At 37.3% G+C, this 72089-nt stretch overlaps 2 protein-coding genes, 1 long non-coding RNA gene and 2 other non-coding genes across 5 annotated transcripts; 1 reads left to right on the forward strand and 4 right to left on the reverse strand.

The window, feature by feature from the left end:
* Window positions 1–1989: 1989 nt before the first annotated feature.
* LOC127938227 (ras-like protein family member 11B) lies at window positions 1990–5000 on the reverse strand. Its single transcript, XM_052534690.1, has 4 exons — window positions 4710–5000; window positions 4506–4562; window positions 4324–4400; window positions 1990–3306 (listed from the first exon to the last, which is right to left on the reverse strand). Exons 1-4 carry the CDS (start codon window positions 4819–4821, stop codon window positions 2818–2820), a joined length of 735 nt encoding a protein of 244 aa, XP_052390650.1. The 5' UTR covers window positions 4822–5000; the 3' UTR covers window positions 1990–2817.
* Window positions 5001–26544: 21544 nt separating this feature from the next.
* LOC127938229 (uncharacterized) lies at window positions 26545–28080 on the reverse strand. The gene is made up of 5 exons (XR_008148648.1): window positions 27938–28080; window positions 27552–27617; window positions 27291–27357; window positions 27015–27055; window positions 26545–26744 (listed from the first exon to the last, which is right to left on the reverse strand). It is a non-coding gene; the product is annotated as an uncharacterized LOC127938229 (long non-coding RNA).
* Window positions 26839–26961, reverse strand: LOC127939093 (small nucleolar RNA SNORA26). Its single transcript, XR_008148892.1, has one exon. It is a non-coding gene; the product is annotated as a small nucleolar RNA SNORA26 (small nucleolar RNA).
* Window positions 27126–27246, reverse strand: LOC127939092 (small nucleolar RNA SNORA26). The gene has a single exon (XR_008148891.1). It is a non-coding gene; the product is annotated as a small nucleolar RNA SNORA26 (small nucleolar RNA).
* Window positions 28081–28593: 513 nt separating the features above from the next.
* Window positions 28594–60460, forward strand: LOC127938225 (ubiquitin carboxyl-terminal hydrolase 46). The gene is made up of 9 exons (XM_052534689.1): window positions 28594–28973; window positions 36351–36431; window positions 37811–38024; window positions 51855–52096; window positions 54437–54513; window positions 54619–54702; window positions 54851–55048; window positions 56563–56641; window positions 57210–60460. The coding sequence occupies exons 1-9, from the start codon at window positions 28938–28940 to the stop codon at window positions 57309–57311; spliced, it is 1113 nt and encodes a 370-aa protein (XP_052390649.1). The 5' UTR covers window positions 28594–28937; the 3' UTR covers window positions 57312–60460.
* The last annotated feature ends 11629 nt before the right edge of the window (window positions 60461–72089 follow it).

The following is a 72089-nucleotide window of genomic DNA, read 5'->3' on the forward strand; positions in this document are numbered from 1 at the left end:
ACACTACACCTCTCTGAGTATTCATGTCTGTACCAAATGGGATTCCCGGACTTCTACAAACATAGATACAATAAATAATGTATGCAACATTTAATTTACGATATGTCAGCCAAGTTACTTACGCAGAAATTCCGTATCGTAGCATCCAAAGCATTTTAACTGAAAAAAAGCTGCACCGCAGAAATATTTTCAGCAAAGCGCCTGCTATTTTCACCCGGACTTAGTTTAAAATTTTTTTATATCAGTTTGATATAGAAGATTTATTTTGTGTAAATCCACATATATCAATTGTCCATTTGAGTACGAATGCAACTGTATGTCTGATGAGATTGCAGTGTGTGTGTGTGAGTGAGAGAGATAGAGAGAGAGAGATAACTATATAATCTGTCTCTTTTGTAATTTCTCAGGTACTCCTAATGTCCACTAGACTGCTGAGACCTTTCCGATGTCCCTTACTTACTCTTCAGCACTGCCAGACTCAAACCTGGCCTTGGAGTGTGAAGGGACTGGACACACACACTTCTAACTGTTGAATTGATTCTTTCCAACATTGTTTGCCTTTTTCAATGGTATCATGCATTTGAAAAGTTTTGAGCAATGTACCGAGCATGCTTCTGTTCCTAATAAATACCACAATATCACATTAAAATACTAAACATTTGCTTGTTTTTATTCATGCCGTTGGCAGATACAGCATGGTCTCCAGTTCAGTTCTTATAATCAGCCATGTGTTGATTCCCACAGGAGCTTCCCTCTTCATCCTTCACTCACTTCAGTGCTGTCGGAGAAGTGACAGATGGGAAGAGGGCAGAGGTCAAAAAGGGTGGCGACGACCTTTAGAGCAGCGCTTTCTTTTCTGCCTTCACTTTCTCTTACACACGTTTTAAGCCATCTATAAAGGGGCATACTATAAACCTCTGATGTTTTTTAAATAACAAAGCTAACTATAAAAACTATTCACCAAAGATAAATCTAACCTTAACTATTTGAAAGTCTGGAATGATTATAAAGATACTTTTTTTTCATTAAAGCATTCCTATTCCTCAAAGTATAGCTAAGTAAGCACATGCTGTGAAAGCATAATATGCGTATCTCTTATACTTTTATGAGATTTTAGTTAATGCTTCGCACTTGTCTAGTATTACCCCAGCACCTGAAATCAGTTATATTCCTCGAAACACCTTTATCCTTACATACTGTACATACATTTGACTTCTTGAATGTTTATTTAGGGTGTTGGTAATTTATTGACTTTACTGTGTGGAAAATATCAGCATTAGAAATTTACAGTAAAGCATAAACTACGAATGCTTGTTTTATATACACTACTAAAAGAAATTCACTTTTTGAAAGTCTCTTATGCTCTCCAAGTATGCATTTATTATCCATTTTAAATTATATATTTTTTTAATTATTCGTTTAAACACATTGTTAATATATTTTAAAATGCAATTTATTCATGTGCGCAAAGCTGAATTTTCAGCAGCCATTACTCCAGTCTTCAGTGTCACATGATCCTTCAGAAATCATTCTAATATACTAATTTGCTGCTCAAGAAACATTCTTATTATCAATGTTTAAAACTGTTGTTGCTTAATATGTTTGTGGCAACCAAGATATATTTTTCTTTGATGTATAGAAAGTTCAGAAGAACAGAATTGTTTTAGTCATAAACATCTTTTTGCCATTTTATCTATCTATCTATATATGTGTGTGTGTGTGTGTGTGTGTGTATCTTTACTGTCACTTTGGATCATTTTAATGCTTTTCTTGCTAAATAAAACTAATTTATTTTAATATGAAAATGGTGGTTACATTTTAAACATTAATATACACTTGTAAGTGAGACTGATCTCTCAAAACTCCATTAAACAAAATTCAACTAAATGAAGCTGTCCATTTGAAGGTCATTTTAAACAGGATGAATGAGTGTACAGTTGTATGAAATTATTGGTTTGACAGTGTGCTTAAACATTCAGACAAAATATATTTTTGTAAAAACAACTTTTTATTTCCAATTACAATCAAATAACACAAATAAATAACTCTGAGCTTTAGCCCTTTAGCTTTTTTTAAAGTGCATTACACAAGAAAAATCTCTTCTACTCCACTATAGAAAAGTGGCACAATGCACAGTTACACAAAACCAGGAGAAATATTCTGGCCTTGCACACAAGAGTGGGACTGTAAAAGATACACAGACACACACTCTTTTGATACGCTTAGCTTGAGTGCCTTGTCCATTAACAATGCCTGCATTCAGACCGTAAAAGCCTCGACCACAAGAAGGAATAAAAAAAAACTCAATCTCTCCCATGCTTTTCAGAAAAGCAATTCTTAAAATAGTGTTTTGTGGCCTCCACCGTTTCTGTTGCCAAGAGAACATGTCTTTAAAAGTTCACAGGTAAGGCAGAGTGCTAATAATAGTTTCTGATGTGTTTCCATCACTTCCACTCAGTCATTCTGTCTTTGCACTGTCCCTCTTTAAGGCGCTATGACCACGTCTCCCAGAATCCTGCTGTGTGTCCACATATGGATATAAGTGACAGCAGCACAAGTGTCCACCAGCACTAGGACGGTCAAGTGAAAATGTAAGACTTCACCAAACTCTGCCTGTTTGTTTTTTAGCAGCCAAGACGCAATCAGAGGTCTAGTTTCGGGGTCCTCTGTTTGGAACCGGTCTGCTGATCATCAACAGATCTCAGGAGTTTTCAAAGAGCGAGACTTATACATTCAGATAAATCTTCTCCTCTTCTTAGAGTTTCCTCTCTCTTAATCCTGTACTTTCTTCCACTTCTGCTGGTATTCGAACCCTCTTCACACTGAAGTGACAGTCCGGACCTTGGCAGAGAGCGCCTGTTTGAGGCGCCTCTTCAGGTCCTGCATGTTGGGGGATTTGGGCCGAGGGATGAGGGGAGATCTTTTCTTCTCTGTTCCAGATGTAGCTGCATTGACAGGGGTCTGAGGCTGCTGCTTGGCCAGATCTACGCACAGTCTGTGGAAGACACCATGGACCTGGCTGTAGTCCTCACTGGCGGATACCTCATAGAAGGAGCAACCCAGTGCTGAAGCCAAAAGAGGACCTTCTTGAGCATCTACATGCCTTATGTGGAGGAGATCAGCTTTATTGGCCACCAGGATGATTGGCAAGGACCGATCCGTATGTGTGCGGGTAACAAGCTGGTGGAGCTGACCAATGAGATCAAAGCTTCGGCAGTCGGTAACGGAATACACCATAACTACAGCATCCGCCCACTGAATGAAGCGAGATACCTGGTCAGTGCAGCTCAATCCATTAGTGTTCACCTAAAGAAACAAATAAGGACATTTGTCAGTTATGCAACATGTTTGGTTAGTCTGAACATTTTCTTGCACATCACTGTATAGTGTGAGCTCTGTGGGTGATGAAGTGTGACAGAGAAGCTGGAAAAGTATCATTTGCTATCAGCTGCGACTGTCGTTACACAAAACCAGGAGATATAAAAGGCTAGATTTACAGAGTTTTTCACCCTAGTCCGAATAGAAAAGGCATTATGTGGTTTTGGACGACTGCCTGCTTTAGGAAGTGAGCCTTGCATGCCAAACTTGGCCACTAAAATATCTGACTAAAGACATCTTGAAAGAAGTGGTCTGTAATTGAATTAAAAACCATTCTCTAATTTTGAAAGCAGAGGGATAATTTAGATGGGCTGGTCCACTGTAACGGTTCGGAACTGCCTATTCATATCCCTAAACTTGCTGAGCCCTGCTGAAGAAGCAAAACCTCCCAACCGCTGCTACAAATATCCCACGAAGCGGCAGCGAATCATTCTTTGGAGTCGGATCTTTTTATTGAACCGCCCCACAAAACTATCTTAACGATTCGAATTAAATGGAGACCCGTGAAATTTAAATAAACGCCCTTATCAATAGCACTTTTAGAGAGGGAAACATAACACTAAATATATATTTTTGTATGCTTGTATGCCAAGTGAAAGCGTAAATAATCGCTAAATCTTGTTCTTTGAAATGAACTGTTGAAAAGAACCGATTCACGGAAATAAGTCAAACTTTTCCCTAGTTGCAGTAGCCTAAATGAAAACGCTGCCCCCATGTATGAGTGCAAACGTAGTCGTCCCGCTGGCCAGTTAACCCCAAGTGTTAAACACAAACCCTGAAAAACACAAAAGAAGCTCTAAAAAACAAAGGCGAAGGTATGCGCTCTTTCTACACTTCTCACCCGTGAAGAAGCAGCGTGAGAAAGATGCTCCGAGAGCACATATATAACAGTAACAAATGTGACAAAAAGTTGCATGAGGAACGACTGTGTTCCTGTAAACTTACCTCAACTCCAGGTGTGTCCTGAACTTGAATGGCCACTTGTTCTCCGTCTATCTGCACCTCTCTGTTGTACAGGTTGCCTGTAATGCGACAATTAATATATTAATGTATGTGACAACATCACTAATGATTTTAAACGATGCTTACTAAAATCAGTAGTCTTGGAAAAAAGGGGGGGAACTTACCAACGTTTCTCTCGTAGTCACCAATAAACCGCTTAGTGAGGAAACGAACCACCAACGCTGCACAGGAATAAACAAGAAATGGGTTTGAATACATATGTCTTAAAACACTAATCTACAAAAAAAATATATAGTTTTTATAATATTATATTATTAGGTGCAATATCATGAGCTTTGAAACGCTGTAAAACAGGTCCACAAACGTACCGGTTTTGCCCACTCCACTGCCGCCGATGACTGCGATCTTGATGAGCCGGTTGGAGTGGCACTCCGCGCTCGGGTACTCCGCAATGGTAGACATGTTCTGGATCAGACGCATTTTGGCAAAAGAAAGATACTATCCAAAGCCTACGATTGGAGACTATGACAAAATATCCACAGACGCTGTAAAAGTAATGTCAGAATGGAAGATAGCCAATGGCATATACGCAGATTGTTGTCTTTCAAAGAAACAGTCGGAGAATATTTCCAAACCCTTCTTCTAGTTAAACACCAACCTGGTTTACTGAGAATAGATGGGAGCTGGGGTTTATTTATACAGCCACAGAAGCGCTCGGCCTCTGATTGGCTGCTGCAAACAGCGGTCACATCGTCTCGCTCCGCCCATCGCTTCACGTGTCTATGGTATGCGCGAGCTGTTTATAACCGAATAAAAGGAGAGAGAAAGAAAGGTTGGTTCTCCCGAGTAAACTGACCGTGCCTTAAGGTGGACGGCAAAAAACCCTGCCCTTAAGGTGGTTTTACTAAACCAGTCGACTAGCCTGTAGAAATGTTTTAAAGTGGAGATTTTGAGTGGAGCTTAAGTGCTGTAATTGCTGATATCGGACAGTTGTAAATGAGTGACTTCAAACGTGTAGTGAGAATGTTATCTAGGCTCATCTCTAAGCGCTTAATGTGTCACTTGCAAAGTGAGTCTTTTCCTTTTTTTTCTTCCTTTTTTTCTCTCTTTCTTTAGCCTGGGCAATGAGAAAAAAACATTGATCAGAATCCCCATAGAGTCGCCTCAGGATCCGTAAATAAATAAATAAATTACTCTCTCTCTCTCTCTCTCTCTCCCTCTCTCTCTCTCTCTCTCTTTCTGATTTTCAGGATAGTAGATGCCTATGTGATAGCCTATGTAATATTAAATGCACACTCAATTAAAAAATTTTAAATTATAGTTTTAGAGGTAATAAAATAACAACAATAACTGAAGCATTCAGCAGGATGTTAGTCTGTACTGAATATGCAGAGTCTGTTTTCAGTGTGCAGCTCAGTTTGACTTTTGCATGCACACATGAAATTAACCAGTTTCCATTTGCATATTTTATTTCTCATGTCACAGAAGAGTTTACATGCATGGCAGTGTAGTGTTTATTGTATTGTGCTGGTTCTGTTTGTATTTTTCTGGTTATATGCTTTCAGTTTTATTTTCTCATCTCAATCTTTGTATTCTGCCAAACAGCTTATTTCTATAAATCAGAGCTTACCTTGCTTGACTGCAAACTTTGCAGTACTAGTTCATCATTTACTCACCCATTAAAAATCTGTATGACTTTTTTTTTACTGTGGAACACAAAAAAATATATATATTTTAAAGGATGTTTCACAATGAAAATCAAAACAGACCTGGATGTTTTAAATTGCTTGAGCATCTCAGTAAGATGTTGGAGCGTGTGTGGTTGTGCTTTGGTGTCTTCAGCATGTTCTTACTTGTCTCAGTCCCTCAGCAGTGGTTGGGGGGAGTGTGTGTTATTGGGGGATGCTTACTGACATCTCAGAGCACCTATTGACCCTGCAACTTCCAGAATGCTAACACCACTCTGAGTGTACTGTACTCAACGACAATTTTCCATATAGCATGTGTTTGTGTGAATATGTGAAATCCTCATGTCACTCCACGAGAGTAATTAACACATTGCGTAAGTGCTTTTCTCTCTGAAGTCTTCCTAATGTTTGATCTTATAATATTCATGTTTAATGTCATTGTGGTGCTGTGTTGGAGGGTTTCATATAATCAGGTTCAGAAGATCAAAGTCTGACCTTGTTTTTGAACATGGATTCATCTGCATCTTCTAATGAATATTTTTGTCTCACAAGCAAAAGCTCCTCGACTGTTTGTTTGTGTATTGTTAAAAGAGAAATGCTAATTTAAAGGAATAGTTTGTATAAATATGAAAATTCTTTCATTTACTCACCCTCATTAGTTTAAAACATTTTTTTGAGTTATTGAAATAAAGTTGAAATAATATATATATATTAGATGAAAAAGCAGTTTTAGTCGAAGACCCCTGTTGTAAGGCTTGTTTTGTATCTGATACATTCTAATATATTTAAAAATCTAATTAATTCTTGTGGCAAAGCTAAATTGTCAGCATCATTACTCCAGTCTTCAGTGTCACATCATTCTTCAGAAATCATTAATATGAAGATTTGGTGCTCAAGAAGCATTTCTTATTATTATCAGTACTGAACATTGCTATTTTTGTGGAAACCATACTTTTTTTCTTTGATACATTTATGTGAAATTTAAATCTTTTGTTACATTATAAATTTTGTTTAAAACAAAACAATTTGGTTATACTGATTATAATTTCATTGAATTAAATCAGTTTTTGCACTTTTAGATGAAGTTTTTACATCATGATTGTTTCTTTAAAACTGCATTAGTGTTAAAATTTTAATGTTTTTCTCCCAGATTTACACAAGCTTCCTCTCACATCCGTGGAAAAGTTCCCACTCTCGTAGTACTGTGTACTTGTAGTGTCTTGTCTATAATGCTAATGCTAGCACCACTTCTCCACTCACTGTCAACGCTAATAAGCCTGTGTTAACTGTTAGTATGTTGTCTGATAACAAAAGGCGCAGGTGCTGCACAACAGGAAGAGTCATGCACTCGTCAGAGGTGAGGAGAGAGTGCGATGTTAAGTTATTTAACATGTTGATGAGGACCCGTCCAATTGCGTCTTTCATCTAACTGTTAGTTAGCATAGGGTGAGATGGGCATGTGTGTGGCCCTGTGTATTTGCTCTGGGGGTTTATGATTTTTAATATGCATTTTTCAGTATCTGTGTGTGTTTGTAAGACAAAACTGAAGGTTTATATTTGAGTTAAACCCTCATGGAGCTTGACATTTTTTGTACACTGCTTTTGGGGTCAGTAAGATATTTTAATGTTTTAAAAGAAGTCTCTTATGCTCACCAAGGCTGCATTTATTTGGTCAAGAATACCATAAAAATAATATTGTGAAATTTTTATTTTTGTTTTCTATTTGAATTATCATTTTCAAATGTAATTTATTCCTGATAATGCAAAGCTGAATTTTCAACAGCCATTACTCTGGCGTTCGGTGTCACATGATCCATCTGAAATCATTCTGATATGCTGATTTAATGCTCAAGAACATTTTATTACTCTCAGTGTTTAAAACGACTGTGCTGCTTGATATTTCTGTGTAAAATACGATATTTGAAAACTTTTCCTGCATTCTTTGATGAATAGAAAGTTCAAAAGTGCAGCATTTATTTAAAAAATGAAATCTTTTGTTAAATGTGTTTCCTGTCACCTAAAATCTTGCTTAGCTCAAACATTGGAATAGTTGCATACATAATCAAGATATTTTCTACCATTGAATTGCATGTAAACAGACTAAATGCTCTCAACTTCTCAACCATTTGTAATCTTTTTTATTATTATTATTGTTATTCATATGAAAATGTGTGTGTTATGTAATACCACATGGCCTTTTATGTGCTGCTGAAGTCTGACATAAAACTGTCAAGGCTGATTCACTGTTTTGTACTTTTATTCTCTTCCTAGGAAATCTCAGCAGACTTTTTCTCTTTTGTCATTCTGATGGAACAAACCCATATAAAGAAAAGGTAGCAGACACTTGGCATGAAGAATCCACATCAGGAGATCCCAGGGTGACAGGGGATGTGTCACAACAGAGCTGGTGGGAGGCCGGGTCAGTAGCGAGGTATACAGCCTCCCCATGGGGGGCAATCAGTGAGGACTGAGCAGACAGGTATTAGAGATACCATACAGAATGTGAAGTAAATGGTACAGATAGAGAGCTTCAGCAGTATGTAGGTTAAGTGTTCAGAAAAGTCCAATGGACTGATTTAGCTGGATTATGGACCTGTCTGCATCTAATTGCTGATGATGTGTGCACTCCCTCACATTAGCACAATTACCTAAACTTCATGTGTGTCTGCTGTTAACAGATCAATCAAGATGTATACCGCTCTCTGACTCAAGTGCCTAGTGCATTAATCAATGTAAAGCCATTTTAACTTCAAAGGCGGCAGACATTTAAAGTAACATGCAGTACATACAATGAAATGATATAAAATAGTAAAAATTACAAATAAATAAATGAAAAAAAAGATGAATATACATAGCTGATAGCCTGACCTCTCTGAGGGGGTCCAATCTGTTCACAAAAGATAAAATCAATTATTGAGTAATAGACCTACATTATAGATAGTACATAAGCAACATCGGTTAATTTTAACCTGTTTTTTTTTTTATTATCCTATAGCATTTAAAATGTGTCATGTATATATACATATACATTATGTATTTCAGATAACTATATTTTAGTCATCATTATTTTATCTCCAATTACCAAACAGTTTTTTCATATGTTGTACCTTAGCACATGTATGTATAGAGCTGCAGATGCTGTTTCAGAACAAGATCACTTTCAGAACAAGCACTGTGCTACTGAATCACTTTTCCCACAAAACGTCCTTTGTGAATGCTAAGATCCACTGATAACTTTATTCTTCTGTGCTGTTTATCTCACTCACAGGACCGTTAGCATCTCAACAGCTATTGGAAATTATTTCGCCTGCTTCTTTTCCCCCTCTCTGTTCTGACAAAGGATGAGAGATTGTTTTTTCTCATTGAGATGTAAACACTCAAACATGTTTACTCTATTTGCATTAGTCTGCATGTCAACACACTGCAGCAGGCTGAGGATTTGAGGAGAGTAAAGTGGGGTGGGTGGGGGTGCTCATGTTGGTGGTTGAATCACAATGGAACACAAAACACACACACACAAACAGCGAGGAATGTGCCCCAGGCTTGTACAGTATTGTGTCCTGGGAGCTTAGCAGGATAGTACTGCACTCACATACCTGAACAGAGCTCAAGCATAAGATGGATTGGGATAATTGTGCTGTCCGTCTTATTGTATCTCTCCCACCATAGCAGAAAGTGAAGCACACTTCACTAGATCAACAGTGTGTGCGCAGTGTTAGGATGTTCACTCATTTGTTTGGTTGCCTTTATGCATTTGTGAGAGAACGTTTAAATGTTTAATTAATCAAAATGTTAAATTCTGTTAACACTTACTCGCCGTCATGATGTTCCAAACTTTAATGACTTTCTTTCATAAAATAATATGAGACATTTTTAAGAATGTGCTGGTCCCTCTATCTTTATGCATTTACAATTAATTAGGACTGGAGCATTCAAGCTCCAAAAAAGATGCAAAAGCACCACAAAAGTATCCTCAGATAAAGCAACCACATTCAGACCCCTACAATAGGCCACTTTTATTATTTCTGTTAATTATTTTTTTTATTAATTTTATTTAATTTTTTATTTAATTATTTGTGACATTATTTAATTATTTTGATTAAATAAAAAATAATAATACAAAATTTGATGCTTGAATTTTCCAGTACTTACTCATTGTTTCTGTATTTAAACGAGTAATGAACAATATATCTTCAAAATATCTTGTATATTCCACAGAAGAAGATAGGAGGGAGAGACTGCCATGTTAAACAGTAGGATTATCCTGTTTGCTTCCACTATGAGCTTTTGCCCAGACACGTGAGAGGCTGGTGGATGAAACAGATTTCCCAAGAAAATTATGAAAAAATTAGCTTCTATACATGGTAATTACCCACTCATCCCTTAAGAGACTCATACATTCTGGAAAGAATTATAACCACTCAGTGGAAATTCTGCATTAAGTCGATAATCAAACACACTTGCCAGTAACAAGTGTTAACAAATATGTTTGCTCTTTCTCGATTACCTCTTATAATATTTGTGCAGGATCTTCATCTTTGTTTTATAGTCTCAGCCTTTAGTGTTAAGAAGCTACACAGCCCTTTAAAATGAGCTCGCTTAGCTGTGGGAGATCAACAGATGAGCTGTTTGTAATGATTAACTCCTCAATCAGACAAAAGAAGAGATGCTGCAAACAGTTCCGAACAGTAAAGGATAATATATCAATAATTGTATGTTACTTCTGAAAATGTTGGTGTAGGTATAAGGTTTTTAAAATGTTATTGAATGAAGTCTCTTGTTTTCACCAAGGCTACATTGGATCAGAAATATAATTTAAAATAAAAAAATAATGTGAAATACTATTACATTTTCAAATAAATATTTTCTATTTTAATATATTGTAAAATTTCATTTATTCCTGTGATGGCACAGGTGATTTTTAGGAGCCAGTCTTAAGTGTCACATGATCCTTAGGAAATCGTTTGAATGGCTGATTTGGTGCCCAAAAACATTTCCAGTTACAGAGTTGAAAACAATGTTGCTTAATATTTATATAAAAACCGTGATACATTTTTTATTTTATTTTTGTTTTCATTTTGGTTGAATAGAACTAAACATTTTTAAAGAACAGCATTTAATTTAAATGAAAAACTTATGTAACATTATAAATGTCTTCACTGACACTTTTGATCCATTTAAATCATGATCATTGGTAATTTTAATGTACATGTATTACCATTTAATTTAATTTAAATGGCAACTTATGTTATTAGCATTACACTTCTGTCACAAAAACATAAAGCACAGAGACATTTTCTGTTTATGTAATCACAAATTTAAAGGCATACTTCACCCAAAAATGCCAATCCTGTCATCATGTATTTCCCCTTGTCTTGCTATGCTGCAAGATTTTTTATGCACTTATAACGAATAGTGACTTTTTTTTAATTTAAAGAAAACCATCATAAAGTGGTTCCTTCAACTCATGCATTAGTGAAAAAGTGAAAGTCGTGACATTTGCCAAGTATACTAACCCATACCCATACACAGTGAGTAGGGAACACATCGTGAACACACACCCAAAACAGGGGGCAGCTATATCCAGCGCCCGGGAGCAACTGGGGGTTCAGTTCCTTAATCAAGGTCATTCATCCGTGGGTATTGAGGGTGGATTGGGGTGGATGAGTGCTGTTCACAGAAACCAATGACATGAATGTTAGTAAATAAATAATTACAGTTTTCCTGTTAAAGCATTTTGTGCTCAAAAATTACAATATGCATCAATTACTTTAGATAATTCATGATAGTGTTGTGTGGATCGGTCAAAGGTTGCCTATGACACACATTAAGATATGATCAGAGAGAGCTGTGACAGTGTCAATGGGCTAAACATTCGCACATGATCTTGAAGGGATAGTTCACACAAAGATGAAAATTCTGTCATCATTTACTCATCCTCATGTCGTTCCAAACCTGTAATCAAACAGTTGGTGGTTCCCTTTGACTTCCATAGTATTTATTTTGCTACTATGGAAGTCAACGGGAACCAAAAACTTTTTGATCACCAGCAATCTTCAAAATATCTTCTTTTATGTTCAGCATCAGAAAGCAACTCCTAAAGGTTTGGAACAACATGAGCGTGAGTAAATGATGACAGAATTTTCTTTTTTGGGTGAATTAATGTAAAAACATCTGAGCACTTTAAGTTTTGATCCTTCTTTATTTTACTACTGTTTGCTGCTTCTTGTGAATGAAAATAATGGATAAGATGCTACACATCTTGAGACACACATACCCACACAACAGTCTGCTTGATTTCTGGGACTCATACTTGAGTGATGTTCTGTTTCAGACATACTTGTCATTTGCCTTAGCCCTCAAGAGTTGATCGTCTAGTCTGATTTTACTGCTCTGGCTGCCGAGAGAGAGCAGAAAGCTTTAATTGTAGAGGCTTGTGAGCTACAGATGAGATAGTGTGAGATGAACATGACGTGGGGAGGGGTTGGCTTTAAGGAGGTTGATGATGATAAAGGAGAAAAAAAATGAGAGCTCATTTAAAGGCAGCATGAAAAAAACTACAGGTATATATAAATATTTGTGTGGTATGTGCCCCTGTGTCAGGTAAACACTTATGTGCTTCATGTATCTCATAATAAAAACATAACTGTTTTACAAGGTTTTGAAATGATTTCACATAAATATTTCATTTTGTGTAATTCATACGAAAACCTTTGATTTTTACAACAACAAAAAATGAGTGTGATCTTCATATTTAGGCATCATAGATCGGAGTTTTATGTCAGTATACCAATGTCAAACCAATCTAATCTCATAAGAAAACATCTATTTTACAAGTTGGTGATTTCAAAGTAATTGTGCAATGTTTGATTTTTAGAAGAAGAAAAAAAAACTACAGAAATCTGCAAAACATAAAATATTTGTGAATTGCAAAACAAAGTTTAATTGAATTAACTATGGTTTTTAGACATGTTACCATGCTAATACCATGGTTTCTTTACATAGACCATGATATATTTTAAAAGTACCACATAAATACCACGGTATAGAGCTTTTATGACTACTAATTTTTACTAGTCATATTATCAATGAGTCCATGATTTAGTCCCAACGCATCACCCTGTGGCACAGCTAACAGACTAGGCGTAACTAATCGCATATTATTATTGTGTGTTATGTATGTGCGTTAAATGTTTTTCCATACTTCCTCAGTCATTACTGGCTTTGACTTGTGTGTTTGTGTGGTTGTGTGTTGGAGTACATGAGCATAATACTTGTTACTGTCTGTTGTTTGCATGAGAGAGTGTCTAGAGGAAGCCCATCTGTCAGTGACATGAAAGACAGCACAGAAACACTGCAGAGACCCAGGAGTCCTCCTCTTAAATCAGCCTTGCAAAACCACACAGAAATGAAATGTTTGCTAAAATGACTGCCATGCTCATGAATATGCATGATTTATTTGTTGCAAATGGATTCCACAGGCTTTCTGAGGATTGATTTCCTTCGGGTGTCCTTTTTGTTAAAAAGTACAGTTTTGACAGTCAAAAGTACAGTGAACTGACATGCTGGGTGGCAGTGGGAAAGACTGCAGGCAGACACAGTGGGATGTGGTGACACACCTCAGAGAACATTTTATTTTTAAATAAAGTAACATAAGGTAAGAAAAGTACCACTAGGGTGGATGGGGATGAAAAAAGTTTTCCTCGTTATGCCAGGGAAAAAAGAGAAGGGGTTGTGCAGTGGGTGGGATAGGTCCGGAGATGCAGGTGGTCTGAACAACTAAATCATGCAGGGAAACACCAGTTGGGAATTTACAGCAGTGGTGATGAGGCAAAATTAACTGCCAGTTGAGTCTCTTCATGTGCGACAGGCACAAGAGTCACCCACAGCTGTGCATAGCCTGACCTTGAGAGGATATATGTAGAATATATATAATTACATACAGAAAAAGTTATATTTACTTCATTTTTGCACAAATACTGTATTTAAAGTCAATTTAAGTATAGAATTGTCAAATTTACTTAACAAAGTTATGTAAAATGAACAGAGAAAAAGTCAATTGGCCAGTTAGAGTTTAAGTAATTTCTACTTAAATGTGTGAATTTTACTCTGCGAGACTCAAGTACATTTTACTCAGTCATTGTTTCTGAACTTTACTCTTACAACGTAGCTCTGAAAAAAAGTCATGCTATTAAAGCTTATGGTAAACAAGGCATTAGACAGCTGTTACACTTTCAAAGCTAGGATGTCTACTGAATACAGTTAACACCCAAATGAATACACAGACCTCAATACTTGGAACACAATACACAATGACTTTAACAAACAGTGGATAGGATGAATGGGTCATTTTGAGTAGAAAATGAACAGCCAAATGTCACAAAACAAGGCAAAACAACAACAAAGCAACCATAAACAGTATAAATACAACTCAAAGGCATTGAATAAACTAAATTATTCATGTCCCATTACATGATGGGAACAACGGGATCATAACATTGATATTTACTGTAAAGTAAAGTAAAGTATAAGTTCAAACTTTAATTTCCACAAGCTTGATAACTGATAGAGTTTACTCTTTTTTTCTTACTTGAACTAAATAATTCAATGTAGAAATTACATTTGTTTTTCCATCTAGTATTTACTTCACCACATAATAATTTTTATTGCTGTACGAAAACTGTTCAAACATTTAAGTTCAGTTAGGTTCAGTTATTATATATATATATCAGGATGAATTAAGTTGATCAAAATTGGCAGTAAAGACTATTATGTTACAAAATATTTATATTTAAAATTGAAATATAATAGCATTCTATTCATCAAAGAATCCTGAAAGAAAAGCTGTATCATTACCACATTAATAAAAGTATTAAAAGTTTCTTGAGCACCAAACCAGCATAAAATATTTGATTTTTTAAGGATCATGTAAGGACTGGAGTAATGACTGTTGAAAATTCCGCTTTGCCACCACAGGAATAAATTACATTTGAAAATATGTTAAAATAGAAAAGAGTTACATTAATTGTAATAATATTTTACAATATTACAGGGCTACAGTTTTTTTAGTTAAATAAATGCTGCCTATGTGCACATAAAAGACCTTTTTCTTGAACAGTGGTGTATATACACTAATGGCTGGTAACTGATTTTGAAATTGGCGTTAATCCAAAAAAAGTAAATTTTGTGCAAATATACTTTTCCAAGAAACATTTTGTTCGAATGTTGCTGTTAGTCTGTTTCCTCTAGCACCTAATCCTTGTAATAGACGGAGGAGGCTCAGTAGATGTTATGGAGGACTCAAGATCTAGTTTATGTATTCATACCAGACAATATAATTTATAGCATGTCTACATCCGCTGAACTCAGACTTAATGTCTTCTACACGTGGACTAGACAGACAATTTTTTTTAGTTAATATAAACTCTCTTTCTTGCACGTGTTCATATTGAGAATCATGCAGACAAACAAGCTATTACAATAAAAACAATCACAGCCAAATGGTCCATACATCTTTTTTGTGCAAAATTCAACTGGCATCATAAAGCCTCTGGTTCTTTTCAGCATGAGGGTAGCATTGACGTAGATGAGATGCCTGAAATGTCTGTCTGGTTTGCCAAGGTAACTCTCTGAATGGGTGTTTGCAGCTGTCCGTAGCTGAACAACAGAGTCATGTTAAACTGTGGTGTGTGTGAAACCCTTACAAACACACCTCCGCACACAGGGACCTGCAGTAACGTCACTTGACTTAATCTGATGGCTCCAGCATCATCTTTATCATCATAACTACAGTTGCACTGTGTTTGAAGGGAGTCATTTCAAAGGGTTTTTATGAGTTCAGTGTTCAACTAAAATGCAATTGTGAGTGGTTATGTAGCAATTTTATCATTGCCAATGCCAAATAAGTACATAAATATTAGATATGTTAATGAAGATTAATATATATATATATATAAAATGTAAAATCTTCTGTAAAATCTTCAGCCTACTTGCATAGTCAATTACTGATGATCTCCAGTTCTTATAGACTGAGAGGATTATGGGGTACATTTAAGGTATTTTTGTGCCCCTCTGTAGTCTCCCAGAAGTAGATTTAACCTAACTGCAAGCATCTCTTCAAACAATTAACTAAACCAAAAGGTCAAGATTTGGCTGACTCATTCTAGCAAATCAGTTCATCCTAAATGCTTTCATATATAGCATTGTAAAATCTGATCTCCATCTCAAAATATACTGTTAGAAAAGCAAATTCAAGTGAATTCTTCATCCTATAGACATTTTTCTATGTTGTTAAGTTAATTGAAATAGTCTTTATTAATCCAACACAGGAGTAAATCAAACAAGTAGAAGAGGAGGAAGACACATGTATGGAACTGGTAGACCCCCCCCCCCCTCCAAAAAAAATTAACTGAAAGGACATGGGCTTATAAAGGCAGGATAACGAGGAACAGACAGGTGCAGGGAATCAGTTAGAATTAAAACTAAACAAGGACAGGAAACAGACCAAATAAGGAAAAACAGGAACTGACACACATGACAACAGGTCCAATCCTGACATGTTGCCTCCCTCCCAGAAGGTGCGTCCTCACACCAAATACAACAGGAGGGGACATAGGTGGGAGCTTGGGAGGAGTCCCCAGTCGAGGACAGACCCCCAGGAAGGGGCTGACAAACAGAGATGATGGAGGGAGGAGCCAGGGAGGAAAAGATGGAGGGAGGAGCCAGGAGAAGCTTGGAGCAGGAGGATTCCAGCTGGACCCAGGCCACAGCCATGATGACAGCCCAAGGTGAAGCCGATGGTGGGAAGAGCCATGGAGGAATGGCCGCCGACTCATGGGGGCCAACCAATGGTGCCTTATCAGGTGGAGGAGGAGCCTGAGGCGGAGAGCCAACAAGCCAGGGGGATGCCGAGGATCCAGGTGCCAGAGTTGAGCCAAGGTGGAGATCCAGAGATCCACGGTGGAGCCAGAGCGACCGAGGACCAAGCTGGAGCTGGCGGGAGGAAGGAGCCCTGCGGAGTGACTTAGTGCAGCCAGTGGAGAAGAGTCCAGGGGCAATGGCTCATCAATGCCCGACCAAGGCAGAGACAGCAGGATGAGGGAGCCGATGGATCGATGGTTGATGGTAGAGGTGAGGGAGCTAGGAGCCAAGATGGAGTCACTAGGACTATGGGCCGAGTCGGAGTCCAGGCCTCAGAGGCTGCAGGTGGAGGTGAGGGAGACTCCAACTATGGCAACCCTGGAGGATCACAGTCCTGCGGGACTCGCACCGCATAGATGGTGGGCTGAGGGTGAGTAGAGGGGCTGCCAGTTGACAGCGGTGGAGGAGGCTGGAGCTGGTGGGAGGTCGGGCATTTTGGAGGAGCCGCCACTGGAGGGCACATTCTAAGAGCAGGCACTAGAGAATTGGAATCCCCCTCTGGGGCTGGATGAAGAAACCAAGGACGAAGGAGGGCTGAACGGGGAGAGGAGAGGGGGCAGTTCAACCTCCAGTTCTGATTCCGAGTCAATAACACTTTTGGTGTTCCATAGTCTGCTCTCAGATGGTAAGAGGCGACTCGTTTCTCACCAGAGTCCACTCCACAAAGGTGGCTAATTCCTCCCAAGGACCATCTTTGGATGACAACATTCTGCACTAGGCGCTCAGGCTCGAGTCATAGAAAGTGCAGAGGGCGTAATCTGGGTAGCTGGTGATGTGAGCTAATAACAGGAACTATCTGGTATTAAGGTCCTTGAGATATCGTTGTTCCTTCTCCAGCAGGAGGAGGAATTCAGGGCGAAGGAGGGGATCCATGAAACACAACAGAAAGAAAAAAGACCAAAAAAAAAAACACTTAGGGTAGACATGCAAGTTACACTGTTAAGGTCGGGTCTTCTGTCACACTACGCTGCTAGAAGGAACACGAAGCCAAGGATAATTGAAATAGTCTTTATTAAATCAACACAGGAGTATATACAACAGGAGGAAGACACACGTAACTGGTACACCCAACAAAACTATACAGAAAGAACATGGGCTTATAAAGGCAGTATAACGAGGAGCAGACAGGTGCAGGGAATCAATTATAATTAAACTAAACAAGGACAGGAAACAGACCAAATAAGGAGAAACAGGAACACATGACAACAGGTCCAATCCTGACAAGGAGTGAGCAGCATTGAGAATGAAGGAAAGAGCCTTAGCAACTGTGTTGTATAATTGAGTAACTAAATCAGGTGTCTCTGTTAAAACATGGTGTACCCCTTTAACCACATTAGTGCTGTGAGAGGACAGGAAATGAGCCGGTGTACATCACTGAGATGCACCTGCTGAAGCCACTGCATGTCATTTTCTAAACTAGCTGTGTGAGACATCAAAATTGGTCTCTTTTATCATTTCAGCTTTGAATGGGCCAAGACTTAAAGCAGTATTGACTTTAGCTTCCTGTCACTGGATTACTCTGAAACATCAGAGGTGGAGAACACTTAGAGGAAAAGGAGTCAGTTGATCAAGTTTTTAGCTGGACAAGTACAGCAGTCTTTGCAGTGAATGAGGAACCGATAGAAACTGGGACAAGCAGATATATTGACAGACCACTTAACCTTACATCTGTGCAATTAATAATGCTTGAATGATTCAAATTCAACAAGTGATTGTATAATTAGCTAGTGTGGGTGCAGGAAGTGGGGCAGCCAGAGACGAGGAGAGGGATGGAACAAGAGCAGATGATTTGGAGAGAAATTAGGCCAAAGTCATGAAAAGCACATGTATTAGCTGCTAATCAAGACAGTAAAGTACTAACAAAAGGCAGGAGAGGCAGTCAGATGAAGTACAGGACCAGCTTGCCTCCATTAAGCCTTTATGACAAGCTAGCACAGTCCAAAATGCAATCAAAGGATGGATCTCATGCAAAAAGAAATGAATGTGACATTAATGAATTTCAGTAGAAATATTGTAATGTAGATGCAGTTATTTCATTGTTCAAGTGTTTGACAGGTAAATGTAGGTTGTGAGTCTGTATTTGTGAGGTAAAAAAATTATGAATCACCGAACTGAAATTGTGTGAGATGTAAACACCAGCATGAATAAGCTCTGATGGTGGCAAATACAACCATTCATCATAGAGTTTGTTATTGATAAGGTGTACGTTGCTGAGAAGATTGTGATCCTCAATCTGATCACCAGTAAAAAATGCTGGTCAGCATGGTTTGTTTGTATAACCATAATCATTAGAGAGCTCTAATCTCTCTTTTTTTTTTAGGTCATTGAAACAAAAAGTCCAAATGCATTATGCACGCTTACACACAGATCTTTAATTATATTGGCCTTTATCCATTCAGGTGAAGCACTGGAAAGCATGCGTCATCTTTATTTTTAACACTTAAATTGCTTTGGCATAAACTCAGATCTGGCCTTTGCCACTTCCTCTATCAGCAGCACTCACACACACGGTGACACTCTCAGTGTGAAGTGGTCAGGGTGAACTCCTGTGGCCCTGCACACATTTGATTCTTTGTTACACTGTTGCTATGGCAGCCAACTATGACTCTCGGGTGACTGAATCTTAATATGTCACATTTCAGGTCCTCCATGGGAATCACACACTCCTCTTTATCCTTGATCCTATTTTCTTTCTATTATTGGATATAATATACCCAAGTCCTTAAAAACACCATGAAATTACATTTGCAATACATTTTTCCAACACAATGTGACATTTCTAGGTATTTTATGATATTCAATGACAAAAATGCATGTCTGGTTTGACATAAAACATAATTGCAATTGTTTCATAACTGACATTGTATAGGTTACTATTATGTCAACCTACAGCATGAATGAATAGATTACAATACCGCTGTTATGTTTTTAGAATTACATCCGATTTAGGATACTCTCTCTTTTTCTATATCTCTACCATTAGTTAGATGGTTGAGGGGTGTCACAGTGGTCATGAATTCAAGCATACACAAATACGCTGTGTGTTTATAATGTAAGACACAGCAGGACACGTTCAGATGGATTGCAGATGGGTCTTGGGAACAATATGTCTTCTGGTTGAAATACACACCTCACAGCTACGCTTTGAAATGAGTCACCCCTCCTTTGCTCTCTCTCTCTCTCTTTTCACGTGTCCCTTTGCAACATATCCCATTTTTATGTTTTGATTTGTTATTGCATACTTTACTATGCTCCTACCACCTCTTATGTATTTAATTTCAATAAACTTATTGAATATTCTATTTTTATTTTTTTGGCCTGTGCATAAAATAAAAACCTCAAATAAGTCTCAACAATAGACCGATTTAAAATATGACATTTGAAAGTAATTAACTTCTAAATTCATAATGTAACTTGAACTGGTTTCTTAAACTAATTAGCTTTCATAGCACAGCTCTACCTGTATTGTAGTAACATTTTATTTCATTTTTCCTGTGAGGTTTACATTTAGGGGTCCAAATGAATACCAATCCATTTTAAATTGATGTACACTTGCACAACAGGACTTTCAATCACCTCAAGTGACCTCTGTAAACTAATCATAAACATATCATAAACTAATCAAGGGTTGTGCATAACTTTACTTTCATCAGAAGGCCCAATCAGAGCCAGTTAGCCTGAATGATGTGATACTATGCAGTTATTCAGGCTATTCAGCAATAAACATATTGTACACTCATTCAGTGTTCGTAAAAAAGGATAAGATTTGTGAGTCTTAAAGGATCAGTTTAACCCCTTAGCACACACACAAAATAAATGCGCACAAAGCCTGTCAATTTCTGTCTTAGCATTCACAAAAGCTTTTGTGAACTTTGTTTCAAAATGATTTAGACTTTTTTTTTCCTTTAAAACTGTTCCTGAAAGGAAAAGCAATTATTAATTTATATTTATAGGCAGGGTTTTTTGTGTTTAGACAAGACAAACATTTCCAGTTCCATCATTCTTTGGTCAGATTCTTCATGCATCTGTAGGCCATCTTGCAGACTTTATACTTCATTGGTCTGTTTTTTTTTTTTTTTTTTGTGGAATGACCTGTCAAACTTAATCCATGTGGAGGCAACTTGACCCTCTACCTGAACACTGGCGATGTCTTTACTTTTTCTATTCTGTCTACTTGTTTTCTTTTTCATTATTATAAAAATAATACCTACTCTAACCCTATAGCTCTGTCTGATCTATATATTTTCCATCTACTTTTTATTATTTTTATTTATTTTTAACTTGCTATGCGCACTGTGTTATCACAGCACTTATATATTGTTGCTCTTTTGTTGGTTGAATTGCTTTTATTTGTGAGTCGGTTTGGATAAAAGGCATTTAAATTATAAAATGTAAATGTAATGCAGTCAGTTTACAGTCCATGGAACAAACAAATGTAGTTTCGAATCATCTCTTGAACATTTTTATTTTATTTTATCTGTATCCTGCGAAATTTCACCCTAAGCCATACAGAAGACCATTGGTGACCAATTAAATATTGACATAAAGAAACTCAATAAATTTTCCTGAAAGGCTGGCAGACATGTTCACGCTGTGAGAAGAACTGAGCAACTGCTCAGTGTCACTGGAAACCTGGTATATAGCAAAATCTATGAACCAATTAAATCAGAATCTGAGGTTTTAATGTAAATAGCAAGTTAAAGGACGTGTAATTCTAAGTGTATTTGTGGGCAATACACAGTGCTGGAGTGATAAATCTCCCTCGTCAGACTCAAATCTCTCATGACTAAATATGGTTTTCACTACATTCTGCTCCTTTGAACAATCAGCATCTGTGAGAAGGTACAGAACATCAAATCAAAACCACATGTTTAACATACACAGAGACTGTCAACATTTCTCTTGATTGACAGAGCTTACTAATGTCCTGCATTTTGGACTTTTCATTCTGCCAGAAACTCTCGCTTTCTAGGCCCAGACACTTGAAAGTAAATCTCAGTGTCTTAACTTTGGCTCTTCTATGAAATAAAAGCTTACTTTAACCCAGCAATTTTTAATGATAGAAAGAAAGGTGATTTAAGCAATCTTGAGCGTGGCATGGTTGTTGGTGCCAGACGGGCCGGTCTGAGTATTTCACAATCTGCTCAGTTACTGGGATTTTCACGCACAACCATTTCTAGGGTTTACAAAGAATGGTGTGAAAAGGGAAAAACATCCAATATGTGGCAGTCCCGTGGGCGAAAATGCCTTGTTGATGCTGGAGGTCAGAGGAGAATTGGTCGACTGATTCAAGCTGATAGAAGAGCAACTTTGACTGAAATAACCACTCGTTACAACCGAGGTGTGCAGCAAAGCATTTGTGAAGCCACAACACGCACAACCTTGAGCCGGATGGGCTACAACAGCAGAAGACCCCACCGGGTACCACTCATCTCCACCATAAATAGGAAAAAGAGGCTACAAGTCCGCCAAAATTGGACAGTTGAAGACTGGAAAAATGTTGCCTGGTCTGATGAGTCTCGATTTCTGTTGAGACATTCAGACGGTAGAGTCAGAATTTGGCGTAAACAGAATGAGAACATGGATCCATCATGCCTTGTTACCACTGTGCAGGCTACTGGTGGTGGTGGTGTAATGGTGTGGGGGATGATTTCTTGGCACACTTTAGGCCCCTTAGTGCCAATTGGGCATCATTTAAATGCCACGGCCTACCTGAGCATTGTTTCTGACCATGTCCATCCCTTTATGACCACCATGTACCCATCCTCTGATGACTACTTCCAGCAGGATAATGCACCATGTCACAAAGCTCAAATCATTTCAGACTGGTTTCTTGAACATGACGATGAGTTCACTGTACTAAAATGGCCTCCACAGTCACCAGATCTCAACCCAATAGAGCATCTTTGGGATGTGGTGGAACGGGAGCTTCGTGCCCTGGATGTGCATCCCACAAATCTCCATCAACTGCAAGATCCTATCCTATCAATATGGACCAACATTTCTAAAGAATGCTTTCAGCACCTTGAATCAATGCCACATAGAATTAAGGCAGTTCTGAAGGTGAAAGGGTCAGATACAGTATGGTGTTCCTAATAATCCTTTAGGTGAGTGTATAGCTCACTCTACTTACACTACAAAATGTGTCATATAGTATTCCCAAAGTATGCAAAATGTGACAAAGAAATCTGGTTCAGACCAGTCTAAAAGAGTCAAACAAGACAGTTTAAAGAACAGAATGGCATCTAGCCACACACATAACCTGTCTGCCCACAGCTCAACCTCCAAGATGAGGTGAAAAGTGTGTACATGTCTGACGGCGATCCACTGAGAGAGATGAATTTCTGTTTTGTCCTGAGAAATTTAAAAGGATCCTACATAATTCAACTCTTTGTTCCATCAGTGACCTGGAGAAGATCAAAATATATTTGTTCTCCATTTACCACCAGACTTCAAAGGAATTGTGTGTGTTTGACAAAGAATATGTAAAACTGTGGGTTGCACTGGATGAAAATGATCATCATTCATGTGAGAGAAACACAAAGAGACAGATAGAAGGAGGACGGGAGGGGAAAGGAGTAAGTATGTTTCTGTATTAGAGACAGTAGTGAGATAGTTTATTTATGTGATGGTCCAAGCTATGCTAGTTCAGTGTTGATCTAGCTAGTGCAGCCACTTTTTCGCCAGTAAATAATGTCTTTCTGATTTATCTTTCTGATGAAACTGGATGACCAAGCATTCCAACAACTTAAGTTGGTGCATCCAAAACAAAGGAGCTTGGATATAAATATACTTGTTGCGGCACCCCTTGATGAAGGGTAGTAGTTTTTCACTGCTGTGTTATCCAAACACATCTTGTCATTCCACTCTGAAAAATGTCCAAGTCATTCAGCTCTGAAAATGTTTTCCTCAGGAACAGTTCCCTCTGCCAAAAATCATGTAGCTCTGCCTTATTGTGGCCTGTTCTGTCCAACCCTGAGCCACATTTCACATCTGGGTCACATCAAAGTAACCAGACAAGGACCATGGAAGACAGCCAACTGGCACTCTTGTTCAAATCCAGTCACATTCCTGTGAGTATGGCCCAACTCTTCAATCCCTCCGCAGCCATGGCACCAGTAAAAATAAGATCACAATGTTCTTGTTTGGGGTTAAATTTCATGACATAGGCCTAGTTGTTGTTTGTTCCTCTCAGAGTGCAAAGCTAAGGGTAAAACCTGGAACCAAAACACGTTCCATGCCATTAATGCTTCTCAAACGTGCAATCTTCTGCTTATACAGATGAAACACAGAACTAAATTAACCTGACAAACTTACTTTCTACAATGGCACCACAACTCTGCAGCAGCCTGATTTCCAAAAGAATGACAAATGAAATCAAATAAACACAACTAACTAATCAGTGTAGTTACTGACCAATTGTTTTCTTGACAATGTGAAGTTAAAGATGCACATGCTTTTTGTCAGAAGTATTTTATAAATATTGAATGAAAAATTATGAAATATGCACGTAAACATGGTGTAAATATACCTTATCAATTATTTCTTGAAATTTATTTTTTATTGAAATTATCTCTTCATTTGGCAATGGAATTGTATTTATTTATTTATTCATTTTTATGTATGAATATATTTGAAAATATTAAAATATTTAATATACCATAGGAAGCAGAATCCTGGTTCCTCCTTTAATAATTATGAACCATTACTCAATCCAGTGAATTGAAAACATGTACTCAGGCCCAGTGTATCCAGACAGCTTAATTGTTTATGTGTCTGTTGAAAGTGATTCACAATTAGGCCACAGAAAGCAAAAACCTGCCAATCACGAAATTGTTAGACTATTGGAACATTTCCTAACATCAAGCAAAACATTCAAAACAGTAGTATCTTTCCTTGAATTACAAATGCCTTTCCTTTAGAAAAGCTGTCTTCCTGTGCGGAGGCATGCTGAGTCTTTAAGTGTTCAAAACCTGTGGTTTTCTCAAAAAAAAAAAAAATTTACTTCTTTACAAAATTAAGTAACATCTCCATTACCATATTTTTTTATGTAATTTCCTCTTCCTCCTATCTGTTCTTTCAATCGCAATGAAGTCTTTAATCATTTCTGTCACAAAAAAAATTGAACTTCACTCTGTATGTTAGATAACCAAACTAGTGTCATTTAGTTATGACATCAGTCCATTGTCTTAATATTGTTTTTTGTTGTTGTTGTTTTTTATACAGTGTATAATCTGTCATACCAGCTCTGAAACTGTTTGTAAGTTCAGATAATGTTCTTAATTCCCTGTATCCCCTTATCGGGTGTTGTAATTCAGCATTCCTGTTATTGTACAATTTCAACAGTGGCTCTCAAGTGGTAGATCATGGGGGGGTGGTAACTGTGAAAAAAAATGCAGCCGTTTTGTTTTTCTGTTAATTCAGGTCAAATTAGACCGGACAGGTTGACACCCCCATTCTTTAAATCGATGAAACAAAACGATGGAAAATTAACCAGATGAACGTTAATTACAGGTTCAGTTAAAATTGTAATAAACATGGTTTCTGCAGTCCACAGACATCAGCTTTTGCATGGTGCCAATTACTACTGAACTGAGCCTAAACCAGACGACAAAAAAAAAAAACACACCAACTGAAAGAGCAAACCCCAACCAGATATATGTCTGCATATTGTACCTAGGTAATTCAATGTGAAGTTTCTAAAACAAATTTATCATGCAGAATCACCAATTGTCCACCATATACAGCATTACATCTGGATTATGAAGTAAAACCAGGTGAGAACCACTGCACCTTCAGCAAAAACTAAATCTAGATTTCATGTCACTTTTAATAACACTACTCCGAAACAATTCTATTAAATACACATTTAGGCACTAAATACACAGAAGGCACTAACCCCGAATGTACCTTGAATTTAGAAATGACACCACTTTGTCTTAGACTTACAAATAGTTATCAAACTACAAACTTTTGATTCACCAACCTCCCATTAAAAGGGTTAGTTCATCCAAATATAAAAAAATTGTCAATAATGACTCACCCTCATGACGTTCCAAACCTGTAAGACCTCCGTTCATCTTCAGAACACAGTTCAAGATATTCTGTCCCTCCATTGAAAGTGTATGCACGGTATACGGTCCAGGTCCAGAAAGGTAAGAAAAACATAGTCCATGTGACATCAGAGGGTCAGTTACATGATGTCACATGGACTACTTTGAAGATGTCTTTATTACCTTTCTGGACATGGACCGTATACAGTGCATACACCTTCAATGGAGGGACAGAAAGCTCTGACTAAATCTAAAATATCTTGAACTGTGTCCTGAAGATGAACGGAGGTCTTACAGGCTTGGAACGACATGAGGGTGAGTTAATGACAATTTTAATATTTGGGCGAACTAACCCTTTAAACATATCAGTCTAAACTGTTGAAATTTGAGGTTTCTTCCGAGGAAATAAAATGCATAGAACCCATTCTAAAACACAGATTAACCTTGGCTAAAAACAGTAATCTCCTGACAACATGGGTCATGATCAATGATTCAAATGTTAATTGGAGAAAAAAAAAAAAAAAGGTAATAAAAGGACCCACTACAAGAAAGTATATTTCTTTATTGGTAACAATGAACAACTTTCAAAATTGTGCAATACATAAACGCATGGTTAAATAAGCACTCATTTTACGTTCTCCAAACATGGCAATAAAATTAGCTCTACTCAAGCTGCATCCCATCCGAGGAACAAGTCAGTCACTGGAAACATGTGCCCCGAAACGAAGCCATCAAATGGAATCTGTTAAAAGAAAAGGAAAATCTCAGTTCACTTTAAACTCAAACCAACCAGGTTATGCATTCATTAAACACGGCCTGCATTTAAATTCTTATATGAATGTGTCTTGCGACAGGATCCAAGCACAGAGAAGTGACCTCTGACCCAGGTTTTAGCAAGAGTAGTTCACTCTACCCTCCTGATATGGCCACTAGAAACACAGACAGCCTCCAGTGGGCAAAGCATAGAAGGGTCTGAAATAAAAGCAGAAAGAGATATGCTCAAGTTACTCACCTAATGACTGTAGTTCTTACATTCTCTGCCTTTGCCATTGGCTGCAAAATACGAATTTAGACCAATTACCAAGCATCTTAAAACACAATCATCAACGTTAACCATTATAAAAATTGTTTCTCCCGACAGGATCCAAAGCAAGGAATGTTAAGCCAATACTTCAGGTTTTTGAGAGAATTAATCTACCCCTCCATGTCGATCATTCAAGACATAATAGGACTTGAATGTGCAATAAAAGGGGTTGACAAAACTATCAAAATAAAGTAAATAACTTACCAGTTAATGGTTACAGAAGGACTCTTCAGCACAACTGTGGCCTCAAGGCCCAAACCAATAAGAGATCCTACATGTGAATAAAAAAAAAGAAAAAAAAAAAAAAAAAAAAAAAAAAAAGACCGTTACACCATACAGACATTTACTAAGTTTACTTCTTTAGCACTGAGCTTTCCTTTAAGCAAGATATAGAGCACCGAGACAAATAATTTCTACTCTTTTGTTAGTCACTGGGACTTTTTTAGTTAATAAATGCTTCCTTACCTTTACAGGGAAGACATTGTAGAAACTGGCAAGCTTCTCTTCAGTCAGGGGGTTCAGATGGACAATCTATTAAAACAGATGCAAGTCAACATCAGCAGGCCGCACATTCACCACGTGCGTTACCGGGCAACACGTGGCTCTTTTTTGCAACGTAATAGTTCAAGAATTATGATCAAGGCTTGGCAGCAACTGTACAACATGTTTTATCGAGCATCTTTTGAAATATTTTAATACCTTTCTATACACTTTTAAAGATCACTGTAACTGCTCTGGTAAACTAAACCTGATTATTTCCGACACAACTTGTACATGTTGTGCAAGTATAAAATAAAACATAGGTTCAAGTACGTAAGCAAGAAATTAAAAATCTAAACATAAAACCTTACCAACGCCCATACTGCGTCCGTCCATGCTGTGTCTGCCCGATCGTGTGATCTTTGTGCGACTGTGCAAAAAGCAATTGAACACGTGTGGGCGGTGTGAGGAATTGTGGGATATTTAAAGAGACCGCCTCCAGTTCGTTTAAGCGAATCGGCTCCATCAGTTCCTTCAAAAATAAAACCCACTCATGAAAACGCTCGGACGATTCTGTGTGATTGGTTAACAAATCACTCAGTTTCGACTAAAAAAACAGATCCAACTAAAAAAAACTAGTATTGTTTAATACAGCGATACAATTAATGGTTGGCAGCTGGGCGTATGAGACGGTATTTATGTTCACAAATTATTACTCCAGAAATTATCTTTTTATATACTTTTGCAGTTAAACTGGGCCTAAATTAGCCCATTTATATTTACAAACGTATAAACTGTACTTCATATTAACAGAAAATTTGTCATTTAGTGTTATGCTGTCCACCAAATTATTTTTTTTTAAATTGAATGTCCTGTGGAGTTGTGAACTTGTGAAATGTGCATTGGGACAACCCTTTATTTAGTAGCGCACTATATTATACAAATTCTATTGGCCACAACGAAAGTTCTAACGCTCGTTTTCGACATTCATTGGTGAAATGATCTGTCAATCAATTGAGCAGCGTTTCGTGTCGTAGACGCCGAAAGAACCAATTGTGTCCTAGTGGGCGGGGTTTGACCGTTAATCCAGGATGTGAATGTTTCGTTTAGTCCGTGTAACAAGCAAAAATGTTTAACATAAATATGTCCTGCATTTTTATTCTTAGTTGCAGTGACCATGAAGAAAACAACTAGACAAAAACCGCAGACGTTTATCTCTCGATTTGTTCGCACTTTGCATGTGTGTAGTGGGGATTGAATGGTCACTGATTGCTGTCCTCGGTTGGGATTGCAGCTTGGCCCGTCACTGTACTGCTGTTACAGTCATGTTTATTTCATAAAGATGGCAACGAGGGGCACCTTATAAACTAAATGACTGTCAGAAACATCGCCTCCATTTGTAATATGGTGAGTATAGCGTGGATAGCGTGCTGGCTTGCTCTTACGTAATGATGATAGTTGAATGGCTTTCCTCACAATCAGGTGCATGACCTCATTATGAGCTGCTGCATGCATTGATCACCAATGTACTGAATCATCTATCATTAATAGACTTATTATTTGCTCAAATATTAAACTGAAACTAGAAGTGTAAGGAATAGCTTAAAATGATTTTACTTACTGGAAAATATGGCAGAATCAGTGATGCCCTTTTTATGTTGTGATAGGTCAGTTTAGTGTCTGTGTTGTTAATCTTGCATTTTACAAGCTAAAAATTGTCTCACTGATAAAGTAGTAGGCTAATCTACGTTTAAGTGGCCTATCTGTAAATTGTTTCACTTCCTTAGATGTAAATATGTCTGTGTGCTTTGCATAGACATTTATTTTCTCTGTATTGTTGTGATGTCATTTTGATAGTTTGAGCATGTTTTGAAAATGTTACTTGTTGAAACGTGTAATATGGAGCTCCTCTTAACAATATAGTTCCCACAAAATGAAAATTGTTGTAATGTACTGCTCGCTCCTTTCTATACAGTTTGAGTGAATGGGCACTGGTTCTTTAAAACTTCCAAAAAGATGAAACAACACCATAAAAGCAGCCAATATTATCTTCTGAAGTCATTTGATCGCTTTGTGAGCTGGACTCAAGAACTTAGGATAGGTTTTATTTTTGCTTTTATGAACTAGATGTGTTATTGTTAGTATTACAGTATTTATTCATATTTAGAATTAGCTTCTGTTTTTATATTTTCAGTTTTCATATTATTTTCAGTGTTAGTCATTTGTCTTGTGCTTTTGTCTCTTTTTTTTTTTTTTTTTGGTCACGACTGCACAAAGGATAGAGAAGATCTAAAGTCAAAAGATTGAACAATGTCTTAGATTTTTGGAGTTCATCCCCAAAAAAATCACATTACTTTTAATATCACCATCACTGTAACTAATTATACTATATTATGCAAGAAAGTTCCTACAATGTTGTATTTAAATTCCCTGTAGTGCTTTTCCTTTGCCATTTTAAAAGTTTTAAGATGGCTAATAGGAGCAGAGCCCATAGTGTTATGTAAGTCTAACAGAGTTGTTTCTGTGGGATATCTGACATTGGCTGAATATTTTAGTGGCAGAAACTAGCCTAAAGCCTATCACCACTGTCATCCTTAGATAACTTGAGGTATTTTGTCATTCTGAGCTAGATGTGGATTTATGTGGAATTATTGCCAGCAAGGCCACACAACGTCTGTCTGCTGTTTAGCACTAGTTATGTAACCAATGACTGGACAGGGTTCATTTCTTCACCGGTGTGTGTTTGGGGCCACATCTTAGTGGCTCATTGACCACAGATACAGGGCAAGCTAATGAAATGTTATCCTGTATGTCTTCCATGTTCAGTTCTGCTTAAATGACCTCAATTAGTGTGTGTTTGGTGCACACAACCGCAGACCTGTCTTTCGTTTGAAAACATGGCTCAAATAACTTTGCTTTAATTTGGGAACATAAGCAACATATTGCCTTATAGGTACACCTGTTCAGTTGCTTGGTAACAAAAATTGCTAATTGGCTAATCACATAGCAGCAACTTAATGCATTTTGGCATTTAGATGTGGTGAGGACGACTTGAAGTTCAAACCGAGCATCAGAATGTGAAAGGAGGGGGATTTAATTTACTTTGAATGTGGAATGGTTGTTGGTGTCAGACGGAGATTCTTATTATCAATGTACAGAAGACAAATCTGCAGCAACTGCATGATTCTATCATGTCAATATGGACCAAAATCTCTGAGGAGTGTTTCCAGCATTTTGTTGAATCTATGCCACAAAGAATTAAGGCAGTTCTGAAGGCAAAAGGGGGTTTAACTCTAGGGTTGGGTATCGATTGGTTTTTATTCGATACCGGTGCCATTTCGATACTTTTAAATGGTACCAATGCCTAAACGGTGCCTGAATCGATACTTCTATTAAAATAAATAAACAAGGATAAAATTAAAGAACATTAAAAAGATTTAAAATAAATCCATATCATTCATACGCTCCTTGATACTCATTTCCCAAGCTTCCCTTACTCTAAGGTAGGGGTGTGCCGGTTTCAGAATTGGTGATGACGGTTATGACGTGAGTCAAATGTGACGGTTCATAACATAACCGTCACATTTGACTCCGTGTCAGCGCGCGCTCTGATCGGTAAAGGGGCAGAGATTTCAGACCTCCATTTATTAAGGAGATCGGTCACAAAACTCATCATCCGAGCCAACGTTTTTTGAGCAAATTTCAAAGCCGCACCCGCCCGCCATCCGCTGATTGTTTTGCGGTCTATGGCCATGCAATGCTTTGCTGATGCGAGTCGCAAAAAAAATGCCATTGTCTGTTCTAGAAAGGATGCAGCAAAGATATTTAATGCTAATGTATGAGGCATAGGCCTAAGCTGAGTTTCATTTGCGATGAGATGCGCTCTAGTGCAGTGCAAGTGAACGCGGCGCGCTGGTGCTTCCATGTCGGTTATCATTGTCTGCTATATTTGCTTTTTATTTATTAAAATACACGCAATTGGTTGATGAAACATTTATTAAAATTAAGACAAAATTTGTACAAAACGAAATTAGTTTTTAAGAAAGGTTTTCTACAAAGCAAAATTTTATGAAGTGGTAAATATCATGTCTGACGATTTACAAAACTTCATTAAGTGGTAAAAACCATGTCTCCCGATATATTGTGCATCTTATGATCCTATCTAAAAAATGTTTGTAAAAAATATTTTAATGACACGGTTTTGGCGGTTATAGAGTTCTAATGACGGTGTTCAACTATAACCGCCGGTCTCACGGTTATATACGAACCGTCACACCCCTACTCTAAGGCTAATAAATGTATTTCACGATCTGGGTCATTATTTAATACAAAACCACACATAATGTTTTTACTGTATCTCTGTCTATCACTCTGGTATTTAGTTAAAATGAGTGCTGTTTGTCCCTGTCTTTAATCAGTTCTGTGAATGACTGTATGGTCATTCTTTATAAAGTAGCAACAATGTCATTTGTAAAGTACAGTCGTAGGCACATTAGTATTTTCACCCAAAAAAAAGGGTTTAAAGCCAGTTATTTATATCTTTTGCTTTAGTATGTCAGTATGAAATATCAGTTTACATTACCAAACATTCATTTTGCCAATAATTTTAATAATAATCTAGTGAGATTGTTAAATGCACAAGCAGTCTGACAACAGACTACCTAAGACTTTTGCACAATAGTGTATGTATAAAGTAATTAGATTAAGTATATTTAAATAAGTATTATTAAAGTATGCGTTCATATGTGTTAAAGGCTTGATTGTTGCTGGAGTAAACCGCTGTGGTGTGATGAGCGAAAACTTTACAGTAGATGAGAAACTGATTGCTCCCTTGTGACCTTTTGTAAACTGTATTTATGACAAAGAACAGCACAAATACAGATATTCTAACAATCTATCGATAAACACACACTTTGTATCCTCTGTCTGCGGCTTGAAGAGCATGCTGAAAGATGGGCAGGAGACTGGTCTGCCACCGTTTATATATGAAATCTAAAGGAACTGACTCTGAGGCGATCGTAAATTTGTGTACAGTTTATGGACCTAAATGCTATAGCCCCGCTAAAAAAAGCCTAGCGACGACCATGCGTCTTGTGTACATTTCGGAGAACAAGGACAAATATTTCAATCGATTGCTCAGTCATTCGGTTCGGTGCATACCAGTTCCATAGGTACCAGTGCCATATTGGTACTGTGTTTCAGTACCCAACCCTATTCAACTCGGTACTAGCAAGGTGTACCTAATAAAGTAGCCAGTGAGTTTATGTTTGTGTATATGCTCATTAATGTGCTTTGGAAGGTTTCTAATCTAATCAGAAACAAATGGCCTAGCTGACAGTTGTATGTGGACAACAAGAAAATATCCCCTATTTATAAAATGTTGGCAGAAGTATCTTTACATTGTTTAGCCAACATAATGGCAGTTATGGTAATTTAAAGCCTTTGAGCTCAGAGGATTCAATAGCCCTCATGAACGAATGCAATCCATTACTTGCCTGTTGTTATTTATTGTGACCTAAAAATATTCAAGCTTTTAAGTCTGTCTTACACAATGGCGTATTTATATTTCAATAGGTTATTAAAATCTATTAGTGCAGGAATTAAAGGTCTTTGTGGATTCCTATTTCCTACGGATAAAAAGGTTGCTGTCTCGGTTGGGTTAACCACAAAACTAGACAATCACAGAGACAGAGAGCAGCTATTATGGTCAGTTATGGTCTTGAATTCACTGGTGTATGACTTTGATCTCTGGATCTGATTGTGGTATTTAGTCATTACCTGATCTGCTCATTCAGAGTCATCCAGAGAAATCTGGGTTCTAAATACGGCTGGACCAGAATATTCTAATCAAACTTGCTTATACTACTCTTTCAGCTATTAAAATAGTTCCATTTTGTATAGTGCTGGGCGGTTTGACCCAAAATTTATATCACATTTTTTTTTTTTCAAAATTATACCGGTTTTCCGGTTGATGACTTTTTTTTTATTTTTTTATGCATATTTAGGTGTACAATACATTTTCTGCTGGTTGATATTCTTGTTACCCTTTTACCCTGCGTTACCATGTAATCCATGTTAATTTTTCCTGCGAACAATGCGCTTTCACTTTAATTCAGTGCGTGCAGCACAGCAAAAATAGACAATTAACATTGTATCGAAAATATACACCGGTTTTCGGTATGAACCGGTTTACCGCCCAGTACTAGTTTTTTAAAGTAACGACAAACGGTAAGTTGATCAATTTAGCATTCTCAAATCATCACAACTTGCCTAAAATAAAATCTAGATATACCTACTGCACCATAATAAATGTGCACTATATCCAAGTTTCTGCGGAGAGGGACGCTAAAGCTCTCTTTGAATAGAGGTGCCAGCACAATCACAAAAATAGCCTATACTGTCATTTTTGCTTACAAAGGTGAGAGTAATACATCATTCAGCAATTTTTTTTATCACTTATTGATTGATGTCTAAAATATAAAAATTGGGAGAAGCCTTAAATGGGCCTGAGGGGTGTAAAAAAAAAATTCGGCCCGGGCTGAAATGCAGGGCGCTAGTGTGCCAGATATGCTATTAGAAACTGTCCTACCACAACAGCACATCAAGTTTGAAAAATCATGTTGGTGTAAAATAAACAAGCTGCTTTTATCCCCCATGCATGTTAATCAGTAATTTTACACAAGATAAAAAAACGTGCAATTAATTTGCTTGAAAATACTTGCAAGCATGGCAGCTATATATATATATAAAAACCATACAGTAGCCCAGCCTAATAATAATTTGTCTACATTAAAAGTTTTGCTCTTAACAGACCTGTGTGTTTTGTATCACTTTTGCAGTGTCCATTCTCGTATCATATAAGCGCTGCCCGGGTGAGGCTCGCCGCTTCCGGATCGCACTGTTCTGTAGTTTATTAAAAGCTGATTTATTCTGAATGTGTGCTGTGTCCATATTGCACCAAAATGTGACACTGCACTCCTTTCGGTCCGCAGCAACACATCCGCCATGTGTGACGTTGACTGGATGAATGGTTCTTGACATAATAAAAATACAAACGGACAGACAAACACACAGAGATTCCTGCCTGTATTAGAGAGGAGAATATGTTCAGCCCCTCCCTCCAAAGCTTCAAATATTCGGTGTTGATTACTACCAAAGCTTCTAAGCTCAAAAAATGTTATTCAGACCAGCCCCAGTTATAAAAGGTTATAAAAAATGTTTTTTTTAATGTTTTTGAAAGACGTCTTTTATGTTGAGCACAGCTGCATGTATTTGATTAAAAACACAGTAGAAACAACTTTTCATATATTTTAAATATCATTTATTCCTGTGTTGGCTAATGAATTTCCAGCAACCATTATTAAGTTAAGTAAAGGTAGGCCTAAGACTTTCTTATTATCATCATCATCAATGTTGAAAACAGTTTGTCTTAATATTTTTGTGGAAACTGATTGTTTTTTATTGATTGATTGATTGATTGATAGTTCAAAATAACAGCATTTATTTTTATTCATATATCTATACATACATATATAACATTTTATACATATATAAAATATAAATATTTTACAACAATATAAATGTCTTTACTGTCACTTGATCTTTTTTTAACTGTAGTGTGTAGTGTGACTGCAATTCTTTAAAGAAATAATGTGCAATATTAGTTCCCTGCGAATGCCATCTTTTTTAACATTTTTGAGGGCATTCCATTTTTATTATTATTATTATATAATCACAAATTACTTTATAATGTATATGTAAAACTACAGTATTTCAATTAAATCTCTTATCTGAAATGCATTCTACATTCATTGAAACTGATTTGTAAAATGGCTTGGGCCATTATGACCACCGTATTTACATATGAATGAATATATAAGACAAGCCTTTAAATCACTTTCTAATTTTTTCACATCCACTGACATTTCTGACCCTGTTTTAGGTCAAACTTCAGAGGATGAATAAATATTATACATAATGTGGCTGGTATCTTATGAACACTGGTTTCAGTGTTACTTGAAGATAAACTGTCTGGAGTCCCATTGTACTGTGACTGAAGTGAAACTCTGATCTTGACCCGCTGATTCAGTTACATTCTGTCATGGATTCTTATCCAGCATCACTTCCTGCTTAGTTGTTCTATCCATTATTAAGGCTTTGTGTAGTGTATCTGTTACAACTTCAATTTCATCTCATTCAGTTGCTGATAAATTGAACCATTACAACACTTGATCCTTGAGTATCAGCTTGAATGGTTTGGATTTCAAAAATCATATGCCTAACTGCCCATGGATTTATCAGGAGTTGAACATGGTTATTGTTTGTATATATAAAAATTAATAATAGTACGTTTTTTATATGTTTCGAAATGACAAAAACGGAGAACACCTCTCTGTATTCAGTGTTATCTTGAGTATTTATTGATAGTATTCCACACTTGGCATTGACATGTAAATTAAGAAAGCTTACCAGGCATAATTATGTCTTACCGACTGATAATGATAATGCCATAAAAAGCAACCAAGTGTAGGTCATTCTGTCACTTGTAGCATCATATACGAGATGAGTCTTTCTCCAGCTGAGGTTTCATCTTGATTTTGTTCCTCATTTCCATTTTGGTGGCTTAATGTCACTTCATGAAGTTTTAGAGAAAACTTTAGACATAAATGCATTTAATTATAGCTGTGAGTCTTCTTACTTTGTCTTAAAATGTGATGCATGAGAATGAATATTCAATGTAAAATTAAAGTGTAATTGCCAAGTCTTTTATTTCTGTCATTTCAGGGCACCAATGCCTCTGCTCTGGAGAAAGACATCGGTTCAGAGCAGTTCCCCATTAATGAACACTACTTTGGATTGGTCAATGTAAGTATCCTCAGCACCAGACTAACCCTTAAACAGACACATGGCTTCACACATGAGCCAGAGTGGTGAAGACCTGTTTACGGAGCAAAAAATATTGTATACACATGGTAATGGTTTGCATATTTGTTCAGTGAAACATTGAGTAGCTTAGTTTTCTCTTTTTTTTTTTCATGCCTAACAACATTATTGATTGTAAATACACCACAGCATCAAAACACCACAGCATCAAAACAATGAAATGTTGCACTGAGTGGGCAAAAACCCATTTTATTTGTTTTGTTTTTTCAACAGAAGCGAGTGGTTTATTTGTACTCTTCATGCAAAATGTATAAGCATTTGATTTTCACCACAGAACATGTCAGCTTGACTGAGCAGAATTTCTTCCTGCTGCCATCAGTGCGGCTGGTATAATTAATGTACATGTTACTGTTCAGTCTTAAAGCTGAATCTTTCAGGTCAAGCTGCCTCTTTGTTTTGACAGAACAGTTAATTCACTAATTCAGTGAATCGTCAGGAGATCCACAGAAATCAGGTCACAGTTGTTATTTTTCTTACTGTCACTTATTTCGTTTAGAAAGAGGTCTTTCTTAGTTATTATCATTTATTTTTTTATGTATTTAGATTCATAGGAGAATTGTCAGTCAGATCTAATGAGTGTTGCGTTCATTTTAATTAAGATTTTACTGCCATCACAAAGCGATGATAAAACAAAGCGATCAAATTTATTGAGAGAGTTGTTTAGTGTATCCAAAATGAATATATTTTAGAATGACGCACAGACAAACTGTGGCATTCCTGTGGCCAAGTTTATATCTGTATTCTTTTTACATTTATGGATCAGGGTTAAATATGTAACTTTGTCACCAATAACACACAAAAAAAACATGCACCATGATGACAATTAAACTATTTGAATTCTAAATATCATTCTTAATTGAATTCTCAATAAACAACAAACAACAAATCTAAAACAACTCCATTATCAGTATGCGTGAACAGGAAAGGCCTTTAGAGGGGAAACACTGCTCTGTTGTCATTTGTGGTAACAGCAAGTGCTGCTCTTTCAGCCCGTGCAGGTCATGTTTTAAAAGAGCTTTTAATTCCACCATTAGTTTTTCCCAACCCTTTTATTTGCTTTAGTGGTTTTTCTTTCTTTATTGATTGTAAATGTCCAGTGCAGATCCACGTTAGGTCGGGATCTCTGTATTTGACCCGTGTCTGCTTCTTCCTTGGCACATTTCCAGCATGCAATCCAGATTTTATCTCTCAGTTTCGTTGATCAGATTTAATTGTGTTCCAAATGTTCTTTGATTGTTTCGCACTCAAGGGTTGATTAACTCTGAAGCCTGAATTAATTCTCTCTGTTTCTTTTCCTGTAGTTTGGAAACACGTGCTACTGTAACTCAGTGTTGCAGGCTCTGTATTTCTGCCGGCCGTTCAGGGAGAATGTGTTGGCGTATAAAGTCCAGCAGAAGAAGAAAGAGAACCTTCTCACCTGTCTGGCCGACCTCTTCCACAGCATCACCACACAGAAGAAGAAGGTGGGCGTGATCCCTCCCAAGAAGTTCATCTCACGTCTGCGGAAAGAGAATGGTGAGGGAACCAAGTGATCGAGGGTTGGATGGTTAACATGGCCTAGTTAACTACTGCTAATACATACCATGCCTTAACCATTATGAAGGCAAAAAAAGCATCCAGAGTAGCTGTGTATTTTGATAAAGTAAATAGTTTTTTGCAAAATCTATTATTAGACATTTATATATAAATATGTTTTAAGAAGTTAGCATTTTTATTTTACAAGATTACATTAAAGTGGTCAAAAGTGACAACATTAAAAGTGAGTAAATAAAAAAAAAAGAGACTAGAGTTAATGGCTGCTGAAAATGTAGCTTTTTATTTTAACATATTCAAATAGAAAACAGTTTTTTTTTAGATGTAATACAATTTCAAAATATTACTGATTTTAATTTATTTTTGATCAAATAAATGCAGAATTGGTGAGCATATAAGACTTAAAAAATCTTGAACATTAATATATTTTTGGAGGGCTTTTAGTATCATAGAATTTTTCTAAATTCCTAATTTTCCATTTAAATTTTTGTGGGTTCCTTTTTAATTATTGGATTAAATGCTAATAATCAAAAAGCATTTAGAATCAAATCTGTTTTTAGTTTTTCATTTCATTTTAATATTTTTAGGATTTAGGATCAGAACTATAGTCATTAAGTTTATATATTCATGCAACACACATCTTTTTTTGCCAAATTCCTTGACATTCCACATTAATATGTGTTTTAATGATTCTGTGATTATTTCTGTGTAATCCGCATCCTGGAAATCATAGGTCCTTAATTCCTGTGGTGTCATTTGCCAATCGGCTTCATCACAACATAATTTTCTGAAGCATCATTATTATTAATCACAATGCCTTTATGGCTCAGATAATTGGCTTTAAATCTATGTTAGCAACTGAGTGCTCATAAACAAATTTGCAGATTTCAAATTACATACTTTCATTGTGATACCTTCATGAATGCAATAGATTGCTCAGAAATTCATGGAACAACATGTTTTCAGTGTTGACTGAACAAGTGACGCATTCACAAACGTAAGATAGACTGTATTTCTTAACAAATTTTTCCTCCAGATAAAGTTAAATACACTGTATGCTCTGGCTGAGCCATCCATTTTTCTACTAATATTTCAAGCCAGAATTTCAATGAACTGCCAAAATATTTTCAGATTCACTTGGTTGTTGCAAATACTGTGGGTATAGAAAAGAATAACCCCCCTTCTTTTTAAATAATCACAGTTTTTGTTTTATCCAGCTGTATTTATTCAATGCAACTCATAACGTCCAAGTGAAAGATAAAACTCCATCATGTCAAAAATTTGGAAAAAGGATCACCCCACTGTGTTAGCATTTTTTGTTGAACCACCTTTTGCTATAATTATAACCTTTAGTCTTTTGGGATATGTTTCTGTCTCTACTAACTTTGAAAATCTAGACTTTGCAATATTTGCCTTCTCTTCTTTGCAGAACTGCTCAAGTTCATTTAAATTTGATGGTGAGTGTTTGTGGACTGAAGTCTTTAAGTCATTCCACAGATTTTCAGTGGGGTTTAAGTCTGGGCTCTGACTTGGCCATGCAACGACATTCAGATTTTTGCTTCTTCAACCACTGTGTGCTCAGTTTTGCTGTGTGCTTTGGTTCATTGTCATGTTGAAAGGTAAACATTGTACCCATTGACATCTTTCTGTCAGAGGCCAGCAGATTTTCCTCAAGAATTTGATGGTAATTTGCTTCATCCATTTTTCCTTCTGTCCTGATAAATGCTCCAGTCCCTGCTGCAGAGAAACAACCCCAGAACAGGATATTAGCACCACATGCTTTGCTGTAGGAATTATGTTATTTGGATGGTGAGATGTACTAGATTTCTGCCAGATATATCATTTGGTGTTTAGGCCAAATAATTACATTTTCCGTCTCATCTGCATCAGAATCTTCTAGGTGTGTTTGGCAGAGCTTAGTTGTCACAGCATGTGGTCTTTCTTGAAGATTGGCATTTTTCTTGCAACCCTCCCATACGAGCCATATTTGTGGAGAATCTGTGATATTTTTGTCACTTTGTCATAAATTCATGCAGCTGCTTCAGATTTGCTTTAGGCCTCTTGGTGGCCTCTCTGACCAGTTTCTTCCTGGTTCTTTCATCCAGTTTGGAGCGACGTTCTGATCCAGTGAAGTCAGTGTTGTACCAGATACATTCCACTTCTCAATAATAGACTTCACAGTGTTTCTAGGCATTGATAAAGCCTTTGAAACTTTTTTGCATTCATCTCCTGATTTGTGCCTTCTCACAACTTTATCCCACAGATCTTTTCTTTTGACAGTGCCATGCCAGCCAAAGTTGATTGTTTGCTTCAGTTGCACTACCAAGGACTGAAATGCTCCAGGAAAGCTTGTTTCATGCTGAGCTAATCAAAATAACCACAGCTGATCACAGTTGAAATTCAAATGGCTTTAGGTGCCATTGAGAAGGTGACTAGCTACAACTGATTGTGTCATGAAGTAATTTTTAGGAGGTGGGGTGAACGTTTTTCCAACTCCGTGATTGTGGTATTTTATTTAATTTTTCTGACATGTTGTTGTTATATCTTTCACTTGGAGTAAATATAGCTAAATAAAACAAAAACTGTGTCCATCTTCCTTTCAGGCTGTAAAGCATGGTTCCTCAAATTTTGCACTGGAGGGCCAATGTTTTGCAGAGTTTAGCTCCAACCCTGATCAAACTCCTCTACCTGTGATTTTCTAATGATCCTGAAGACATTGATTAGTATGCTCAGGTGTGTGTGATTAGGGTTAGAGCTAAACTCTTCAGGAGAGTGGATCTCATGTGCCAGATTTAAGGATCCACCACAAAATTTGATTATTTTAAAGGGGGTGACTCTGTATATGCAAAGTTTGATGGTGAAGATGGCAACATGAGTTTTTAGGCAACTACTAAAACAGTAGCTAGCGTTCAGACAGAAGACTGTGTAAAATCAAACCTGTCTATGTTAACAGTAAGCCTCTGTGCGATACGCTGAATGAGAAGCAGGTGTAACAGATCAGGTGTGTGTGTGTTTTGAGGGAGAGGAGAGGGATAATATCTTGTATAAAAGAGGATTTGTTCTTCGGTCTCATTCCAGAAAAATGCTCTCACTATGAATTAACAATACAGACCTCTATCAGAGAGACATCACTTCACCAGCTATGCACTCACTCACACAGTTAGTTATATGATTGCACATGCTAGACAAGAGTTAATTATATTTTTAATAGTGCTGGGCAACGATTAAATATTTTAATCGCGATTAATCGCATGATTTTCTGCGATTAATCGCGATTAATCGCAGCATGCGCAAAATTCAATAATGAAATCAAAAGTAGTGTATTGTGTAATTTTATTCTTTCAAAGTTCTACTGTATGAACAAAAGTGCAATACAATTTTGTTTGTCAAAACTTTAAACAAATAAAGTGCTTTTTTACAACAGTTAAAAGTTAGTAGCAGTTAACATTTCTTGTAAATCTTAACTTAAACATTAATGTAATCAAATTAAATATAACATTAACGTATAAATAAAACATTAATGTTTTATTAAATAAAACATTAAAGTTTTGTTTAGTTTGTAATATATATATGTAGCACCCTCTTCCCTCTCAGTAATGATGTACTTGAGCTCTTAAGGCGGGTACTCGGGTTCAAACTTTGCATTATAAGGGAACTCTCTTAACACCCTTCAGCACAAACACTATTCCCTATGTGTAGCTATAACCCTGACTTTTTATGTGAATATAAATTAACACAATACAAAATATTCAGATTAACCTTCAACTCAACCACTCGATGAAATCACTTCAAGTAAAACGATTACAATGCTTATTAAAACCAATATGAATTTAAATGAAAAATAGAAAATATGAAACAAAAAGGCAGAATAAATAAAAAGTAAACTACAATTAACTGCCTCTTTTAAAATGAGCACAATTGGGCAGTTAGAATATTAAATGATACACAATCTCAGATAAATGTACTTTCACAATTGTATGTCAATCTACAGAGGAATATTAAAGTTAGCTGTTGAGTATGACTCTTTTTACCAAATAATAAATCAAATGTCCCTCAATATAGTTCTTACACGGTTTTAAATGCCCATCTATTTACATGTAAAATATAAGAAACTTCCCTTTAACAGAAAAGGGATATTAATAAATCAAACCCCTTGTTGCAAATAAAGCAGCAGTTATAATTTGACAGATAAACACATTAACTCACGTGGGCCCACACACACACACATACACACCCAATCACGCTCACCCCTCGTTGCAGGCCTGTAACCGTTGCTCGCGTGCGTTGTGGCCACAAAACAAAAAGATAATTGGCCGCTTCACTCCGAAGAGCCAAATAAATATTAAACTGAAATACCTTAACCGTAGTGAAGAGTCCTCCCTTGTTAGGAATCTTTAATCCCTCGGTTCTCACTGATATGCACGTCCTGACGAACCTCGCGATCCCTCGTTGCCAGGGGAACCCTGAATCTCTCGGTAATTCAGGGCGCTACCTGGATGTCCAGTCGCTAAGCTTCTCCTTATCACCGTTATTCACGTTGATATTAAAAGTTCACTTTAGTAGTCACTATTTCGTTTGTAGTAAGCACTAACTCGTCTGGAACTCACACAAGTGTACTGACAAACAGAAAGTTAACTCAGCATTCAGCCTACAGCCAGCGAACTTTGTGAAAACAAAACAAATACTGCTAAATAAACTATTTCAATACTTTTTGTTGCTCAAAAATAAATGAAATCAATCAATCCTATCCGGATTAATCGCGATTCTCTCACACATACAACGGCGCGCTTTGACACACACCTGTTCCGTTCGCTTTCTTTCTTCTTCTCTCCTTTTCCCCTCCACTCTCAAGAACCAATCAAACTTCACATTACGTAGATATCAGGCGGGCTTAAACAATTATTCACCAATGAATAACGGACAAAACTAACTTGTTAGTAAAACCCACGTTTTGCACATGTACATTACAACCAAACTATAACACAAACGATGCTCTTAAAGGGGTAGATGCCCATATACACATTTTAAAAGAACTATGAATTCAGTACCCACTAAACGTTATTATTAAGAGTCCTAAATACTTTTTATTTAACTTTGAGGGGAATATACCTGGGTTACACTCTCCCCCCTCTTAAAATTCTCATGTCCCCATGAAATTACAGGGAAAGTCAAACTTAACTCTGTATTGTGGCCATTAAAGCTGAATTAGAGTTTACTTTGTTACACTTAGCACACTGGGCCAGTGGATGACACCAGAAGGTACCACAAACGTTTTTCTTCTCCCCAGAGTTCCCGTTCCCAAGATGTATGACCATACCCTTGTATACAATAGCTAAAGGTCTGTCTGAAGGCTTGCCGAGATTATCATAGCTTAGCTTAATGACCGGTTTTACAGTTCTCCTTGAACGTCTATCCGTAGATGCTATCTCCACTGTTGGAAGGTTGCTGACTTGAACTTTCTCTTTTGGTAACTCCTCCACTTCCATTTCAGGGTTTGAATAGGAATTCTCTCTCATATTCTCTTCCAGACTTTCCTCAGACACATTGTCTTTTAAAGTTCTACTTCCATCAGCACTGTGCACAACCTTCTCACCAACAAGTTCAGGTAATAATGTGTGCAGTGTCTTGGTCTGCAGTCCACTTCGGTCTGGTACATGGTAGCAAATATCATCCTCACTCTCAGAAGACGTTTCTACTCTGTTAGGTTCATTCATAGTAGCTACTTTTTCTCTTAATTGTTTTTTCTTCACACTTTGAGCCCTAGTTACTGGAGGTCTTATTTCCTCTCCACCACTCAGTGCAGGAATTCTGACACTGTCTCCAATTGGCAACAGATGATCTCTGTGGAGAGTCCTCAATCGTCCAGTTCCTGTCTCAGGTCTTAGCTTATATACAGGTAAGTGTCTTAACCTCTCCACTACTATGTAAGGCACAGAAATCCACCTGTCCTCCAATTTTTGCTTTCCTGTTTGAGCCAGGTTTCGAATGAAAACACGATCTCCTTTTTCCAACATTTGAGGTTTCACTCTTTTGTCATAATGTTGTTTATTCCGTTGATGATTTTTCAAAGAAGCCTCCTCTGCTAATTGGTAAGCTTCTTGAAGTTCATGTCTCATTCTTTCCACATACTGCTGATATGTTACTTCATTATCTCCATTAGGTGAAGTTGCAAAACAAAGATCCACAGGTAGGCGAGCCTCCCGCCCAAACAATAGATAGTACGGCGAGTAACCAGTCGCTTCGTTCTTGGTACAATTATAAGCATGTACCAGCTGGCTAATATGTTGGCTCCATTTTGCTTTCTTTGCAGGATCAAGGGTACCCAACATTGAAAGAAGGGTGCGATTGAATCGCTCAGGTTGAGGGTCACCCTGCGGATGGTAAGGTGAGGTACGAGATTTTCGGATCCCCAACATTCCCAGAAGCTCTTTAATGAGACGGCTCTCAAAGTCTCTGCCTTGATCAGAATGTATTCTTGCGGGCAATCCATAGTGGACAAAAAATTTCTCACACAGAACTTTGGCCACAGTCACAGCTCTTTGATCCTTTGTAGGGAAGGCTTGAGCATAACGTGTAAAATGATCTGTTATGACCAGTACATTTGCAATCCCTTTTGAATCAGGTTCTATGGAGAGGAAATCCATACATACAAGATCTAAAGGCCCACTGCTAGTGATGCGATTCAGTGGTGATGACCTCTGTGGCAAAGTTTTCCTGACCACACACTTTCCACAAGTCTTCACATACCGATCAATGTCCTGGTGCATTTTAGGCCAGTAGAACCTATCTCTTAGCAGTTCAAAAGTCCGCTCAACCCCCAAGTGACCTGCATCATCATGCAAGGATTTCATTACCTGAAGATGGAACTTCTCAGGTAAAACCATTTGCCATCTTTCTTTTCCATCTTGATCAGTAATTACTCTATATAGAAGATTGTCTCTGATGGTTAATTTTTGGCTTTGTCGTTGTAATAGTGCCACAGCTGGATTTGAGCTTTTGGGCATGGTAAGCACCTTGTTTGAAACCACTTCATTTTTTACTGGAGCAATGATGGGGTCTTGGTCCTGAGCTGACCTTAGATCTTCGTGTGTCCACAACTCCATTTGACCAATTTCAAGCTCGGTAGGACAAGCATACATTGTTGGAATACTTTGTGGAGAGACACAGAGTTGGTCTATCAACCTTGAAGGAGACTCACCACCTAAAGACGAGCTGGTTAGTTGACATACAGCTTTTACTGCTGTTTGTGGTATTTCTGCCCACTCTTCAGACTCCATGCTGAAAGGATATCGAGACAATGCGTCCGCATCCACATTTTGCTTTCCTGGCTTGTACTGTAAGCTAAAATCATAAGTGGCTAATGCGGCAAGCCATCGATGTCCCGTGGCATTCAACTTGGCACTGGTCAAGATGTAAGTTAGTGGATTATTATCAGTTCTCACGACAAACTTGACGCCATACAAGTAGTCATGGAACTTATCAACTACTGCCCACTTAAGAGCCAGGAACTCAAGTTGGTGTGTGGAATAACGCTGCTCAGTAGAACTTAACTTTCGGCTTGCATAAGCCACTGGACGCAACCCCTCTGGGTATTCTTGATTCAGGACTGCACCTAAACCATTTGAACTGGCGTCAACATGAAGCACATATGGCTTAGTGGAATCCGCAAAAGCCAAGACTGGGGCATTAGTAAGGCAGTGAACAATCTTCCTGAAAGCCTCTGTACATGCTTGATTCCAGCTTTCACCAAAGGGTTCCGTTTCCTTGAAATATTTCCCTGTTGAAGCATTGTCTTTTTTCCCTTTCACTGGTGGATAACCTTTGGTAAGGTCTGTCAGTGGTCTTACAATTGCGGAATAATCCTTAATAAAGCGCCGGTAAAACCCACAGAATCCTAGGAATGACCGCAAGGACTTGAGATCAGTAGGCATTTTCCAGCGAGTGACTGCTTCCACCTTCTCTGGGTCTGGGGAAATTCCAGAAGCAGAAACAATATGTCCTACATACTTGACTTTCTCTTGGCAGAATTGGCATTTATCAATGGACACTTTTAGCCCAAACTCCTCAAGACGGTCAAGCACTTTGAAGAGTCTCTCTTCATGTTCTTCCAGAGTACGACCAAACACAATCAAATCATCCAGATAGACAATAACTTGCAGTAAATGCATGTCTCCTACTACCTTTTCCATAAGCCGCTGGAACGTAGCAGGAGCTCCAGTAACTCCCTGTGGCATGCGCTCAAACTGATAAAATCCCAATGGGCATATGAATGCAGTTTTTTCCTTGCTCTCCTCTGCCATCTCGACCTGATAGTAACCACTTCGCAAGTCTAATACTGTAAACCATCTGCTACCAGACAAGCAATCCAACACATCATCTATTCTCGGGGTTGTGTACTGGTCAGGAATAGTTCGACGGTTGAGTGTGCGATAGTCAATGCACATCCTCACACTTCCATTTTTCTTTCTAGCAATCACAATGGGTGATGCGTAAGGACTTCGTGACTCTTTTATTATGCCCGATGCAAGTAGGTCTTTTATGTGACGGCGCACATCGTCAATGTCGGCAGGAGTTATACGACGGGATCTCTCTCTGAATGGTCTAGGGTCATTTAATTGAATGTGATGTTTAACACCTTTTGCCAATCCAACATCCCACTCCTCAAGGGAGAACACATTGATCCTTCCAGACAGCTTTTCCCGTAACCTTTTTTCCCATTCAACAGGAATGACAGACGTGCCAAAATTAAACAAACCTGGGTCGATCTTCTTTGATTTGCTTCTCTCTCTGCAAGTCTCTGTGACAGTATCAGTTGGAAACATGTGAGCAAGAACAGTGCCAGGAGGCACAGTAACCTCTTTAGATGTTTCGTTATGCACAGGCAGCTGAAAGGTGTCCCTGTTAATAGCTGAGAAAGGCAGCACCACGGGGGGGATGAATAGTCCTGCAGGTAATTGATCATCAGCAGTGGCTTCAACTACAAAAATGTCCTTCTTCAATGGTTTTTCATACTCCATCGTACAGTCTGCATATACCTCACCTCTCGGAGGAACAACAAGAGAGCGGGGCCCCACCCATTTGACCTTCGCTTCTGGCTCTTCGGTTAAGCAAAAGTCAGGGTAGTTGGACTGGATTCGTAGTGCATGCAACACATTAGGAGTATTAGTGTCTCCACTCAATGCTGCTAGTCTTCCAAAAAAACTGGAATTCGTCCCAATTATCACAGGGACTTGCTGAAAACCTTGGGGCTCAGGACAAACCAATGCTAGAATGGAGATTGGTTCTTCCACTCCAGTAAAAGGAACAGGAAATGAGACATCAATCACTATGTACCCCTTGTACGGATAGCTTGAGGAGCTCAATCCCCAAATTGAAAGTCCATGAAGAGGCTGTAAAGGCACCTCAGATAGGTATTTGGAATACCAGGAGTCAAAAACAATTGTTACCTGAGACCCACTGTCTAGCAGCGCTTTGCACGGATGTCCATTTATCTTCACTGAAACAGTGGATGAAGGACCCACCAGCCCTTTTGGAAGGCAGTTTGCTTCTGAGATATCAACCTGACTTCTTGCAGAATAGCAATCACGATTACCAGCCTTAGAACTGTCTCCTGAGGCATCATTCCTTCCACTCTTCGCCTTTTTTAGAGAACGGACCAGTTTCTGAATAACCAATGAAAGATTCTCAGGAGCTTTACATTTTGTGGCAATGTGCCCATCTTCCCCGCACCGGTAACAGAAAAAATCCTCTCTATCAGTGGAAGATCTGGTCCTTGACTGAGCAGAAACAGGTTTTGATTGCTGTTGCTGAGCATGGGTTACTGGCAAACCATAGCCTACCTCCATTATTCCTAACTTCTGCTGCAGCTGTTGTATTTGTTGTTTCAGTGCTTCGACTTCATCTGGTGGTGTCTCTACACTTTTCTTAGTGGGCCTAGATTTTGACTCCAGCATCCTGTGAGCATTTGACATTTTTGGAGATTCATCACTTAATCGGGTTTTCAAGGCCTGGATCTCTGCTCTTAACTCACTTACAACTGCAAAGCTGAGTTTTTGTTCCTGACTCTGTACTGTCTTTACAGTAGTTCTGATTTTCTGTCTGGCTGCTTCACTCTCTTCTGCTTCTCGGATCTCATTTAACAGAGCTAAGAAGGTAGGTGGTTGCATTTTTCTCTCTCGCAGCCTTAACTGTAGAAGCATCAGATCTGACTCTACTGCTCCTCTAATCAATTGCTCTACTCTCACTCTATCTACCATCTGTGGGGACAGTCCACCTCTTTGTACCACTTTAGTTAAGGATTTCTCTACTCTGCGGAGGAAATCAGACATAGCTTCACCACGACACTGGCGGAGAAGACGGAAAGCAAAATACAAATCTTCGCCTGATTCAGAGGTTCCGAAAGTACTTTCTAAAGCTTCTAGATACTGTAGAGCATCAGCATCAGGACTAGAAAATCTCACGGCTTTGACAATATCAAGAGCAGGCCCCTTTAAGCTCTCCACAATTCTTCTTCTTTTCTCTTTCTCAGAGCACTCACACTCTGTGATCATCATGCGAGCTTGGTCCATCCAGTTCTCCATATTTTCTTCTCCTGTCGGTGTTGGAACAGAACCAGAAAATGTACGTAACCGTCTATATGCACTACTGTCAGTGGTTTGTCTGCCCGTTTTATCCAACAGATCACCCACAGCCCTGATGATTGACTCAGGAGAACCAGCACTGTGACTGAAAGGAGAAACTAAGGATTGCAAATCCTGCATAGACTTCCCTTCTTTAGCGAGAAACATTGTCAGCTTTTCAGTAAACTTTGCAGGAGAGGGATCACACTCCTGAACTATCACCACCCTCCATGGATCTTCCCCCTCATCAGGCAGCAATACTGGTGGAGCAGTCAATGGGTTCACAGCTTCCCTACACTCACATAATACTTTTAAAGTATTAGAGCTAACACCTGTTTTGGTAGCTCTTACACGTACCCTTCCCCAAGCTTTCACAGTCTGAGCTACATCCTCAATATAGGCCACATCAGCTTCAGCAGAAACCCCTACCAGCAAAATGGCATGCGTTTCATCCACCACAGCCTCTTTGCACCATGAAATAAGTTCTGCTCGGAGCTCAGGGTTTCCACTCGAATCCATCACTGCATGCAAGACTAGAACAGAACTAAATTAAGGGTGTTTATGGTTTAACTATTAACTAGGGTGTTAGAAAAAAAAGAAAGAAATTCCCCGTACTGGCCACCACTTTATGTAGCACCCTCTTCCCTCTCAGTAATGATGTACTTGAGCTCTTAAGGCGGGTACTCGGGTTCAAACTTTGCAGTCTCTCGACTTATTATAAGGGAACTCTCTTAACACCCTTCAGCACAAACACTATTCCCTATGTGTAGCTATAACCCTGACTTTTTATGTGAATATAAATTAACACAATACAAAATATTCAGATTAACCTTCAACTCAACCACTCGATGAAATCACTTCAAGTAAAACGATTACAATGTTTATTAAAACCAATATGAATTTAAATGAAAAATAGAAAATATGAAACAAAAAGGCAGAATAAATAAAAAGTAAACTACAATTAACTGCCTCTTTTAAAATGAGCACAATTGGGCAGTTAGAATATTAAATGATACACAATCTCAGATAAATGTACTTTCACAATTGTATGTCAATCTACAGAGGAATATTAAAGTTAGCTGTTGAGTATGACTCTTTTTACCAAATAATAAATCAAATGTCCCTCAATATAGTTCTTACACGGTTTTAAATGCCCATCTATTTACATGTAAAATATAAGAAACTTCCCTTTAACAGAAAAGGGATATTAATAAATCAAACCCCTTGTTGCAAATAAAGCAGCAGTTATAATTTGACAGATAAACACATTAACTCACGTGGGCCCACACACACACACATACACACCCAATCACGCTCACCCCTCGTTGCAGGCCTGTAACCGTTGCTCGCGTGCGTTGTGGCCACAAAACAAAAAGATAATTGGCCGCTTCACTCCGAAGAGCCAAATAAATATTAAACTGAAATACCTTAACCGTAGTGAAGAGTCCTCCCTTGTTAGGAAACTTTAATCCCTCGGTTCTCACTGATATGCACGTCCTGACGAACCTCGCGATCCCTCGTTGCCAGGGGAACCCTGAATCTCTCGGTAATTCAGGGCGCTACCTGGATGTCCAGTCGCTAAGCTTCTCCTTATCACCGTTATTCACGTTGATATTAAAAGTTCACTTTAGTAGTCACTATTTCGTTTGTAGTAAGCACTAACTCGTCTGGAACTCACACAAGTGTACTGACAAACAGAAAGTTAACTCAGCATTCAGCCTACAGCCAGCGAACTTTGTGAAAACAAAACAAATACTGCTAAATAAACTATTTCAATACTTTTTGTTGCTCAAAAATAAATGAAATCAATCAATCCTATCCGGATTAATCGCGATTCTCTCACACATACAACGGCGCGCTTTGACACACACCTGTTCCGTTCGCTTTCTTTCTTCTTCTCTCCTTTTCCCCTCCACTCTCAAGAACCAATCAAACTTCACATTACGTAGATATCAGGCGGGCTTAAACAATTATTCACCAATGAATAACGGACAAAACTAACTTGTTAGTAAAACCCACGTTTTGCACATGTACATTACAACCAAACTATAACACAAACGATGCTCTTAAAGGGGTAGATGCCCATATACACATTTTAAAAGAACTATGAATTCAGTACCCACTAAACGTTATTATTAAGAGTCCTAAATACTTTTTATTTAACTTTGAGGGGAATATACCTGGGTTACATATATATATATAACTGCCCCCTTCTGAGCAACAACATCAATCTCCTTTAAGAGACTGAGAATCTCAGTCCAAAAAAAAAAAAAAAAAAGATCAGAATCAGAATCAGAATGAGCTTTATTGCCAGGTATGTTTACACATGCGAGGATGAATTTGTTTTCGTGACAGAAGCTCCGCAGTACAACAGAATGACAGCGAAAGAAAACACATAATAAAAGAATAAAAAATAACGCGGTTTCTTGGAATGGTAGGGTTTTTTGTAAATTTGTATTGAGGTGATAAAGAGAGACATTTTGCTGAAACGTTCGCTAAACATTTTATTCCTGTTGCACATCAGTGGGACATTTCAAATAAGTCAGCACACTTAGCACAGATAGCGCAAGAAATATGATAGCTGCTGCGAGACATCTGCTTTTTGAACACGTCCCCTGCGTCGCGCACAGTCTCCAGCGTTCTGTCATAGTATCTCTGCACAACAGCGCGTTTGACAACGTCCTGGCCAAATGCAGAAAGGTTGTTGGCCATTTAAGCACAGTGCAGCGAGTGCTGCAGAATTAGAACAAAACAAATTGAACTTAGACAAAAGAAGGAGTCGCTTATACAAGTCATTCCAACCAGATGGAATTCGGCTCTGGACATGATTTTCTGTTTTGCGCTGTAGCTCATCCCAAGCAGCAAGTAGCCTACTGATAAACATCCCACCCCTCCTGTGACCCATGGTTTGTGTTGTATTCGGTTGTTTTATTACAGTCTAGCTATGTGTAGTGAAACGCAGTGAGCAACGGACTTTCAAAATAAAAAGTACGTTAACGCGCGATAAACTAATTGTCGGCGTTAATTAATTAATGCGTTAACGCGATAAAAACGCGTTAACTTGCCCAGCCCTAATTTTTAATAGAGTTAACTGAAACAGCCTGAAGAATACAGGTTTTTAAAATGATATGCGCTAAAGAAGTAATTACAGATTTGAAATATTTCAGTTTTTGCTCTCTGATTCTTCCTGTAGACCTGTTTGATAACTACATGCAGCAGGACGCCCACGAGTTCCTAAACTACCTGCTGAACACAGTGGCTGACATCCTGCAAGAGGAGAAGAAACAGGAAAAACAGAACGGACGGCTAAAGAACAATGGCACTGCCATCACCACGGACACCGAGCCAGAACAGAACAAGACTGAGCCCACCTGGGTTCACGATATCTTCCAGGGCACGCTGACCAATGAGACGCGCTGTCTCAACTGTGAGACGGTATGAGTTTTGCTATGTGAAGTGTTTGCGAATATTGTTCTGCACTTCAGTTTATATACCCCTTGCAGAATCTGCAAGATGTTTCTAATAATAAAAAGAATGATCCCGTATATATTGTTTTGTATTTTGTTATACTATTTATTGTATTACTTAGTTTTTATTAGGGCTGGTCATTTTATGCGTTAATTAGATTAATTAATTATGGAGAAAAACAACGCGTTAAAATTATTAACGTATTTGACGCACTTGCCCCGCAGTTGATATATGTGGATCATCTGCCATTTCATACAGTCCATTGATGACAAATATGAGGCAGGACAACAACATACTGCGTGACGGAGCCTAGAAAATGTCCCTAAAATTCAAGATAGGGGGCAAAATGCTCCTGTTTGAAATTGTCTCATATTTACATTACATAGTTAAGAAATATCGCACGAACTGTAGGCTAAGTACAATATCACATGAGTGTAAATGTGATACTCATCGTATACAACAGTTCATTAAGAAGTTAATATTGTGTTATATTAGACACAATGTTGTCTGTTTTGCTAAATTTTGCCAACCAGAAGATAAAGACAAAGTACAACTGTTCAACCCCAACCAACACTCAGCGTTATTTCATTTCTTAATCCACGCTTTGAACGAATTTGATGAACCATTTGGCGTGTTGAACCATTGGTTGATGCGTTGGCTTGGAAGTGATGCTGCACAGACCTATCTGTATGACATCAAAATACCGCAAGAGCGATTCAATAGCACAAGTAGCCGTATGCTCTCTAAAGCTCTTGCGGTTCTTTGATGTCACAAACCGATCGGTCTGATGGTGATGATCCGCTCGAACAAGCCTAATGATTCAATGAACCATTCATAAAGAACCATTTACTTCACTCCTGAATGAATCAGCCTTTTGAACAAATGAAATAAATGAATAAATGACTCGATGACTTAATCATTAAGACATTTACCACCACCTACTGGCAGTTTTAGTTTATTCTTTAGTTTATTATTTATTTATTTAATATTTTCATAGTAATAATGGTAATATTAAGAAAATAAATTATTAAAGTTATGGTTCACCCAACCAAAAATGACAATTATTTCATAATTTACTCACATGGTCAAAAAGAGTATATGTAATACATTTTACTTTGCACACCACAATGACTTTAAATGATCTTTTGGGAGTAATTTCTCCAAATTTGATGCGCGATTAATTAGGTTATTTAATCACCACATCATGTAATTAATTAGATTTTTAAAAAATTTATCACTTACCAGCCCTAGTTTTTATTTTATATAGCTATTGAAGTCTGTTTCTGTGAATGGATTAAAAAAAAAAAAGGTAATTGTGACTTTTTAACACAAAATTATGGGATATAAAGAATTGTAAGACAGAATCACAATTACCTTTATTTATTTTTTATTCCATGAAACAAAACTCAGAATTGACTTAGAATTCAGAGGAAAAAAAGGTCCAAATTCAGATTTTATATCTTGTAATTCTGTTTATATATATATATATATATATATATATATATATATATATATATATATAAAGAATTCTATAAAATGTATAGAATCAATAGGAAAAACAGAATAATTTATTTTTAATTAATCTTTTTTTTTTTTTTTTTTTTTTTGTCTTGCAGAAAATTCTGAAATATGTTTTGCAGTATCTTCAGGGACAGTAAATAAATGTAAATGTCATAATTTAAAAATTAAATGTAAAATAAGCACTTTTTATGACTTTTTAATATTAATAAAAATAATATATAAATAAAGACATTCTAAACATTTGAATTTTGCAAAGGATATGTAAAAATTTTTTGCAAATTTTTTTGCAAAGTTGTCTTCTGTTAGACAGCCAGAAAATATTATTGTGAGTGGTCTTATACAAAAACAATCGACCAATCGTTTGGACTTTGCAGTGTCTCTCTACCATGTGGCCCACTTTTCAGTCTTTTCTGTTGAAAAACCGACCTTTTCTTTGCATTAACACATTGCCACTAGAATGCAGTTGAGTGCTAACACGCTGTCACATGCCTGTGCTTTAACACATCCTCGCTTGTGTCTTTCTACAATATGTGCAAGACAACAGGAGACAATCAGGTCAACAGAGTGCAACCGTTGACCTTAAACAACTGAAACCATTCGTAGAAAAGGGTCGCCAAAAGGGTAAACATCTTTGCAGAAATTAGTTCCCACTAACTCTGCCCCTTGAAGATGCTTGACAACTAATATTGTCCCTGCGGGTGGCGAGATCTGTTTCTGAAGAGATGTTTTCTCTTCTTTCCCAACACATAAGTGTTTTGTGAACTTGCATGCCCTTTGTTTTTCCAGGTCAGTAGCAAGGATGAAGACTTTTTGGATTTGTCTGTAGATGTTGAGCAGAATACTTCAATAACACACTGTCTCAGGTAAACATATACACACTGCATATATCATAACATGCTAATGTACACAACCAGTTGTTTTCCTCATTGGTCCTGCACTTAGATGTGTTTTGTCTGATGGTTTTACAGGGACTTCAGTAATACAGAGACCTTGTGCAGTGAGTATAAATACTACTGTGAAATGTGCTGTAGCAAACAAGAGGCACAGAAACGGTGAGTGTCAATGTGTCAGATACACAAAACCGTTAACAATGTACTCTGCATCAGCTATGAAAATGCATTGGTGATGTTTTATACACTACAATATGAATGTATACGTACTAATCATTTTGTTTTATTATCATTTGTGTATGTCTTGTAGTATGCGTGTGAAGAAGCTGCCCATGATCCTGGCTCTTCATCTGAAGCGCTTTAAGTACATGGAGCAGCTGCATCGGTACACTAAACTGAGCTACCGTGTGGTCTTTCCACTGGAGCTCCGCCTCTTCAACACCTCCGCAGATGCCGTCAACCTCGACCGCATGTATGACCTCGTCGCTGTGGTGGTCCACTGTGGCAGGTATGAGAACTGTCAAACATGTACTTCTGCAACATATAAAAACAAACTGTCTTAACACTGTCATGTACATGCCATGTACAATTAAGTCAAATGTTATAAATACTGACCTTATATGCAGTCTATATACCGGTAATATATTTGCCACAGTGTGAAAGTACACTTTTATGGTAATGTTTTTTTTTTAAAGGGGGGGGGGGTGAAATGCTATTTCATGCATACTGAGTTTTTTACACTGTTAAAGAGTTGGATTCCCATGCTAAACATGGACAAAGTTTAAAAAATTAAGTTTCTGTTCCAAAAATACTCCTTCCGGTTTGTCACAAGTTTCGGAAAGTTTTTTTTCGAGCATGGCTCTGTGTGACGTTAGATGGAGCGGAATTTCCTTATATGGGTCCTGAGGGCACGTTTGCCGGAAGAGCGTGCTCCTGTATAGCAGAGCACTGAGAGCAGAGACATCCACTGATCAGAGCGAGAGCGTCGCGAAATGTCACAAAAGAAGTGTGTTTTTGGTTGCCAGGGCAAGACAACCCTGCACAGATTACCAAAAAAAAAACAGCATTAAGGGACCAGTGGATGGAGTTTATTTTTACAGAGCATCAACGGCGTTGTGTAAGTGTTTGTGTTTGTTCCCTGCATTTCGAAGATGCTTGTTTTACAAACAAGGTCCAGTTTGACGCCGGATTTGCGTATCGTTTATTTCTTAAGGATAATGCAGTCCCAACGAAAAAGGGTCACGATCGTGTGTTGGATCCGCATGCGGTGAGTAAAACTGCTTCAAATATCTCTGTGTTGTTAACTTAGCTATCGGCGCGTAAGCGCATCAAGTAAACAACATGCGATGTTGTCATCAAACTGCACTTTCCACATGTACAGCTTAAAAAAAAAAAAAAAAAAGACGACAAAGTGGAACTTAGTCATTTTCCAAAACCGCTAAGCAAATATATACAGTTTCAGTTCATACCACATAGAGACGTTGTTGCTGATGCTGCTCTTGTTAAATTTCAGCCTCTGGATCTGATTCTGGATCATAAATAAATGGCTGAATCTGACTGTCAGCCATGGTTTTGGATGTTTTTTTCCTCACGGTGTCACAGCTCCCAGACGCTCTCAACGCAAAAGCCTACTGGTGCTCGTGATTCTTTAGCTCCGCCCACACGTCACGCCTCCAGCCGGTCGTGTTTTTCCGGGAAAAATCAGTACAAACTATCTTTCTCTTATGAATATGATAAAACTAAAGACTTTTTGGAGCTATGAAGGATGTAGTACTACTCTATAGGTACTCAAGGTTAACAGGATATTGAGTGAAAACGAGCATTTCACCCCCCCCCCCCCCCCCCCTTTTTAAGAATAAAGAAGGATAACTTAATCATAAAAGAGATATGTACAAAATAATAATAATAATTTTATTTATATTTTTATTTTATGGTGATTTTTGTTTTATGGCCTAAATATTTAAAATATAAGTTGATTTCCTTCAAAAGTTTAAACACTGCCTCTGTAACTGTGTGTGTTAGTGGCCCAAACAGAGGGCATTACATCACCATCGTGAAGAGTCATGGTTTCTGGCTGCTATTTGATGATGACATTGTGGAGGTATGCAACTTTTTTATATATATGTATATTTAAAAGTTTGGGGTCAGTGGGATTTTATATAAAGAAATTAATAGTTTTCACAAGATTTCAGAATGCAAGAAATTTATCAAGCGTGATGGTAAAGAAATGTTATAATACAGTTTCCACAATAATATTAAGCAGCACAACTGTTTTCAAAATTGCTAAAAATTTGAAATGTTTCTTGAGCAGCAAATCAGCATATTAGAGTGATTTCTGAAGGATCATGTGACACTGAAGACTGGAGCAACGATGCTGAAAATGCTTTGCATCACAGGATTGAATTACATTTTAAGATGTATTCAAATTATAAATTGCAATAATATTTAACATTTGTGCTGTATTTTAGACCAATAAATGGAGCCTTAGTGAACAAACATGACGTCTTTCATAAACTTTTTTTTTTTTTTTTTAGATGTTATCCCAAACTTTAGATTGGTAGCAAACAGTCAAATTATAAATCCTAATGCATGCAGAATACAACGCTCCTCTTTTCTGCTTTTTCACACCATTTATTTTCTCTATCTGTTCCTTTCCATTTCTCTCACAGAAAATTGATGCACAGGCGATAGAGGAGTTCTACGGTTTGACTTCTGATATTTCCAAGAACTCGGAGTCGGGATACATCCTGTTCTATCAGTCCAGAGAATGAAGGAGCAGAGGAGGGATGCGAGAAGAGACCAAAAGGAAGGGTATATGTGAAAATGATATCCACTAGATTCCTTTTCCACATCCCTCTCCTTTTTCCTTATCTCATTCTCAGGGTCTCCAGCTGAGACTGAGTTGCCAAAATCCCTCTGTAACCCCATTTTGCCATCTCACTGCCCCCTGGGGGGAAAAAAACACCTCTTCAAATCTGACCCTCAAGTCAGTCACCTGCATCTGGAAGGCACTTTATAAACAAAAACAACAATAAGTAACACAAAAGCAACACAAAAAAAATCACAACATATTCAAATACAATACTTGTGGAATCAAACTTGAAGGAATCAAAAAGCTACAAAAAGAGCAAAGAGTCCTGGTACTCCAGCAAGAGTCACTGCTTCTGTTTGTTTAGTGCCCTGGAAAGTGCCTCTCATCTTGGGTATCTGAAACCAGGAGGAGGGTTTCTCTCTCAATCTCTGGCTTAAGGTCATGGAGCCGTTTCGGGTCCCTTTAGATGTTTCATACTGTGATGCCTACTCTTCAGTCGTCCTTCATACGACTTTTACCCAGTAGCTGGTGAATCCACACATCCTAGTTCAGTCATTGGAGGGGCTGTTTGCACTGTGTAACAATTTGTTTTGGATTTTGGCTTGTTGTGGAAATTAGATTATGGTTCTGAGCAGTCTGTTACATGAGTGAGCGTGTGTGTGTGTCTGCATTTAGTCATGCAGGCAGCTGCTGTGATGTGACTGCTTTTCATCCAGAAATAGTTGCAGTCTTGTTACCGAGAGAGTTTTCAAAAGTTGTGCGATTTGAATTCTTTGCTCTTTTATAGTAACAAAGAAAAAGGGCAGAAATGCAAGGCTGAAATGCTGCTTTTGTCTTCTTTCCATTCTTATCTATCACTGTTGTTACCTTCCATTGTAGGTAATGGCCTTACATAGACACGTGTGTTAACAGCCTTGCAGTCAACTCTTGTTAAGTTCAACCAAATCTGCCGGTCCCAACTGACTTCTAGTTTCTAGTTCCTGCTTTAGTTACTCCAGGTGGGTTGAATCCATCTTTTTTTTTTCTCCTAAATAGATGTTGTAACTTGTAAACATGGTCATTTTTTAAAAGCAAAATCATGTGGCATTTAATTTTATCATTTACTTTTAGGTGCTAAAGGTGTAGTTCACCAAAAATGAAAACTTGCTGGAAATTTGACTCATCCTTATGCCATCCAAGATGTAGATGAGTTTGTTTCTTCACCAGAACAGATTTGGATAAATTTAGCATAGCATCACTTTGCTAACCAGTGCATCCCTATGCAGTGAATGGGGTTATTGTGATGTTTTTATCAGCTGTTTAGACTCTCATTCTCCACTGGTGAACAAGTGATTTAATGCGGAAAATCTGTTCTGCTGAAGAAACAAACTCATCTACATCTTGGAAGGTCTGAGGATGAGAAAATGTTCATTTTTTGGGGTTAACTATCCTTTTAATATATGAAAGTTTTGGACACAGATGTGAGATCAGTGGTAGGAGAAACTTGAGATGCACCAGTCTTCAGATTGCTTCAATCCTGTCAGTAAAGTTTAGGTTTTATTGAAGTATCTGACAGGTTGTTGCTGTTACAATAAGTGGCATTTATCTCGGAGGGCCTTTACTATGTAATATATGTTGTAGAGTCAGGAGAGAATCTGACTTCAGGTAAATGGGGAACTTTATAGAAGGCGATACAGAAACATACTGATAATCCTGACATTTAATTTTGTACATAAATGGGAGAGATTGACCTGAAATGGTCACCGAAGGAAAACAAGGTGCAATACAGGGACGAGATGAACATTCCACACTCATTTTACACCAAAATTGCTACACATTATTTTTTTTATAATAAACTAAGCTTATAGAAACTCTTAACAACTGATTGGTACTCCCATTTATTAAGTGTATAGCTTTTTTTGTTTTAATTTTAGGCAAATGTATAATTTACCATTTTATTCCCTCAGAAATCATCATACTCTTAAGGAAAAGTAGTTCACAACTGAAAAACATGATTTATTTGCCTTTTTTGTCCGTTCACATCGCATTCATTGTAACAATAGAGTAAATGATTTGAAGGAAAAAAAACTGGTGAAATGGATTTATGATATTGGTTCATTCATTCTAGGTCTGTGGTCTGCATTTTCACACTCCTCAAACAAGATTATGTGTAATTATATATTAAAGCCACACTACATGCAATATAGATGTATGAACACTGTGTAACAACTGTGAGATTGACTATGCAGTGTTTGTGTTTGTCCTGTTGTTCCCTGAGCCTTGACAAATGCTGACTGATTATTTGGACTGTTCTTTCATTTGTAGTTTCCCAGTGACGCCAGCAAAGTGTTGTTTTTCAAAAAGAGGAGCATATGTGGTTGTTTGAATATGTTTTATTGGTACTAAAACCACATATCTCTTCCATGCCTGTTCTTTTGGCTGGTTTGTTAAATGATCAAAATCAACAGAAATGTGCCGAAATTGTAATGGGAAACACACATTCCTTCAAACTGGAAAATGAAATCGAAATTTCTGCGTCATGAAACTGTACATAAATATTATGTAGACATACTGGGTCAGAAATAAATTATATTTTTTTAAAACTTTAAAACTATTTAAATTGACCTGTTATTCGCATGGGGAAGTCATGGTTAAAAATGAAGAAATGAAAGCTGATGAGTGTTTGTCAGAGATGGTCTGAATTCAGTCAGGTCTCTTATGGTGACCTGGATCATTTTGAAGTTTGTTAGAAGAGTAGCCTAACCTAAAAGTACTGTAACTGCTTAAAACTGTGAAATGAATCCCCATACACATGAACATCTGGATATGTTAAGATCCACCTATTATACTGTCACTTTTCACAGTTACACACCTTGTATGCAAAAACACACCTGTCTGTTTTGTCTTCTTTTAATGTGTGTATTTTTTAGGTCCAGGAAAAAGATGTACAACGTGTGTGTTTGTGTGTCTTAGAGAGAAATGCCAGGACTCAAACTCAAATGGAAAGTGTGATAACTGTAAGTGCACTTTATCATAGCAGAACCAAAAAGGTTTCAAAAAGGAACTGGAATCCTGACTGAGATTCTTTTGGTTTATGTTCCTTTCCTCAATAAATTAAACACAACTTTACCAGCTGTTGCTCAATTTGTTTGTTTGTCCTCCATGTGTTCCTTTTAATTATTCTCCAGCTTTTTGTGGCGGACACATCTTTTTATTTTCCTCTTTGGGGTGACTAATAAGACAAACAATGACAATTGTTTGAACAGGAAAGAACAGGAGCAAAGAACAGGAGGCAGAGGGAGTGAAAATGGAGATGGAAAGATTTATCAATCGATTGAAATGACGAGAAATGAAAATATTGTTTACGGAAAGTCATTTATGAGCCTAAAATGTTAATGCATCAACCGCAACATACATTTTTAGGGATTTCCTGAGGGAGATGTTTGACTTCCTGTGTGTGTGTGTGTGTAAAAACAAGGGCCACGTGTGATGTCTTTACAGTAAAATAAAAGGACACCTGTGACAGTGAGTCGGGGAGAGTAAGGAGTCGTGTTCTTCTAGATAATCAATGTCTTTTGTTTGTGTGTATGTTGTAAGACCACAACAGATGCGTGATCATATATGCATCACAGTATGTGCGTCACGTTGATCAGCATGAAAACTGGTGAAGTGTGTGTATATGTTTGTGTGTGTGTGAGAAAGAGCGAGAGAGTCCTTGACAAATCTGTTTCTTTTATACTTTGCCTTGTTTGTGAAACATAATCTGGTTTAATCAAGCAACGCTCTTTCATATTCCTGTGTGATGGAGGGATGTGCTTTTGTTTTCCATCTGTCTGCTGTCTTTTCACCTGACACTCTCCACAGCTAGAGGGAGAGCAGGAATAGTTGTAAAAATTAATGTAACATCAGGAAAAAAAAAAAAACTGCACTCACAGTGGTGACCGCATTGTGTCTGTACATGAACAATTTAGTCCTTAACATAAGCAATGAGTATTGAGGATAATATAAATAAAATAACCAGTAAAATATTTTGTCATTTTTGGTTTTAGAGTAACAATATTATTTATAATGAATTATGCATCATTTTAATCAGGAATGTTTGCAATTGTTCTGTTTTGGGTCTGTATATGATCAAAATTGTATATCATTTTATAGAGTTTTATATAACAACTCTAAATCAGTGGAACTAAATGCTGTTACTGTAATGTCGGCTGGATTTATCAGTTTATATATATATATATATATATATATATATATAACTATATATATATAGTTATATGAGTTCGTGCATTCTTAGACTCCAAAATGTGTAAAAAGTAAAATGTAGTAAAAAAAATAATAAAATAAATCTTCTAGTAAATAAAATTATCTTAAACATTTTTAGAAATCAGTTTATTTTGTATTAATATTTTTTACATTTAGTATCTCAGAAAATTAGAATATTGTGAAAAGGTTCAATATTGAATACAGCTGGTGCCACACTCTAATCAGTTAATTAACTCAAAACACATGCAAAGGCCTTTAAATGGTCTCTCAGTCTAATTCTGTAGGCTACACAATCATGGGGAAGACTGCTGACTTGACAGTTGTCCAAAAGACGACCATTGACACCTTGCACAAGGAGGGCAAGACACAAAAGGTCATTGCAAAAAAGGGCTGGCTGTTCACAGTGCTCTGTGTCCAAGCACAATAATAGAGAAGTGAGGGGAAGAAAAAGATGTGGTAGAAAATAGTGTACAAGCAATAGGGATAACCACACCCTGGAGAGAATTGTGAAACAAAACCCATTCAAAAATGTGGGGGAGATTCACAAAGAGTGGACTGCAGCTGGAGTCAGTGCTTCAAGAACGACTACGCACAGACGTATGCAAGACATGGGTTTCAGCTGTCGCATTCCTTGTGTCAATCCACTCTTGAACAACAGTGTCAGAAGTGTCTCGCTTCAAAAATTCAAAGAGAAGAGGCACACAATCCACTTAGCTCGAGGTCCAGTGTAAAGTTTCCACAGTCAGTGATGGTTTGCAGTGCCATGTCATCTGCTGGTGTTGGTCCACTGTGTTTTCTGAGGTCCAAGGTCAACACAGCCATATACCAGGAAGTTTTAGAGCACTTCATGCTTCCTGCTGCTGACCAACTTTATGGAGATGCAGATGTTATTTTCCAACAGGACTTGGCACCTGCACACAGTGTCAAAGCTACCAGTACCTGGTTTAAGGACCATGGTATCCCTGTTCTTAATTGGCCAGCAAACTCGCCTGACCTTAACCCCATAGAAAATCTATGGGGTATTGTGAAGAGGAAGATGCGATATGCCAGACCTAACAATGCAGAAAAGCTGAAGGACACTATCAGAGCAACCTGGGCTCTCATAACACCTGAGTAGTGCCACAGACTCATCGACTGCATGCCATGCCGCATTGCTGCAGTAATTCAGGCAAAAGAAGCCCCAACTAAGTATTGAGTGTTGTACATGCTCATACTTTTCATGTTCATACTTTTCAGTTGGCCAAGATTTCTACAAATCCATTCTTTTGTATTGGTCTTAAGTAATATTCAAATTTTCTGAGATACTAAAATTGGGATTTTATTTTTAAAAGAAATAAACATTTGAAATATATCTGTCAGTTTGTAATTAATGAATATAATATACACGTTTAACTTTTTGAATAAAATTAGTGAAATAAATCAACTTTTTGATGATATTCTAATTATATGACCAGCACCTGTATATTGTTTGTAACAGGTTAGCTTTTTTGACAATTATCAGGAAAGGGGACTTCTGAGTATAAATTTTCTTTCTTCCTTTTTTTTTTTTTTTTTTTACAAAAATTTAGATATTTTGCTATATTTCTAGCTAATTAGTTGCTGTAGAGGTCAAACTTTGAAAAACTTTAAGGCATCACATGATTTGTGAATGTCTGTTTTTACCAGGACATTTTACAGATAAATTTCAATAGCTCAAATATGTAGGTATAATAATATTATGATGTTCTGACATATACAACCAGATGTTTCGTCCCATAATAGCAATTTTATTGTGAAGTATCTACTGCGAATGTCCTGCCTGAAGTTTCCATTCAAAACGATCATGGTGGTTTACTGATAGATAAAGTCATATTAATGAATTGAGAAATGCTCATTATGTGATCTTCCGGATTTATCCTCCTCCTCAGGTATGGATGAAAGAAACCGAGTGAAGCAGAATGATTCTATTCAGTCTCAAGGTTGTGAGCAGCAAGAGATGTGTCACACTGAGAGCTGTGGTGGTGGAAAGAAAGAAAGAGAGAGAGAGAGAGACTGAGAGACAGAGAGGAGTGATGTTTGATCAGAGAAAAGGTCTGGGGTTACCTGAGTGCAGATGGAGGAAATGTTTACGCCACTGAAATTGTGCACTTTATGGAATCAGTTACATGTTTTTCAGCATACATTGTATCCAGCTGTTGAAATCTCAGATACTATCATTCAGTCTCCTCTCTCACTCAAGGTGGAAGTGCCATATTTGTAGCATTAAGTCAAATCATCACATAATTGCGTCAGAACAAAGATCACAGAGCTGTTATGTGTGTATTCTGTATCAGACATTAACAACCTCATTATGAATGTTAATGCAAGAAGTCTTTGAACTGCAGTGCCACACTGATAAGCAATCAGTGTTCTGACCTGAACCATGTGCCTTGAAGGCTACACTTTCCAGTAATACTTTTTTGGCATATGTTGCCCTAGTTCCGAGAAGTGTACAAAAAAAGAGAGAGAGATTGGCTTTTATACTTTATAAAGTGCATTTTTGTGAGGACTCTGAATTCCAGAGTAGCAGCCCTGCCTATTACCTATGAGGGAAACAGAATTGTAAAAAGCTTCAGTCTCTAAGCTTGTTTCCCTCTTATGTCTATGTTCAAAAACCTCCTGGGAGTTTCCACAAACGCAAAACTGTTTACTAGCTTCGTAAAAATTATGTTTTGTTGTGTAAGAATGGTAAAAGAATTCTCAATAAGAATGCATTATCATTCTGTTTGTGTGTGTGTGTGTGTGTGTGTGTGTGTGTTTGACCAATATTATGTAAGTTTAATGTTGATGGTTTTCTTATTTTTCTCCGGAACAATCATCTCTGCAGATTGATTTAGTCAATCCTTGTATTCTGTAAATAACTTGTTGATTACATGAGCATGTAATTTCTTGTGAATCCACTGTTGAACCTTCAGTTTATTTTTGAGGAGCAATCGTGGATTTATTTGTTGTTTTATGATTTACATGTTAAAGGTATCATCACGTAATACCGTCTATATGTATTCCTTCAATCACATTGGCCCTAATTAACTTTAACTTTTAACTTTTAGTTACATTAAAACTGTGGATGGTCTAAGATGGCCTTTTTTATGTGTGACTGTGAACTTATTATGGGCAGCATGGGCCGACTACAATCCTTTATCAAAAGGTAATGAAATCCTGTCACCGAAATGTCCAGGCCTCCTCTGTATTTATATTTAATCTGCAGTTGTTCAGGTCTTAGTGAAACACCTCAAAGCTTCTTCATACATCCAGTTATCTCTGCATGTGGAAGGACAGGTATGTGACACTAATGAGTGGCTTGGGCACGAGGTGATGGTCATGATTACTGCCTCATGTGTCTGGGCGTTAAGCACACTGAGGCAGTGTTTGTGGACAAGCCATGCTCTCATTGCGGGAGAATGACCGTCTCTGAGATGTGGACCAGGCTCCATTTCCTGCAAAGGGGCGAGGTTCCAGTGTCTCTATCTAGATCTAATGTTCCTCCTGGCAAAAGCCAGCGGGTGCAGGGGGGGCTACTTCTGGAAGTGACCTGACTGGTCTTATGGTGATGGTGAGGAATTCCCCTCCGAGGAACCAACCTCCAAGGGCTCCTCCTTCTGCCGACACTTCGCATCCAGTAGATTTGGCCAAGGAATGGGCTTGACCCTCCCATGGGTTACCAGAGATGGAGGAAGCTGCTCTTCAGGAGATGGAGAACACACCACTGCCTCCCCAGGAGGAAAGGCCGTGGTGGAGAATCTTTTGTTACATTTTTCCCCACCACTGACATCATGGTCAGTGTTACCCAAAACCTTGGTAAAACATCAATTTCTTCTATCTCTGGGTGCCCAGAGGGTATGGGAAATTATAGATAGGCCAGTCCCGGATCACACTCTCTCACCAGTGAGCAGCAGTGGGCAATTTGAGAGTGATATCAAATGTACTACTCATGCACCCTTTGCCTGAACACAGGTAAGTGCTGCACACACTTAGACTCCTCTTTAGATTGGCCACGAGATGCCCACATTCCCTGCATTCGCGGGCATCTGCATTCTTCTTTGCTACCCCACTTCAGGTACATTGTTGGTTTTGTTGGTGCCACTTGTAAGGTATCTGGGATTCTGGCTAGTGCTGCCCAGTCCGTCTCATTGGCTCCTTCAGTCCATCTGATTCGGCTATGCGATATGCATTGCCCGGGGGTCCAAGTTCAGGGGCTTCCACTTTACTTCTGTGAAGGCTGCAGATGCTGCTGTCTTGCATGCAGAGATCGCAGTCCTACTGGTGAAGTACGCAATAGAGCCGGTCCCTCCAGGCAAAATGAAGATGGGGTTTTACAGCCCTTACTTAAAGGGGGGGTGAAATGCTCGTTTTCACTCAATATCCTGTTAATCTTGAGTACATATAGAGTAGTACTGCATCCTTCATAACTCCAAAAAGTCTTACGTTTTATTATATTCATAAGAGAAAGATAGTCTGTACCGATTTTTCCCTGAAAAACACGACCGGCTGGAGGCGTGACGTGTGGGCGGAGCTAAAGAATCACGAGCGCCAGTAGGCTTTTGCGTTGAGAGCATTTGGAAGCTGTGACTTTACCGTGAGGAAAAACCAACCAAAACAAACCATGGCTAACAGTCAGATTGAGCTAAACTCTGCAGGGACACAGGCCCTCCAGGATCACCGTTCCCCACCCCTAACCTAGAGTATGAATGACTTGGCTTTAAAAAATTATGCATTGCTTCTGTTTGATATGTCATGCATATTGTCATGTCTAGAAATGAATTATTATGCTAGAAAAGATTGTTTTTCAATGAACCGCTAATTAAATTTGAGTTATAAATGATCTGCTGATAATATTCAATGTCAATGAATCATGCACATTTCAAAATACATTCCAGTCATATACAATTTCTTCACTAAATGAGCACACATTCTATTCTAAGGCAGCATTATTATTTGTGGCACACATTATCATTGCGATAGGCATATATCTCTTATCTCTCTAACTTCTACGGAATGTTTAGCTCCATACAGCAGGCTTCAGTCTTGACTCATGGCTATTTCTGTGCCACTCAGACATACACAAACACAACCCAGGACTCTGCAGTGATGCAAGGCTATAAATGCTGATAGAAGTTGGCTAGAAATTCTCCTGAACTTGACCGGAGCGCATACTTTTGGGAATGTTTACTCCATAACTGTTATTTCCGACTATCTGTCCCATAAGCGCTGGACCTATGGAAAGCCTTTGTAACATTTAATCTATAAGCTGTACTAGTATCTTTTTTCAAGTTACTAGTACTTATTTTTAGATACTAGTATCTTTTCCATTAAATACTAGTACTTATTCATTAAATAGTATTGCTTATTTTTAGGCACTAGTGCTTATTCTTTAGGTGCTAATGTCTTTTGTAAAGTTACTAGTACTTATTCATAAGATACTAGTACTTATTCATTAAATACTAGTACTTATTCATTAGATACTAGTACTTATTCATTAGGTACTAGTATTTATTAATTAAATACTAGTACTTATTTATTAGATACTAGTACTTATTTATTAGATACTAGTATTTATTTATTAGACACTAGTACTTATTCATTAGATACTAGTACTTAATTCAATAGTGACTAATAACTTTTATATTGTTACTAGTAACAAATTTAACATTTTTGCTATTGACTTCTATGAGGTTCCGACATTGAGACATTAACTATTGAGTTTTGACTAGTATGTATTCCACTAGTGACTATTACTTCATTTTTATGTAGTAGTAGTAGTAGTTATTCACTGGGTACTAGTATGTATTTTTTAGATACTTGTACTCATTCATTAGATACTAGTACCTATTAAATAGACACTAGTACTTATTCATTAAATACTAGTACTTATTATTAGATACTAGTTATCAATTAGATACTAGTACTTATTTTTTAAATACTAGTACTTATTTAATAGATACTAATACGTATTCATTAGGTACTAGTACTTATTCATTAGGTACTAGTGCTTATTTATTAAAAACTAGTGCTCATTCATTGGATACTAGTACCTATTAAATAGATACTAGTACTTATTTAATAGATACTAGTACACATTTATCAGATACTAATACTTATTCTAAATGTTATTAGTATGATTTTTTATTTTACTAGTATTTTTTTTTTTGTGGAACTCTACTGTATCCATTTGGACTAGTCATAACATAAGATGAGTAAAAAAGCAGATCTGACTAGCAAGATAAGAATAGTTACTAGTAGTGATTAAAAAAGGTACTAGTGTCTAAAGAATGAGAACTAGTACCTGATGATAACTACTAGTATCTATTAAATAAGAACTAGTATCTAATGAACAAGTACCAGTATCTTAAAAATAAGTACTAGTATCTAATTAATACTTACTAGTAATATTTAAATAGCTACTAGAAACTATTGCAATAATTACTAGTCAGAAATTAAGAGACGATATCAAAAACAGAATAAGTCAGAATCCCTGTTCATTTAAACAGATCATTAGATAAACATGAGTACCTCTCCACCGTCCAATCAGAGTCCACATGGTATTACAATATGCAGAATAAATTTGCATTAGGATTGCATTTTAAACTTTATTCTTATAAAAATACACGCAATGGTTTGAAGAGCAGAGATAAAAGCATATATTATCGCAGTCATTTTTTATTTTCATCAAGTTTCATCAGTTAAACGTCTATCTGAATGTTATTCAGCTACATCTACAGTGAAAGCTGAATTTCCTGGAACTTCATCAGTGAGTCTCACTTGTGGAGCTGCTGCGCGAGGGCGCCCTCCGGCAACGAGTAAGAATTAAAAATAAATTAATTGAGTACTCATTATTGCTTGCAAAACCCTAATTTGAGTAAAAATAGCTAAAATAATTAAGAACTTTGAGGTAAAAATTTGCAATTCCTTACGTTCTTCTCCAGGGTAAAGAAGTGTGCATTTTTTTTGCAGCTATATTTATTATTATATTTATTCTTATATAGGCTACTCAGTTTTGTATATTATATTGAAATAGTGTTATTACAAAAGTAATATTCCTTATTTTGTTTAGTGTTTTTATTTAGAAATAATAACCATAACCATTATTAGTTTTATATATATATATATATATATATATATATATATATATATATATATATATATATATATATATATATGTTATAATAATAATAATAATAATTTAAAAAAAATTGGACCAGTGCTACAGTCATGCCCAAAAATATGGACACCCTTGGTAAATATGATCAAAGAAGGCTGTGAAAATTAATCTGCATTGTTAATCCTTTTATTCTTTTATTCTGGATTAACAATGCAGATTAATTTTCACAGCCTTCTTTGATCATATTCACCAAGGGTGTCCATATTTTTGGACATGACTGTATTTGATATTTATTGTGTTTACTGGAGGTAAAATAGAAAAATAACAGCTAGTAAAATTGGTGTCGTATCTCCATCCTGCCACCAGAGGTCACTCAAAGATGAACAAACACATTAGGCTACTATATTTACGAAATTACAGTTAAAAAACTTTTTAAAAATATATGTTTTCTATGTGCTTATGTACAAATAACAGTTTCTTTTCAAGGTGGTTTTCTAAAAAAAGTACATCCATCTCCTTGTTTCAGTTTCCTGTTTTTATCTCTCTCCTATATGTTGCTGGCTCATTAATATTCAACATACAATTACCATACTGGGCAGAAATGCAAAAGTACTAGTATCTATTAAGTTCAGGATATCTCTGGTCTAAAAAGCACTAGTAGTTAATGAAATAGCACTAGTACCTAATGAATAAGTACTGGTACTTAATGGAAAAGATACTAGTGTCTAAAAAATAAGTACTAGTAACATGAAAAAAGATACTAGTACAGTTTATAGATTAAATGTTACGAAGGCTTGCCATACTGGATCTGCTCTTGTGACTCTCGGCTCATGCGCGCCCTCTATAGGACTAAGCACTTACCTTTGATTATTGATGCCTTTGCTGTTTACATAAAACTAATGAATTTGGTTATATATTATCATATTTGAGTTTGAAGAGTTGTTATTATACCATTTTCCTCTCTTTCAGCTTGATTTCTCTTCTTCCTTCACGGCATATGTACCTCTGGTGTGAGAGGTGTGAAAGTGTTTAAAGCCTGGTAACTGTGCTGAGGGCTACTGTATGTGGGTCATTCCTGTTATGCAGTACAGTTTTGTGTCTCCAAAATCCATTTTAGAAGAAGTAATAACAAATATCACTGGTAGTTCTTCTTCTTCTTCTTCTTCCTTCATTTCCATAAACATTTCTTCAGAATGTTTTAAAGAATATTCATGGAAATATCATTTTCTATTGATAATCAGTTATGATTTTCCCTGCCCTTAATGTTGTTCTCCATCCCATTAGTCATGTGTAATATCCCATTAACTAACCAAAGCCTTATCCTTAATGACGTCATCCTCCAGGATGTGACATCATTTTGGTGGGAAAACAACAGCACAACCATCAGTATGAGCAATGGGTTTGATTTAATTGTGTCTTGTTTTATTATAGTCGGGTGCCTCACAACAAATTTCCCGTTTGATAAAATTCTAGACATATAGGATCTCAACATTTTAACTAGTTTAAATTTTAAACTTATTAATGTTGAAATGTTTGAGCAAAGTTTCTGTAACCGAATCTTTATAGAAATATGTCCTTAACATAAAAAAGCAGAAGCAATCATAAAGTGCAAGGCAAACGTTCACACACGTGTGTGTGTGTGTGTGTGTGTGCCTGGTATTCCCTACGTTAAGGGGACCAAATGTCCCCACAAGGATAGTAATGCCCAGTAAATCCCCATAAGAAAAACAGTTTATAAATCATACAGATTTAAGTTTGTTGTTGTTGTTGTTGTTGTTGTTGAAAATGTAAAAATGCAGAAAGATTTGTATGAAGGTCAGGTTTGGAGGTAGGGTTAGGGTAAGCAAATAGACAATTCAGTTGGTGCAGTAGCCTATAAAAACCATTACACCTATGGAATGTCCCCATAATATGAATATCTGTGTATGCATGTGCGTGTTTTATTATACTGTTTTGTATCATCAATGCAGCTGATAATGCAGGATGATGTTGATCTTAAATTTGCATCTAGATTATTATTCTGTATTTAAAATGTTTAAAGAAGTAATTTGTGTCATAAGAGAGAAGTGTGATGAAAATATTTAATCAGGGAACTTGAGTCACATTGTCATTTCCATTATCATTGTCATTAGGCCTAGATGTCATGCGCTGTGACTGTGAAGCCAACAGGATGTTTGACAGCGATCTAGACCTTTAATAGGATTAATTTACTAAAGGGGTAGTTCTCCACAAATGTTAGTCATTATTTACTTGGTCTAACTGCTACACAGAAAAGAAAAATGCAAAAGGGTTTGGAACATCATGATGGTGAGAAAATAATGAGACACTTTCTTCTCATTTCTGGATTTAATATAACACAGTGACATTATCATGGTTATTTTCAGTGGAGCAGACTCTAGATGAGAGTTTTAGTGGTGTAAAATAGAGGTAATCCAGTGCTTCAGTGCACTGAAATAGAGTAATCTGCCAATTCAAGTTAAAGCTACAGGAAATAGATGTGATCCTGAAGTAGGTCAAGGAAATATACAGAGACCCATAAAACAGCCCTAAAGTTAATAAGCAAAGAATTCAGGCACTGCAGGCATTGCATCTCTAACTGTGTATGTGTGTGTTTGTGTTTTATTGAAGAACAAAGACTCCAATGTGAATACTCTGTTGGATATTAACAATTTCGGATACTTGATATTTAATGACAGCAGAGACAAATTGCATTTTAACGTTTTAACGGTTTCAGTGCCAGAATTGGGGTTATTGCGTTGTCATAGCAATTGGGTTTTGCAACCTTGCAGATGTTTTGGGTTGTTCCGAACTGATTCTGTTCTGTTCTACAGTGGGCCAGTGAAAACAGGACCCACCCATCAGTGTGTTTGTGTTCAGGCCCAGGACCTGCTATTGCACTGAAGCACAGGGCCAGAATCTGATCTGGGATCAGATACAGTCAGATGAACTTTAAGACCCCCTTTACACAGTTAGTTCATGTGACAGGAATGCAATAATCCATCTATTCAGAAACATAGTGTTCTTGTCATGATTTGCATGGAAAGCAGTGTCTAATTTATTTATTTTTGTTTTCATTTATATTATCATTAATATTAATAAATACATAATCATTATAATTTCACAGAATAAAAATGTTCAGTGCAGGTGAATAGGTTGTATAACTTGGCAGAACAATTTAGTTACACAAAACTTCAAGGCCCTTAAAGTTGTCTGTGAATCTGCGGGCGTCAGTGCCTGTATGTGTTTTTGTAATTGACAAGTGCAGAGCACCCAGAAAAAAAGTCAACCATTCAGTATTTAAGAGCATTAATAAACAATCAAATTAATATTCACGTTGATTTAGATTATGCAGGGCTCAAGGACCATTTCTGAAGT

This window comes from Carassius gibelio, chromosome A20 (genome assembly GCF_023724105.1).
Source record: "Carassius gibelio isolate Cgi1373 ecotype wild population from Czech Republic chromosome A20, carGib1.2-hapl.c, whole genome shotgun sequence".
Lineage (NCBI taxonomy): Eukaryota > Metazoa > Chordata > Actinopteri > Cypriniformes > Cyprinidae > Carassius > Carassius gibelio.

Bases quoted from the DNA above. Each gene is read 5' to 3' on its own strand.
- LOC127938225 (XM_052534689.1), top strand. From the start codon at position 28,938: ATGACTGTCAGAAACATCGCCTCCATTTGTAATATG. The intron at 28,974-36,350 runs GTGAGTATAGCG...CTGTCATTTCAG, and splicing joins TCGCCTCCATTTGTAATATG to GGCACCAATGCCTCTGCTCT. The intron at 54,703-54,850 runs GTGAGTGTCAAT...TATGTCTTGTAG, and splicing joins AAACAAGAGGCACAGAAACG to TATGCGTGTGAAGAAGCTGC.
- LOC127938227 (XM_052534690.1), bottom strand. From the start codon at position 4,821: ATGCGTCTGATCCAGAACATGTCTACCATTGCGGAGTACCCGAGCGCG. The intron at 4,401-4,505 runs GTAAGTTCCCCC...GTCGCATTACAG, and splicing joins TGACTACGAGAGAAACGTTG to GCAACCTGTACAACAGAGAG. The intron at 3,307-4,323 runs GTAAGTTTACAG...TTGTTTCTTTAG, and splicing joins AGGACACACCTGGAGTTGAG to GTGAACACTAATGGATTGAG.